General features: G+C 41.4%; 2 protein-coding genes and 1 non-coding gene across 3 annotated transcripts; 2 read left to right on the top strand and 1 right to left on the bottom strand.

Moving 5' to 3' along the window:
• Positions 1-23,189: 23,189 nt before the first annotated feature.
• On the bottom strand, positions 23,190-66,855 carry SINHCAF (SIN3-HDAC complex associated factor). The gene is made up of 6 exons (XM_004052933.5): positions 66,528-66,855; positions 40,668-40,815; positions 37,805-37,904; positions 36,376-36,502; positions 30,186-30,336; positions 23,190-25,413 (listed from the first exon to the last, which is right to left on the bottom strand). The coding sequence occupies exons 1-6, from the start codon at positions 66,853-66,855 to the stop codon at positions 25,254-25,256; spliced, it is 1,014 nt and encodes a 337-aa protein (XP_004052981.2). The 3' UTR covers positions 23,190-25,253.
• LOC115930361 (small nucleolar RNA U13) lies at positions 46,307-46,406 on the top strand. Its single transcript, XR_004066996.1, has one exon. It is a non-coding gene; the product is annotated as a small nucleolar RNA U13 (small nucleolar RNA).
• Positions 66,856-67,020: 165 nt separating the features above from the next.
• Positions 67,021-68,438, top strand: LOC101139139 (uncharacterized). The gene has a single exon (XM_004052930.5). The coding sequence runs from the start codon at positions 67,440-67,442 to the stop codon at positions 67,917-67,919; it is 480 nt and encodes a 159-aa protein (XP_004052978.1). The 5' UTR covers positions 67,021-67,439; the 3' UTR covers positions 67,920-68,438.
• The last annotated feature ends 3,651 nt before the right edge of the window (positions 68,439-72,089 follow it).

Genomic DNA, 72,089 nt, shown 5'->3' with positions numbered 1-72,089 from the left:
ATTTTTAAACTTTTCTAAAATAGGTGTATAGTACATAGATAATTAGAAATAATTCTTTCAAGGAATTATAAATACCGTTGAGACTTTGTGCCTATAGTCTAATGGTAAGAAGAAAGAAAACAACAGAAAAACTCACTGATCTTGGGAGAGTGTTACCAAAATTATTTCATTTTTCAGTCCAACAAATTGCAAAGTCATTTTGAAGAAGGTGTAACCTATTAATCTGTATGTATTATGTACACGAGTTAAAAAACAGAATGACAGTTGGGCGTGGTGGCTCATGCCTGTAATCCCAGCGCTTTGGGAGGCCAAGGCAGGTGGGTCACTCGAAGTTGGGAGTTCGAGACCAGCCTGGCCAACATGGCAAAACCCCGTTTCTACCAAAAACCACAAAAATTAGGCGGGTATGTTGGCACATGCCTATAGGCCCAGCTACTCAGGAAGCCGAGCGTGAGAATCACTTGAACCCAAGAGGCAGAGGTTGCAGTGAGCCGAGATTGACCCACTGCACTGCTGCCTGGGCGACAGAACAAGACTCTGTCTCAGAAAAAAAAAAAAACAGAATGACAACAGATATTTTCAGAGTATCTTGTAGTTTACAAAGCACATTCACATAGTTATTCACTTGATAAATCAGAGTACTTCTGCAATTAACACTCTTGCCAGCTATTTATGTCACTCAAGATGTTTGAAAAATGCCTTTTGTGAATTGTAACTGAATGGAGCCAAATTCTTCTGGGGCATATGGCTGTACAACATTCACTGGGAAAGGCAACTAATTGCATGTGTGTACACCTCAGGGAAGAATTTGTTTAAGATAACTGAAATATGTTTGAGTTGAATCTTTTCCTACTCCAGCTAATGGTCATCACTTTAACTGTGTTCTTTCCAAAGCTTTATTAAACACGCTATGAAAATACTGAGCTTGAGCCTGCTGATGGGAAGCAAATAATCTCCCCCTTCTTTAAAGGCGCATTCATTCTTTCAGGTCAGTAGCATCACATTGCAAGATCCTGAAAATCAGTGCGCAGTTGAGTCAGAAAGCTTATAATTGAATTTGCCTAGCTAAGTATTTTAGCAACTCAGTTCACGTCAGCGGAACTTTGTTGAAGGGTATATTTTCATCATTTCTTGCCAGATTTTTAAAGCATGACATGTTCTGTTACTAAAACTAAGTAATTCTTCCAGGGGGAGGAAGCAGTAGTGTCTATTATATACCTTCCACTTTACTTATTTAAGAAAACATAAAAAGCCATTACCGGGAGAATAGAATGCATTGTTCTGAATCTATATGACAAAGCAATCTTTGTTTGTTTGTTTGTTTTGAGACAGAGTTTTGCTCTTGTTGCCCAGGCTGGAGTGCAATGGCACGATCTGGGCTCACTGCAACCTCAGCTTCCTGGGTTCAAGCGATTCGCCGACCTCAGTACCTGGGATTACAGGCAGCCACCACCACGCCCCGCTAATTTTTGTATTTTTAGTAGAGACGGGGTTTCACCATGTTGGCCAGGCTGGTCTTGAACTCCTGACATCAGGTAATCCGCCCACCTTGGCCTCCCAAAGTGCTGGATTTATAGGCATGAGCCACTGCGCCCAGCCCAAAGCAATCTTTTAGAAGTTGTATAATCAAGAAAAAGAAGAAAATCGGGGTTTTTTTTTTAGGGATTCGGGGTATGCTTATGAGCACAGGAATAAAGGAAAAAGGCAGTAATCTAAGTTGCATATATAATGCCTATAAAACAAAAGGCACCGTTTGACAAGGTGTCTGGCTGATATAATGGGAAAACCAAGAATTCAGGCTTCAAAAGAGGTTTTTTAATGCTTAAATGATGTGGTTTGTCTGATTTATTTATATAATCAGCAGCTTTCCCCCTTTATGTTAAAAAGTGACCAGGTACCACAGTATGGCCTAGAAAGCACTATCCATATACATCAGAATATGCCCGGCGGGGTTCCATTGGTGTGACCCTCTGACCAGCTGCCAACCTGCTGTCATGTGCTTCATATTTCTTTCAGACCATTGCAGTAGATGGCAAAGAATAAATGGCCACAAATTATTTGTAGCAATTTCCACCAGGATATGAACTCTACTTCCCCACCCCTTGAACCCAGACTGGCCTTGTGACTTGCTTTGGATAATGGGACATTAGCAAACGAGATGCAAGCAGAGGCCTGAAAAACATTTATGCAGTGGGGCTTGTCCTCTCTTGCCCCTTTTGGAAATCAGCTGCCACGTGGGGCAGAGATTTTCCTTCCACTTCAATAACCCTTGACTTCAACCTTCCAGGTAAAACTATTGGTTTAATTTAAACTTCTTTTTTTTTTTTTTTTTAAGAAACGGAGTCTTGCTCTGTCACCCAGTTCAGTGGTGCAATCCTGGCTCACTGCAGCCAGAACTCCTGGTCTCAAGCAATCCTCCCGCCCCCACCTATCCCATGTTGGGATTACAAGTGTGAGCCACTGCACCTGGCCAAATGTTGTTTTTGATAGCTATTTGGCAGATATTTATATTTACTTGACAAAGAACTAAGCAAGGAGATTGATGAAAGTCATGAAAATGAATACATTTCTGTCTATGTCTTGCAGGAAAATAAAGTCAAAAAGAAGGCATAACCTTATATATAATAGGGTCCTAACTTATAAATAGGTTATATTGTAACAGTTATCTGTAAGTCAGTTGTCTGGATCTTAGAACATGTATCCACACATCTATAACAGTATCTGGCACATAGCTGGTGCTCAAAAAATAGTTCTTGAATAAATGAGTGAACAAATGGAAAGCGCAAATGGCTGTTATATTCCCTGACGACGAGAAGAAACTGAATATGCTTTGTGATGGTTAGTTTTATATGTCAGATTGGCGAAGTCATAGTACCCAGTTTATTCAATTAAACACAAATCTAGGTGAAGGTATTCCGTAGATATGGTTAACAGCTACACTTAATTGACTTTAAATAAAAGAGATAATCTTTCATAACTTAGGTGGGCTTCATCCAACCAGGTTTAAATTTTTTCTCAAAGTAAAAAATATTTTTAAAGGAGGGTAAATGGCCGGGCACAGTGGCTCACACCTGTAATCCTAGCACTTTGGGAGGCCAAGGCAGGAGGCTTCCTTGTGTCCGGGTGTTCAAGACCAGCCCGGGCAACATAATGAGACCCTGTCTCTATAAAAAATTAAAATATCAGCCAGGTGTGGTAGCATGTGCCTGTGGTCCCAGCTACTTGAGAGGCTGAGGCAGGAGAATCGTTTGAGCCTTGGAGTTTAAGGGTGAAACAAGCCAGAATCGCACCATTGCACACCAGTCTGGGTGACACAGCAAGATCTTGTCTCTAAAAAGGTTTTTTAAAAGAAGGAGGGTAAATGGAGTGAAAGTGTTTAAAGCCCTCACATTGTCCAGAAACTGGTGACGATACTTACATTACAATTGTAATTAAGCAAGGATTTGTATTATAATCTCTGGGGTAACCATTAAAAGAGTAGTAAAACAATGAATAATAAGCTACTGGCAGGGACATGGGGGATAGAATAATTTTAAAAACTACTCCAAATAAAGGCAAGAAAAGTGAGGAAAAGTGAGCATACAAAACAGATGGGATAAAATAGAAACAAATAGTAAGATGGCAGACAAATCCAAATATGTCTGTTTACACTCAATGTAAACAGATTAATCAAATGAGAATAGTTGTCAGACTGGAATTTTAAATGATTCTATTTTGATACCGATAGTAAGACATTATTTGCCTTCTTCACTCTTGACAAGTGCACTCATGGTGGGGAAAGTAATGGTGGGATAAACTGCTGGCACCTTAGCCCAAGTCAAGGTGGTAGCACCAGATGTATTAATAACCATTTTACTTGTCAACACCAGAGACTCACACACACAAAAAGTCAGTTTCACTTAAGACGGTCCTTGATGGGCCGGGCGCAGTAGCTCACGCCTGTAATCCCAGCACTTTAGGAGGCTGAGGCGGGCAGACGACTTGAGGCCAGGAGTACGAGACCAGTTTGGCCAACATAGTGAAACCCCACCTCTACTAAAGATACAAAAATTAGCCGGGTGTAGTGGCACACTCCTGTGATCCCAGCTACTAGGGAGACTGAGGCAGGAGAATTGTTTGAACCCGGGAGGCGAAGGTTGCAGTGAGCTGAGATCGAATCACTGCACTCCAGCCTGGGCGACAGAGAAAGACTGTGTCTCAAAAAAAAAAAAAAAAAAAAAAAGTCCTTGATGAAGCATTAAGCATTAATTTTATCAATCTCAAGTACAGTTATTTTTAGTACATAAAGAATTTCAGCAGTCTTCTCCCACTGCCCTGTCTTCATATACAAATTGCCTCTTGAGAATTCTAATAAATGGTCAATTCATTTTAGCCTGAATGGTACAAGGAACAGGGAAGGTATTCTTACAGTAGAGTTTAATGTGGGGTCACCTGCCCCTACTGTCCTCTTAGTACCCTGATCAGCCTCTCGGTACCCCCAGAGAACAGATGCTTACTTCCATGCAAGGAAAATGGTGTCACCTTTGACCATGTTAGTTGTTAAAGGCAATTTTTCAACAACATTCTAATATCTTAGAAAATATTTGGCTAACAAAGCGGGATATTTCATAAAAGTTATAAATCAGATAATACTAAAGAGTTAGGAGTTCTGGCTGGGCACGGTTGCTCAGGCCTGTAATCCCAGAACTTTGGGAGGTCGAGGTGGGCGGATCACCTGAGGTCAAGAGGTCGAGATGAGCCTGACCAACATGGAGAAACCCCGTCTCTACTAAAAATACAAAATTAGCTGGGCATGGCGGTGAATGCCTGTAATCTCAGCTACTCAGGAGGAGGCTGAGGCGGGAGAATCACTTGAACCCGGGAGGCGGAGGTTGCAGTGAGTTGAGATCACACCATTGCACTACAGCCTGGGCAACAAGAGCAAAACTCCATCTCAAAAAAACAAAAAAAACAAAAAAAACAAAAAAAAAACAAAGAGTCAGGAGCTCTCCATGTTCAAGATAATCAAATCCACATTTTATGGTTGTATACATTTTATTTAACCACACAATGAGCACACAAGAATTAATAAACTACTATGGCTCACTCCACAATTTACACACTTACACATATACATATATTTTAACACACTCCCTAAATTTATTTTCAGAAAGTGTAATGTGTACCTCACCAATGCTAAGAATGGTGAAAAATGCAATTAGATTTACGACAACTGCCCTTGAGAAGCTTAGAGAGAGTGTTGTGCCTTTCCCGTACACTAAGAACTTTTGCTCAGTGACTAAGAAGGAAACTGAATAAGAATATGCCTCATCCTCTTTGCTTTTCTAGCCAAGATGCCTGGTGGCAAGGAAGAACCAGCATGTTATAGAAAAAGAGGAGCCGGGAGTGCTGGCTCACTCCTGTAATCCAAAGCACTTTGGTAGGCCGAGGCAGTGGGCCCCATGTCTACTAAAAATACAAAAATTATCTAGGCAGGGTGGCAGGCACCTACTCGGGAGGCTGAGGCAGGAGAACCACCTGAACCCAAGAGGTGGAGGTTGCAGTGAGCCGGGATCACCCTAGTGCACTCCAGCCTGGATGACAGAGCAAGAATCCGTCTCAAGAAAAAAAAAAAAAATAGAGCCGAGAATAAAAGGGTTGACCCTCTGTTTAGACTGACATGATGTGAAAATGCCTGCCATGTTTAATATTAGTCACAAAGACTCAAAGAGCCAAAATATTATCCGATGGTCTCTAAGGTCATATTTTTGAAGAGAATAATTTCTGACGAAGTTGCATTTCTTAAATTCCAACTAGTTACCATTACCAGGGATGTTCAGGGTAGAAACCTGCTGACCAGCTTCTCTGGTAGATCTTATGCAAACAAAGTGTGTTCCACCATCAAAAAGAGACAGATTCAAATGCATACATTGATGTCAAACAAGCAGTTTGCATTGTTTATATTGTGTCGGATTTGCCAAAAAGCACAAGGCCTCTGAAGGCTGGCGTCATCCATCGGTATCCAGTAGGTGCTCCCAATTTGGAAAATGATGGGAATCATGTCACAGGAGGTATTTTTTAAATGACTTCTATAACTAGTCAATAAACTTGTCAATGACATAGAAAAATCTAGTCAATCTACTTAACATGTTAGAAAAGTAAAAAGGCTGGGAAAGCCCAAGTTTGAAACCTTCTGAGGAATAAAAAGCATGCCTACTCTAGCAGAAGGAGATGGATTTAAGCTACCAACCCAAGAATTTTAAAAATGGAACTTTTAGGCTGGGCGCGGTGGCTCACGCCTGTAATCCCAGCACTTTGGGAGGCCAAAGTGGAAGGATCACTTGAGCTCAGGAGTTTGAGACCAGCCTGGGCAACATAGCAAGACCTCATCTCTAGTAAAACTAAAAAAAAAAAAAAATCAGCCAGGCGTGGTGGTGCGGGCCTGTAGTCCTAGCTACTTGGAGGGCTGAAGCGAGAGGATGGCTTGAGCCTGGGAGATCGAGGCTGCAGTGAGCCCTGATTGTGCCACTGCACTCCAGCCAGGGTGACAGAGCCAGACCTTGTCTCAAAAAAATAAATACTGACAAAGAAGAATTCTTATGGAGGGGTGTGTGTGTGTGTGAATGAGTGGTTAAGAGGATACGACATATAACACTGTTTAAATACTAAATAAAATTGTCCTCACAGAATGTACTATCTTCACATACACTTTCTCTTCTCTTCGTTTTCTTGTTTCTAACTTCTTTGCCAAATGCTAGCCAATATTTGTTTAAATTTTTCCTTCATAGATATACATCAACAATAAAACTTTTATTTAAAATTTTTAATCAGTATATACACAGTCTTACATTTATATGCCAGTAGAAAAGGATGGTGGAAGCCAAATCAGGAATAAATGAGAAAATAGCAGTGACCAAAAACAAAACCTCATTTTATAATAAAAAGCCGATCAGTCACATAATGCCAGTGATAGTAGTCACTGAAGCCTTACTGTGTGCCAGGCACCGTCCAGCATTTTCATGTGCTGTCACACTTGTGGCTTATGACACACCTAAGTGTGTCAGTTGGGTCCTCTGAAAGCAGATGGAGCTAGGAGTACAAGAGGTTAACCGTGGGACAGCACTGGTGAAAGATAAAAGTCAGAAAAAGCAAGGCTGGGCAGGGAAATTCTTCAGACCGTGCTGCAGATCTGACAAAGCCTGGGCCAATCTGATCAGCAACTCTGGACAAGAGCTGGCCAGTAGAGGAGGCTCATCTTAGGCTGCAGTGCCCACGCCCGGAAGCCACTGAGCTCAGTCACTAGCTGGGGGCTACCTTAAGAGATCAAGGTCTCACCTCCAAAGGTGAGACCTCCTTCCAAAGGTGCTAATGGCTGAAGGCATCTGCTGACTGCACTCCTTAACGGCTGAACAGCAAGTCCTTTCTTGAAGGGAAATCTGAGTGCGGCTCCTCCATGGCTACCTCAGTAAGGGAGGTTTTATTATGATTCCCATTTTTCGGAAAGAAAAAGAGGGCACAAAAGTTACGTAAATTTCCCAAAGTCCCACAGCTAGTAAAAAGCTAATAAATGTCTCCTATTTGCCTTGCAGCTGATAGTAAAAGTAACTTTTTTTTTCTTTTAAGATGGAGTTTCACTCTTATTTCCCAGGCTGGAGAGCAGTGGCACGATCTCAGCTCACTGCAACCTCCGCCTCCTGGGTTCAAGTGATTCTCCTGCCTCAACCTCCCGAGTAGCTGGGATTACAGGCGCCCACCACCACGCCCAGTTAATTTTTGTATATTTAGTAGAGACGGGGTTTCACCCTGTTGGCCAGGCTGGTCTCAAACTCCTGACCTCAGGTGATTCGCCCACCTCGGCCTCCCAAAGTGCTGGGATTACAAGCGTGAGCCACCGTGCCCAGCCATAAAAGTAACTTTCTAATTTATCGGGAGTTTTTAGAAATGTTCAGCTTTCATCAATAAGTCATTTAAAATGCTTTTTTAAAATATTAAGTGTTTTATATTGTTTTTAAGTGTGCTAAGTATACCATGAAAAAAAGAAAATCTATTATGTAAAAGTTCTCATTTTAAAAAGCAAAATGATATAGGAGAATGTATCCCAAGTTCCAGAAATGTTTAGCCTTATTTTTCTCTTCTTTCTAATCAAAAGGTGTTATTGTTAACAGTTTAATCTCTGGACTGCAGTCAAATATGCTAAGTTTCAATGTTGATGCAGAGTTTACAACATAGTTTTAAACATGTGAGAACTGGAATTGTAGGAAAGTGCTCAGAGACCTCCAATTACAGTAGCATTCCCAGGTGTGGTCTTAACAATTTTATTACCAACACGCTGGCCCTTTGCACCTCTTTCACCAGGGTAAGTAGAAGAACCTTCAGGAAATAGTCAAGCAAGTGGTCGAGCAGTTTAGGTACTATTTGGCTGATGATATTTTCTAAATTGATTTCTTTATTACCTAGAGATCTTTCTCCTTTCCTTCAATTTTCACCTTTCCTGACACAGAAGAAAACACAGCTTTGAACAAACAGAGAGTTGAGGTGGCACAGACCTTCAGAATTTCTCATCTCCTCCATGCTAGCCAATTATTTCACTATTATCTGTATGGAAAAGAAGAGGAGAGGAAACCTGGGGAGGGAAGTCTTAGAGCTACAGTTGGAATCACCTTTCCATTGCAAGATAAACAATTCTTCTGGATCCTTAAAAAGTTTGTTTTTAACATAATGTTTTAAAAACACAATTTAAGTTTATTGTAGAAAAATCAGAAAACACTAAGGCAGAAAAAAAAGGAGAGCCACCATCCAGGGCTCCCTAACATTACATTTATTTTTTATTTATTTTGAGATGGAGTCTCACTCTGTCGTCTGGAATGGAGTGCAGTGGCACGATCTCTACTCACTGCAACCTCTGTCTCCTGGGTTCAAACGATTCTCCTGCCTCCGCCTCCTGAGTAGCTGGGATTACAGGCGCCCGCCACCACGCCCAGCTAATTTTTGTATTTTTAGTAGAGACAGCGTTTCGCTATGTTGTCTAGGTTGGTCTCTAACTCCTGACCTCAGGTGATCTACCTGCCTCTGCCTCCCAAAGTGCTGGGATTACAGGCGTGAGCCACCGCGCGCAGCCTCCCTAACACATTAGTGTATGGACTTCCACTCACTCCTTTCTAGTGTATTTTGGTTTTTTTCAAAAAATAGGATAATTCCTTAAATATTACCTTAGAACTGGTTTTTCTTCACTTGATATCATAAACATCTTTTCACATCAATAAGTTCATTTCTACAAATGTGTACATACAACTCTAGCACAATTTATTCAAGTAATACGCTACTGAACCCTTCAATTTTTTCTCTTCCTTTTTTTCTATATGAGAAACAATTTAGTGAACATCCTTGTACCTAAATCTTTGTTTGCAATATTCTGAGATAAAATGCATAAAACACAAAATTTAACATTTTAACCACGTTCAAGTGTACAGTTCAGTGTTTTGTGTATACTCATAAGGTTGTACAAAGATCACCACTACCTAATTCCAGAACGTTGCCATCTCCCCATAAAGAAACTCCATACCTATTAGCAGTCGTTCCCAAGTCCTCCCTACCCCCATTGCCTGGCAACCACTAATCTAGTTTCCGTCTCTATGGATTTGCCTATTCCGGACATTTCATATAAATGGGATCATATCACATTTGTTCTTTTGTGTCTGGCTTGTTTCACTTAGTATATAGTATTTCCAAGATGCATCCATGTTGTAGCATATATCCATGCTTCATTCCTTTTTGGCTGAACTATTTTTTATGCCTGAATTAGTATTCCACTCTTTGGATGTACTACCACATTTTGTTTATCTATTCATCAGTTGATGGACATTGGGTTGTTTCTACCTTTTGGCTGTTGTGAGTAGTGATGCTGTGAACATTTTTGGACGAGTTTTGATGTGGGCATATGTCTTCAGTTCTCTTGGGTATACAGCTAGAAGTGGAATTGCAGGTTCAGTCTACGTTTAACATTTTGAGGAACCACCAGACTTTTCCACAGCAGCTGTGCCATTTTCCATTCCTACCAGCAATGTATTAGGGTTCTAATTTCCATCTGTGCCAATACTTATTTTCCTTTTCCTTATTATTATTGCCGTTCAATTAGGTGTGGTTCTGATTTGCATTTCTTCAATAACTAATGAAGGTGAGCATCTTTTCATGTGCTTATTGGCCATTTATATATCTTCATTGAAGAAATGGCTATTTAAATCCTCTGCCCAACTTTTTTCTTTTCTTTTCTTTTCTTTTCTTTTTTTTTTTTTTGAGATGGAGTCTCTCTCTGTTGCCCAGGCTGGAGTGCAATGGTGCAATCTCAGCTCACTACAACCTCTGCCTCCTAGGTTCAAGCATTCTCCTGCCTCAGCCTCCCAAGTAGCTGGGATTATAGGCATGCACAACCACGCTCGGCTAATTTTTGTATTTTTAGTAGAGATGGGGTTTCACCATGTTGGTCAGGATGGTCTCGAACTCCTGACCTCAAGTGATCTGCCTGCCTCAGCCTCCCAAAGTGCTGGATTACAGGCATGAGCCACCTCGCCTGGCCTTTTTTTCTTTTTTTTGAGATGGAGCCTCACTCTGTCACCCAGGCTGTAGTGCAGTGGTGCAATCTTGGCTCACTGCAACCTCTCCCTCCCAGATTCAAGGGATTCTCCTGACTCAGCCTCTTGAGAAGCTGGGATTACAGGCATGCACAACCACATCCAGCTAATTTTTTTTGTATTTTTTTTAGTAGGTACGGGGTTTCACCATGTTGACCAGACTGGTCTGAACTCCTGACCTCAAATGATCTGCCCACCTCAGCCTCCCAAAGCACAGGGATTACAGGCATGAGCCACCATGCTCAGCCCTTTGCCCAATTTTTAATTGGATTGTTTGTCTTTTCATTGTTGACATATAAAAGTTATTTATATATTCTGGCTAGTATGCCCTTATCACAAAAACAACTTACGAATATTTTCTCCCATTCTATAAGTTGTGTTTTCACTTTTTTTTTTTTTTTTTTTTACCTTTTCTTAAATAGAGATGGGGTCTTACTATGTTACCTAGGCTAGTCTCAAACTCTCAAACTCCTGGACTCCAGCAATCCTCCTGCCTTGGTCTCCCAAAATGTTGGGATTTCAGCTGTGAGCCACAGGGCCCGGCCCTTCACTTTCTTGATAGTGTCCTTTATACACAAAAGTTTTTAATTTTGATGAAGCCCAATTTATTTTTTTTTCTTTTGTTATTTGTACTTTTGGTGTCATATTTAAGAAACTGTTGCCTAATCCAAGGTCATAAATATTTATACCTATGTTCCCTTCAAGAGTTTTATGAGCTCTTACATTTAGGTCTTTGATCCATTTTGAGTAAATTTTTTTATATCGTGTGATACTTTAAGTATCTACTTTGGATAGATTCCTAAAAAGTGGGCATACAATGCTTCAGGAGTTGTTTTGATTTGGGTTTTTTTTTAAGAGACAAAGTCTCAAGTCTTGCTGCATCTCCAAGGCTGGAGTGCAGTGGCACGATCATAGTTCACTGCAGCCTAGAAATCCTGAACTCAAGCAATCCTCCCACCTCAACCTCCCAAGTAGCTAGAACTACAGGTGCATGCCACTATGTTCAGCTACGTTTTTTTTATTTTTTGTAGAGACAAGGTCTTGCTATGTTGTCCAGGCTGGTCTCAAACTCCTGGCCTCAAGAAATCCTCCCACTTTGGCCTCCCAAAGTGCTGGGATTACAGGTGTGAGCCACCACACCAGGCCCAGTTTTAAACACAGAAGCTGAATTTCTAATTCCAGTCACAGTTCCATCATCAATGAGGACAAAATAAGTAAGAATGCATGTATTTAACAAGACATTATATTTTTCTTTGTAAGCAAATGACTAAAATTAACAAGAAATTACTGGATAACTGCCTCACTCATTTGCCATCACTTTTTCCAACTGCTGCTCCTACTGTCTTAATTACTTTTGTCTGGTGCTTTGCAGAACTGTCACTGTGAGGATTCATTTTGGACCTTAACTGTCAGATCACTTTAGCCAGCTTTCATCTCCTGCTAAAGATTCCACATGAAGAGATGGCATAAAGGAGCTGGTGGGTACAAGGCTCTTCACAGACATGCAAACCTGGAGAAACCATCTGTGGCCAGCATTCCTTGTTCATCTAAGAAAATACATGTTCCTTTATATTCTAGTTTTCCAAACATGGATCACCTCCTCTTCCCCTAAATTTTCTTTCCTTGTAGCTACACAAATGAAACCACTCAAGTTCCCATCTCTTCTCCCTGTCAGTGTTGCATCGGGCTGATAATGCTGGACGGGAGAAAACAAACCTCTTTGACTCTTCCGCCATCTACTGACGTGGAAAACTGCCTATGCGGCAGTGAAACATAAAGAACTACCGGAAAAGAGCAGGACCTAGATGCTGAGCCCTGAAGTGGAAGACAAAAGACCAAGGTTGTTACTGAACTGGGGGATGGGGATGGAGAGTTGGATTTACAAGTGATGTCTTTCTAAAAAAAAAAAAAAATATCTTAGGCTGGGTGCAGTAGCTCACACCTGTAATCCCAGCACTTTGGGAGGCTGAGGTGGGCAGATCACCTGAGGTCTTCTAGTACTTTGCAACATCTATTACTGCACTGCTAAGTTATGGAATCACATTTGTTTTCCCTGAAATAAGTTTTCTTGGCTTCTCCATCCACTGGTAGTCTCTCCCACAATATTGTGACTTGATTCTGTTCCAGGTGAACCTTTTCCTAGTATTTCTTGTATTCTTTATTATCTGTCATGTTAGGGCAGCTGTGGAACTTCATTTTTACAACTGCTGAATCTAAATTTAACTGCTGATTTTCTACCATCCATTTTCAACCTTCTTTAAAAAGCCTGGTGAGTAACTTTATCTGTCATGGCCCATTTCAATGCCCTCAATAGTAAAACCGGCAAATGTGGAGACCCATCCTTAATGAACAGACCAGTTTGGTCATTCTTACTATTTTCCATGGATTTTCAACATGATTAAGAAGAAATAATTTGAGGCTGAGAATTGTAGTTACCCAACTGAATGGAAGGCAAAGGAAGAAACTAGACGCTCCCAGGTAACTGCCCAGTTTTTGTTTTTGTTTTTCCTTTCCACCAATGACAAGGCATGCTCAATAACTTTACTCCCGAGGGAGGATACCCCATTCTGAAAAACACACCACCGTATGCGATAAAGGCAGGGGGAGGAAACATTACACTGTGGGAGAGGAAACAAACGTTTGATAAGCGTGTAACAGAAAATAGTTCTGGCAACTATTATTTCTTCTTCTCCCTCAAATCCAGGAAAGGTCCATAGCCCATTTTCTGTAATATTTCACCAACCAAAATGATCTCTTGGACTTGAAAATAAACGCCCCCATTTCCAACCCTCCATCACTCTAAAATTATTAGTGATCTTCAGGTACTTGAAAAAGTAAACTTCTGGCCAGGCGCAGTGGCTCATGCCTGTGATCCCAACATTTTGGAAGGCCGAGGCAGGCGGATCACTTGGGGTCAGGAGTTTGAGACCACCCTTGCCAACATGGTAGAACCCCATCTCTACTAAAAGTACAAAAATTAGCCAGGTGTGGTGGTGCACACCTGTAGTGCCAGCTGCTTGGGAGGCTGAGGCAGGAGAATCGCTTGAACCCGGGAGGCGGAGGTTGTAGTGAGCTGAGATCGCACCACTGCACTGTGACAGAGCAGGCTCCATCTCAAAAAAAAAAAAAAAGTAAACTAAACTTCTTATTGAAACGTAATGCACAGAGAAGTATGCAGCTCTCTCCAAACCTTTTTTATCTCTTTCCAATTATTTTTTTAAAAAAGTATATGTGCCCCAGCATGCTTCCTTGTTATGAACTGTGCACAGGTAGGACTCTGCTAATATTATGTAAATTATAAAACATATACAAACAGGACAGGAGAGAAAATGAGGAAAAATCAACAGAAATAGGAGTTCTAATTTTTACTTTGTACACTTCAATGGGCCAGTCTTACATAAAACTTTAGAAATCACAGCTTTAAAGACAGTGGCAACATGCTGCATTCACAACCAGGTTGACTGGAGGCTTTAGGAAAGGTTTGGTAGCTTCTGGCCTCAATTGTATGACATCAACTCAATCTCCAAAAATACACTGGACAGAAATCCAGCTGTCCTAAAAGTTTAGAAATGTGGCCACCATGTCTGTGATATCCAAGGGTTGCAAATCACATTGCATGTCTTTATCCGCAATGGCAGTCTTCTAGGAAAATGGCATTTGGGGAAGGAAGAAGGTGGATACAAATATACTTTCTTCCTCCTTTGTGATAATATAAAATTAATTACAGAAAAAGTAAGGGTTGGCTCTTAGCTGTTATTAAAGATTAAAATTATCTTGGTCAAAGGGAAATAGAAATTAGGTTCTCCAAACTTTTAAAACGTGTTTCTAAGGTTTACAGTTGAGGTGAAATAATTGCTTAGCTGACTGTGGATGAAGCAATGAAATAACTCCAGTTTTAACTCACTGGGTGACCATTAGGTAAGCTTCTGCATCTATAAAAACTGTGTTACACTGGATGTGCCTACGACGCTGAGTATGACGTGTAACTAGCACCACCTAGTGGACATTCATATGGCAATACGCGATAAAGGAAGCTGCATGGCCAGGATGGAAAAGTTGCTGGTCACAGTAGCAGCAAAGGGCTTAGCTAGTTCTTCCTGGCAGCCTCCTCAATAATTCATAGTTTACTGGGAATCATATATCAAATAGTTTTAGCTCTTCAGAAGAAAATGAAATTTATAATTAACTGCATTGCCCGGGTGCAGTGGCTCACACCTGTAATCCCGGCACTTTGGGAGGCCGAGGCAGGTGGATCACAAGGTCAGGAGTTCGAGACCACCCTGACCAACATGGTGCAACCCCGTCAAATACAAAAATTAGCCGGGCATGGTGGCACACGCCTGTAATCCCAGCTACTCAGGAGACTGAGGCAGGAGAATGGCTTGAACCTGGGAGGTGGAGGTTGCAGTGAGCCGAGATCGTGCCATTGCACTCCAGCCTGGGTGAGAGACTCTGTCTCAAAAAAAAAAATTAACTGCATTATGACAGACTTTTTTCCTTTTAACAATTGAAACTGGCATCCCAAGGATGCTCTAGATACAGTCATAAAGATAATGCTTACCGCATCTCTCATCACTGGCTTACTTGGAAAAGAACAACAAAAAAAAAGTTATAAAGAAGATCTGCCTGGACCAGGAGTGATAGCTCACATCTGTAATCTCCGCACTTTGGGAGGCCAAGACAGGAGGACTGCCTGAGGCCAGGAGTTTGAGGCCAGCCTGGCCAATATAGCGAGACCCCAGCTGTTAGAAAAAAGAAGAAGAAAATCTGCCTGATAAAGAGCTAAAGCAGCAGCCTCAAGCTGCTAGAGCCACAAGCGCCCCTGGAACTGTGCACTTAAATAGCATTGTCTTTGGCACTAGCATAACTGGGCAAAAGGAGCACCATCTCTGTAACCTATAACTTGAATGGTGCTTGCTCCCTTGGAGTTGTTCAAGGAGTCTAGACTGGCCAAAGCAGGCAACCGGCCTGGCTTAAATAACTATGCTTGGAACTTTGGGCCTTGAGGCTAAGAGGTGTGTTGTACTATTTCAGCATGTTTTATGAATTGGTTCCACAGAGCTGTTACAGCACAGCCAAATTTTACTCTTCAAAAAACATCCTAGGTATTTTATTCTCTTTGAAGCAATTGTGAATGGGAGTTCACTCATGATTTGGCTCTCTGTTTGTCTGTTATTGGTGTATAAGAATGCTTGTGATTTTTGTACATTGATTTTGTATCCTGAGACTTTGCTGAAGTTGCTTATCAGCCTGAGGAGATTTTGGGCTGAGACGATGGGGTTTTCTAGGTATACAATCATGTCATCTGCAAACAGGGACAATTTGACTTCCTCTTTTCCTAATTGAATACCCTTTATTTCCTTCTCCTGCCTGATTGCCCTGGCCAGAACTTCCAGCACTATGTTGAATAGGAGTGGTGAGGGCATCCCTGTCTTGCGCCCGTTTTCAAAGGGAATGCTTCCAGTTTTTGCCCGTTCAGTATGACATTGGCTGTGGGTTTGTCATAGATAGCTCTTATTATTTTGAGATACGTCCCATCAATACCTAATTTATTGAGAATTTTTAGCATGAAGGGTTGTTGAATTTTGTCAAGGCCTTTTCTGCATCTATTGAGATAATCATGTGGTTTTTGTCTTTGGTTCTGTTTATATGCTGGATTACATTTGAAGTCAGTGTGGCAATTCCTCAGGGATCTAGAACTAGAAATACCATTTGACCCAGCCATCCCATTACTGGGTATATACCCAAAGGATTATAAATCACGCTGCTATAAAGACACATGCACATGTATGTTTATTGCGGCACTATTCACAGTAGCAAAGACTTGAAACCAACCTAAATGTCCAACAACGATAGACTGCATTCAGAAAATGTGGCACATATACACCATGGAATACTACGCAGCCATAAAAAACGATGAGTTCATGTCCTTTGTAGGGACATGGATGAAACTGGAAACCATCATTCTCAGTAAACTATCGCAAGGACAAAAAATCAAACACTGCATGTTCTCACTCATAGGTGGGAATTGAACAATGAGAAAACATGGACACAGGAAGGGGAACATCACACTCTGGGGACTGTTGTGGGGTGGGGGGAATGGGGAGGGATAGCATTAGGAGAAATACCTAATGCTAAATGACAAGTTAATGGGCGCAGCACACCAACATGGCACATGTATACATATGTAACAAACCTGCACGTTGTGCACATGTACCCTAAAACTTAAAGTATAATAATAATAAAATTTTAAAAAAATCATCCTAGGTAGGCCTACCTGAAACAAATTAACACAGGAACAGAAAACCAAATACCACATATACTCATTCATAAGTGGAAGCTAAACCTTGGGTACTCACGGACATAAAAAGATGACAACAACAGACACTGGGGACTACTGGAAGGGGGAAGGTGACAAGGGTTGAAAAACTGTTAGGTACTGTGCTTACTATCTGAGTGACAGGATCATTCACACCCCAAACCTCAGTATCACACAATATAGCCAAGTAACAAACCTGCACATGTACTCCCTGAATCTAATATAATCATTCCTTCAAAAAATCATCCAGAGAGCCTATCTTGGCCACTCTCTGGATTTCAACATACTTTTTGTGCAGCTTAATTATATCTGGCATAGCTTCATGCCCTCTATACAATTTCCCAATCCTGGGATTTATGTGCTGCCAAAGCATCATAATCTTGTAGTGAATACATATTCTCCTTTAAGCACTGAAACCTAAGAAAGCTTTGAGCTTTTTTATGGGGGCAGAGGGGTGGCTGTTGATGTGAACTGTTTAAGACCTTTCCTGTGTTCATCAGAACTACAGATCAAAAAGTTTTCATTCTTAGTATATCCAATTAGACCTCATTCCTAAAGATTAAAGAACAAATGAGGGAACAAGTTTATCATTAGGTGCTTATCACTGTGCACCTATTATAGGCCAGGCCCTCTGTGATCCTCATTTTGCTCTTACTACAGCTGTGTTTGGTATTATTTCCTCCACTTAACAAAGGAAATGAGCTCAGAGAAAAATTATCAAAGATCATAAAGCCAGTAAGTAGCAAAACCAGGATTTAAATTCAAGTCTCCTGACTCTAATTCCATTGTTTATTCATCTATGCCCTGGTGATATTAACTAATAAGCTCACGTGCCAAACATAACCCTTACCCCCATCCACTACATACTTACTTCTGAATAGAAAATAAAAGTCACACACAATTAAATGACAAGAAAAAAGCCCCACAATCTTAGTATGCTACGATTCTCAAAAAGGACTTCACGATTCTAGCCACATGATTTCTCAAGCATCAAGGGACTACTTAGAACACTTAGTAGGGCCTTGTACGTAGGTGCTCAATGAAAGGTTGTTTTAAAAGTCTCACAGTTTTACCCCACAGATTATTTTGTTCATTTACAAAAGAAAAGATATTTACTTTAAAATGGAAAAAGATCTGGCGATCTTAACCCAGCGATTAATCTTAGCATCACCAACAGTGGGACAACCTGACACAGTGTGCTTCTTGACATGATGCGGTAACAGAGGCACCACACAATCTATGCTATATCCTTGCCAAAAGTAAAATCCACATCTACTAAGAAAACAACCAAGCCTGGACAACATAGTGAGACCCCATCCCTACCAAAAAAGAAGTTAGCCAGGCATGGTGGCACAGGCCTGTAGTCCCAGATACTCAGGAGGCTGAGGCAGGAGAATTGCTTGAGCCCAGGCATTCAGGGTTACGGTAAGCTATAATCATGCCACTGCACTCCTGCCTGGGAAAAGAGGGATATTCTGTCTCAAAATAAAAAATAATAATAAAACATAGCCAGAAAAATCCAGGATAGGGGATATTTTACAAGACAATTGGCTTAGACACTTCAAAATGTTCATTGCCATGGGCAGAAAAAGCAGAGGACTATTCTAGACTAAAAGAGGAAAGATATAACCAAAAGTATGCCTGAACCTTGGACTAGACCCTGGATGAGGAGAAAATGTTTTAAAAGACACTTTGGGATGACAGGGACAATTTATTCCATACAGATCTATCATATTGGATATTGAGTTATTCTTAATCAGCTCAGATATGGCAATGACATTATGGCTAGGGAGGAGAATATTCTTATTCCTAGATGAATGTGTATTTAGGGGTGAAGTATCATGGTGTTACAATTTACTTTCAAATGATTCAGCAAAAGAAATTAGATAAAGCACATGTGGTAAAATGTTGCATTTGTGGATCTAGGTGAAAGTTATACTATTATACTATTCTTTCAACTTTTCTGTGTACTTAAAATTTCTTCAAAGTATTTTTTAACATTCTTGAATAAAATTCATCAAGAAAGTTGGGATAAATTCAACTCTTCTATGAATATGATTTCTGAAAATACCAAGTTGTAAGCAATCAATCAATATAAATGTTTATTGTGACCCTGCTATTAATATATCCTAATCAACCCCTCTGGGAGCTGCAGTGGTGACTAAACAGTGCTTCATGCTCTCTTGGAACCCATGTAGCATGTTATTTTGTACGTGTGTGTGTTGGAAGAAAGAGGAATTATTCTGGAATGCTTCCCCAAGTGATGCCTCAGCTTAAACCTGAAGCATAAATAAGTAGGTGTTGCCTAGTTATAGGATGGTGGGGAAACGGGTCAGAGAAAACAAACAGGTGCGAAGGCACTAATGATGGAGTTGGCCAATCTGGAGAGTGAGAATATTTACTCCTACTGCTTCCTCCAGGCCCCCACTGTTTTTAGATAGTCTGTTGGTCTCCTGGTTCCATTAACCAACTCCCTCTATTCAATCTTCAGACCCAGGAGTAGTAGTAACAGGACTCCAATGTTACTAGTCCCAAGAACTAAACTCATCCTGAGGTTTCCCTATACCCTACATACAACTTTGTAAAGGTCCCTTTATTAAACTTTCCTCAAATTATCCAATTTCAGTAAGCCATCTATTTCCTGCCAGCAGGACTGATAAAAATCTCTAGAGACAGATATGGGAGATGTCTGCATATTTCATATGGTATCTGGGACCATGGAATGGAGATAATCTAGGAAGAAGGCTGAAGATGAAGCCTGGGCCAGTGAGCATCTGAGGTCCAAGGAAAACCTAGAAAGTGTGTTTTCAACCAAGAGTATTTCAAGAAAGAAACTGTCAATGGTATTAAGTACTGTGGAGAGGCTGGGTAAATAAGATAAAGGCTTTGGAATGTCCCATGAAGAAGCCATCAGTGACAGATCAACATTGAAGAGATTTGTAAAGTTAATTGGAGGCCGAGTATACACTTACTTTGAGGGGAAAAAAAAAAACAGTATGGCCAGGCATGGTGGGTCACACCAGTAATCCCAGCACTTTGGGAGGCTGAGGCGAGCAGATCACTTGAGGTCAGGAGTTCGAGACCAGCCTGGCAAACATGGCGAAACGCTGTCTCTACCAAAAAATACAAAAATTAGCCAGGCATGGTGGCACATGCCTGTAATCCCAGCTACTCGGGAGGCTGAGGTGGGAGAATCCCTTGAACCCAGGAGGCAGAGGTTGCAGTGAGCTGAGATTGAGCCACTGCTCTCTAGCCTGGGCTACACAGTGAGACTCTGTCTCAAAAAAAAAAAAGAAAAGGAAAGGAAAAAAGAAAAAGTATAATTTTTCAGGTTTCCATTTTAACTCTACCAGGAACTTACTAAATAATTTGAGATTTTTTAGTTTTAATTATTTTGAGATTTAAATTTAAATGTAAGCAAAAACAATCTTTCTCTTTTATTTGCAAAAAGCCAATACCGGCTGGGCGTGGTGGCTCACGTCTATAATCCCAGCACTTTGGGAGGCTGAGGCAAGTGGATCACCTGAGGTTAGAAGTTCAAGACCGCCTGGCCAACATGGTGAAACCCTATCTCTACTAAAAATATAAAATTGGCTGGGCGTGGTGGCGGGCGCCTGTAATCCCAGCTACTCGGGAGGCTGAAGCAGGAGGATCGCTTGAACCCAGGAGGCAGAGGTTGCAGTGAGCCGAGATCACGCCATTGCACTCCAGCCTGGGTAACAAGAGCAAGACTCTGTCTAAAAAAAAAAAAAAAAAAAAAAGCCAATACCTGGAGACACAGTTAAGCTAATGTAAGCCATAGAAGTTTAGAGAATAAATGCTGTAAAACAGAATAAATCATTTTCCCCTTTCAGATAAAGAGCAGGCTTTCGCAAAAAAATCTTTTGTCTCTCTCTAAACTGAATGACTAAGTTCTTTCATGCTAAAGCTTGCAACTAAGTTTGTCTAAGACCCCTCAGTCAACATACAATAACAAGCAGTTTCTAACCAGGGTGTAAGGTATTTGATACCTAAAGCATTCTCATGACTACAACGAGTAACCAAACTCCACAGCTTGAGAAATTGTTAGACAGAACCCGCAGATCCCTTTCTTTGAGAACATGAGCCTGTGAAATTATCTATCTTTGATCTAATTTGGCTTTCTCCTCCCTTCCGAGTTCACTGAACATCACACAAAAATGATTGCCTGGCCACTACAATGCTAAATCTGGGGCACTAGGAAACTGTTCTACGGACACTGAATAGAAGAGGCTCCCAGGGTACCTTCTATTGTTCACTGCAGAGCAGCCACCTTGATGAATTGTTTTAAGATATCGTTTCACTAAACCTCCAGCAGTTTTCTCTACAAAAAGACAGATAATAGGTACTTTGAACATTATCAAAATTAAAAAACAAAATTTGATTTAAGTTAAAGATCAACGTATCTGCAAAAGTTAAACTTGCCCCTCATTTCAGCCTTCAGAAAGAAGGGAGGCAAGAAGAGACCCAGGGAATAGTTTCCAATGAGGGTTAGGACAGCATTACTATAGCAGACAGGAGACAGTTTAGAGAACAAAGGCTTTCAAATAAGAAAAGCAGATTCTTTCATTCAAGTTACATGACCTCCTGGCACCTCCTCTTACCGGTAAATAGATTTCTTTTTACTTTGCAGGGTTACTTAAACAATGTTTAAAAGTGTCTGGCCCAACAGTAGGTCTTTTCCTTTCTTTTTTTTCTTTGGAGGTGGAGTCTCGCTCTGTCACCCAGACTGGAGTGCAGTGGCCCGACTCAGCTCACTACAACCTCTACCTCCCAGGTTCAAGCAATTCTCCTGCCTCAATCTCTCGAGTGGCTGGGACCACAGGTGCATGCCACCATGCCTGGCTAATTTTTTTATTTTTAGTAGAGATGGTGTTTCACCATGTTGGCCTGGTTGGACTTGAACTCCTGACCTCAAGGGATCCACCCGCCTGGGCCTCCCAAAGTGCTGGGATTACAGGCATAAGCCACAGTGCCCAGCCAGGGTTTTTCATATTGTGAGAGCCATTTTTCTTTTTACTTGCTACACAAAGCATTTGCATTGTAGGGCGAGACGACCAATTTAAAGAGATTCAGTTAAAAAAAAAAAGCTGTGACAAACTCTAGGTGCCTTCCCATTAGCCCCACCCGCACCTCTTGGTATCCAATCCTTCGTATGAGCCTCTCCCCTTGGATATGGGCAGGACCTGAAAAGACCCCTCTTGCTGGCAGCTTGGCTCTCGACACTTGCTGGTAGTGACAGTAATCATGTCAGTGGTCCAGTCAGCAGCCAGGCCATGCAGGGAGCACCCAGCTGGCAAGGAACTAAGCGGGGGGCCTCCAGCTGACAACCAGTGAGAGGTCTGGACACTCAGTCCTGCAGTGGCAAGAACTGAATTCTGCCAGCCGAGTGAGGCTGAAATGAGTTCTTCCCAAATCACCAGGTGAGAATGCAGATGAGACCATGAGCTTTCTAAAGGACCTATCTAAACCATGCTCAGACAGAAACTGAGACGCATTTGTTTTAAGCCACTAAATCTGTGGTAATTTAGGACGTAGCAATAGATAATACAGGTACTATCAACTTCCTTAGTTACCTTGTTAATTTCATAGTAACTGTATTAGGTGGCATCCAGACTATCCCAAATTTAAATACTAACAGTAGTATAAAAAGTCTGGCCCTTTATTACCTTTCCCAGGTAATAAAACAACTGGTTTCTAAAAGTCTGATATGGATTACACCTCTTAGGATTCCTCATAATCCTGTGAAGTAAATATTCCCATTAATTATTTAACTCAAATGACTAACAAGCGGCAGAGCTAGGAACTTGAGAACCAGCGTCCAACCCCTGATGCCACCACCCTTCCAACTTTTATAGTTTCCCTAAAGTCTCAATGATGCTTCCCGCTATGCCCATAGACAGTAATAAAACCACAGACAGTAAAAAGTACTGGGAACATTTTGTTCTTCCTTTTAAATCCATCTTATCCACTAGATTAATAATTGTGCACATCAGTTAAAATGTCTTTTATTCCAAAGTCTATGTCTCAGTGAAGAGGAATTTATTCCCTTCATAGCTTGTTATTAATACTAAGCACTTAAACTGAGTATATGTGAAAGCCAAAAACATTATTCTTACTGAAGACCTGTCAAACAAAGCCACAAAACAGCTCCTTTTATTTTCTAATAAGACTAGATTTATTCAACACCCTAGTAAAAGTTTTGATTATAAGTATCCAACAGTATAAAAAGTACAAAACAGATCTGTAGATTTCTAATATATTAATACAAAGTGCATGACTACATACAGTACATCCTACAGGCAAAGAGAGGTGGAAGGGGAAAAAGAAGACTGTGGTTGAGGTCTAGTAATAAATAAATAAATACAGAAGTAGAGATGATCCATATTATAGTATATCCTACCACCAATACTGCAGCCAAAATGTACAAAAAAAATCATTTTAAAATAACTCAGGAGGATGATAATGGCTGGACTTTTGTAATTCACCTCAAAGACTGTGGGAGAGCCAACTCAACTCACTGTATAGTCTGTGCATATGGTGGCTTGTAGCATGTAGGTTTTTTCCAAAAGAAGGAAATATAAAATGTTTAGATTAAGAACTATAAAACTACAGGGTGCCTATAAAAGGTGGCTTACTCCTTATTGTTATTATACTATCCAATTTTTAAAATGCAGTTTAAAAAATAAGCACTGAGTCTTGTTATTACAAGGCAGGCAAATGTTTCTCCCTCATTCTGAAAAGACTGAACTGGCAATGCTTTTCCTGAACATTTAGAAAAGAGGCAGTAAGAGTACTCTGGTTTGGGTTCAAGTGAGAGGCTTTTCATGAAAATCTTAGGATTGAAGAGCTCTAAGTTCAGGATATCTCAATGTTCAGAAAGCCTGACTAAAAGAAGCCAAACCAAAACCATTTAATGTGAACACAAACCTCTTTTCTTTTAGTAAGTTTTACTTTTAATACAGAGTGAAAGAAAATAAAAATTGAATAGGCTAAAACAAGTCAAACACCCATTCTACACAGATAAAAACCTTCACAAAGGTCAACTGAAGTAATCCAGAGCTGAAACTGAATTGTGCAGATTTTCAATGAAGTCACAGAAGTCATGTAACACAAACAAAAGTCGATTATATTTACACACTCAGCAAGCCCTCTAAGAAATGTGCCCCAAGAAGCATTAACCTTTGTTTTGTGCCATCCTGAAGACTTGCACGTTTTATTTTTCAGATAGCTTAACATTTTTAATCGAGTGTGTTCTCTACCATGCGGTAATGCTTTGGTACTATTCATACAGGGTCTTGCCTATCCTAAAGACTTGCCATTTCCCCAAGAGGAGCTTTGATTCTGCTTTAGAAGTTTTACATAAATTAAAATCTTTATCAAATATTAATATGAAGGGAGGCACAGGATGCAACATATATAGTCAAGTTACCTCTCTGTATATTTAGAAATTACTTTCTCCTCTAAGGTATTTGCAACAGAAAGCTCAGTCTGTCCTGCTTAATAATCAGTAGTACAGGTTTGAATCATCAGAAGCTTGGCAAGACCTTAATATTTCAAAATTATTAACAACTACCTCTAGGGGCAAGTTCATGTTACTGAGTTATGACAAATTTATTATCATGAGGGAAAACAAGAGTAGCCAGCCATCTTAAAAATGCCCCAACCACTGCTTCTCAATACAGAAAGACTAAAAACTACATACAGTTTATCATACAACAAATCCCATCTCTGTCCCCTGAAATTCCCCTAGTTTCATTCATTAGAAGGGGATTAAAAAAAAAAAAAAGACTTAAAGAGCACTTTACAGCAGCATTCAGCTTTCCTATGAAATACTCAGCATCTTAAATATTATATACAACTCTTTTTTTAGTAAGCTAGATACTGGCTTCAGAGTTTGTGGGAGTGGGGGAAATCAACCCATTCAAAACTACTCTAGAAATTGTCTTTTGGCAGAATAGCAGGTATCCAAGTTAAAAATAAGAGGGTCATTTAAGACCAGCCTGGCCAACGTGGTGAAACCCCGTCTCTACTAAAACTAAAAAATTAGCCGGGTCTGGTGGCGGGCACCTATAAACCCAGCTACTTGGGAGGCTGAGGCAGGAGAATCACTTGAACCCGGGAGATGGAAGTTGCAGTGAGCCAAGATCACGCCACTGCACTCCAGCCTGGGTAACAAGAGCAAAACTCCGTCTCAAAAAAAAAAAAAAAAAAAAAAAAAAAAAAAAAAAAGAGGGTGTTTGTAGCTTTGTGGTTTTTCAAAATTCAGATTTTTTTTTTGTTGTTCCCCTTCTACATAAAAACCTCAGTCACCACTCCTGAGTGGAGATGGGCAGAGGCTCTGGCCCCTGCTCCTCTGGCTTCTCGGCAGCTGCTTTCTTATTGCTGCAGCAAGGCTTGAAGAGATGTGTGTCAATGAGGACTTCCCCAAAACGGCCTTTATAGATGATCCCACAACATATCTTCTGTCTAAAAGAAAAAATGGAGAACAAGATACATTAATAAGGAAGAAAAATAGGAATACAAAAGAAATCTACTCACTATTATAACTAGTCCAATATAACCAAAGAATTGTGCTTCTACAATCTTGCACATTCCAAGTGAAAGGGCTCCTAGAGTAACCCCAATTAGCTAGAGAAGGGGAATTACCCAGTTGCCTTAAAGGCCACACCAGAATCTTCTCAAATATTGAGGAAGACGGCATTTTGAAAGACAGCAGTCAGTTTCAAAGGCTGCCCCTGATGTTGTTAACTATTTCCTCCAAAATCACCAACTCTTGAAAAAAAAATCAGCCACCATAAACAGGCTGATGCAGCTAGCAATTTTTTATATATATTTAATTTTTTTTTCTTTATCAACTCCTAAGTGCTTGAGTGGTAATTTTTAATTAAATACTGAGTAGATGAAAATACATGTGTGGGCCGGGTGTGGTGGCTTACACCTGTAATCCCAGCAGTTTGGGAGGCTGAGGTGGGCAGATAACTTGAGGTCAGGAGTTCGAGACCAGCCTGGCCAACATGGCGAAACCCCATCTCTACTAAAAATGCAAAAATTAGCCAGGCGTGGTGGCACGTGCCTGTAGTCCCAGCTACTTGGGAGACTGAGGCAGTAGAATCACTTGAACCCAGGAAGTGGAGGTTGCAGTGAGCTGAAATCACACCACTGCACTCTAGCCTGGGAGACAGAGCAAAACTCTGTCTCAAAAAAAAAAAAAAAAAGGGTGTGTGTTAGCAAAGGCATCAAAAATGACAACACAATGAGAATGCCTACAGACCACATACTCTAAGGGAAAAAAGATCATTTCCTATGAAGCCCCCTGCAGCAGGCCCCTCCACAGTCCCATCCTACCTCATCTCATCCTCTCCCCACTTAATTTTAGGTTTATCACTCCCTTTTCTTTATACTTCATGGTTTCACCGTATGTTGGCATCTCTAATCATACTGCACAGTTATCCATTTTACACACACACACACACACACACACACAGAGAATCACAATGTATTCTGCAATGTTTTAGTCAACATTAATTGAGATCCATACATATTGTTATAGAGGTTTATTTCATTTTAACTTATGTATAATATTCTACCCTGTGAATATATAACACAGTTTTATTTATCTACTCTTATTTTAATGTATAAACCAGTGGGCACATCTTAAAGGTTTTTACTAGTTTATATTGCTGGCATATAGGAATGGGAACATCTTCAACTTTACTCAAAAACGGCCATTTATCTACATGGTTATAACTATTTACACCTATAACTGACAGTGTTCTCATCATTCCATACCTTCTCCCCAACATTTGGTAATAGACTTTATTTTAGTTTTTTCACCAATCTAATGTGTATAAAATGGTATCTCATTGAAATTTTACTTTGTATTTCCTTGATTTTCAAAGTTTGAACACATTATCATTTAATGAGTTATTTCATGATTCCTTTCTAAGTGTGTCCATTTTTCTGTTGGTTTATCTTTTTCTTCCATTGTAGGAGTTGTCTGTATATTCCAGATACTAATCCTTTGTCAGATATATGTGCTGGATATCATTTCATTTTCTTTATGGTATTATTTGATGAATTTAAGTTCATAATTATAATGTAATTAAACCTGGAGGTTTTTTTAAATGCTTAGTACTCTGTCATAAAAAAATCCTTTCCCACTCAAAAGTCATAATCTATTTCTACTTTAATGCATCTGTAATTGGTGTTTGTCTATGGTGTGAGGTAGGGAACCCAAGCCCAATTTTTCCACATGAATAACCATGTTGTTTTTAATATCCTAGCAACACTTATTGAACAGACCATTTTCGCCCACCAATCACCCCCACATCATGTATCACATAACAAGTGCTATATACATATGTGGGCTTGTTTCCAGGCTCTCTATATTATTCCATTGGTTTATTTTTCTATTCCTAGTCCCAAAACACATTAATTACCATGGCTTCATAATATGTCTTGATTTCTGTTAGGGCAAGTTTATCCACATCTTTCTTTTTCTTCTGAAGATGCTTATTTTGGACCCTTTGCTTTTCTATATAAATTATAAATTAGCTTATAAAGTTCCATAAATATGTTGGGATTTTGACTGCAATTACCCTGAATCTACAAAGTGATCATCTCCCTAACAGTCAGTTTAATAATATCTATGAATGTGCTATACCTCTCAATTTATTTAGGTGTCTTTAAATGTTATTCAACGGCCGGGCACAGTGGTTCATGCCTGTAATCCCAGCACTTTGGGAGGCCGAGGCGAGCAGATCACCTGAGGTCAGGAGTTCACTATCAGCCTGGCCAGTATGGTGAAACCCAATCTCTACTAAAAATACAAAAATTAGCAGGGTGTGGTGGTGCATGCCTGTAATCCCAGCTACTCCAGAGGCTGAGACAGGAAAATCGCTTGAACCCAGGAGGCAGAGGTTGCAGTGAGCCAAGATCACACCACTGCACTCCAGCCTAGATGACAGAGTGAGTCTCTCTCTCTCTCCATACACATATATTTATATATATATATATATATACACACACACACACACACACACACACACATAAATAAATGTTATTCAACAATATTGTATGATTTTTACATAACTCCTCCAAAGGGCTTTTGATATTTTACTACTACATTATTTTATATTTCCTAACACTATGATAAAATGTATCATTCTAATGCCAAACTGCCTAGATTTAAATCCTGCTCTACTTACTATGTAACCTTAAACAAAGTACTTCCTCTTTGTACCTGTGTTTTCACATAATGCTTCACAGAATTGTCATAAAGACTAAATAAGGCCAGGTGCAGTATCTCACACCTGTAATCCCAGCACTTTGGGAGGTCAAGGCAGGCAGATCACTTGAAGCTAGAAGTTCAAGACCAGCCTGGCCAATATGGCGAAACCCCATCTCTACTAAAATACAAAAGTTAGCCAGGCATGGTGGTGTGTGCCTGTAGACCCAGCTATTTGGGCGGCTGAGGTGGGAGAATCGCCTGAGCCCAGGAGGCGGACATTGCAGTGAGCCAAGATAACACCACTGCACTCCAGTCTGGGCTACAGAGTGAAACTCTGTCTCAAAAAAAAGAAAAAAAAGATTAAATAAACGCAAACAAAGTGGTTTAAAGTACTTTAAAGTACTTACACTATGCACTAGGCACTGTTCTAAAGTGTTTACTACTACTGGTACTACCACTATCACTACTACTACCAATATTGTATTGGTTAGAACCTTCTGTATAATGCTGAATAGAAATGGTGATAGTCAACACTCTTGATTTGTTCCTGATCATAGAGAAAATGCTTTCATTTTATCACAATTATGTATTATGTACTTTTGTACTTTTTGTAAGATACCTGTTGTCTAAGTAAAAAAGTTTCCTTCTATTCCTATTTTGCTAAAACTTTTTTTTTTTTTAAACCTTAAAGGAATGTTCAAATTTGTCAAACTCCTTCTTTGCACCACTAAGAAGACAACACCTTCCTGTAGAAACTATCAATGTGGGCTGGGCACAGTGGCTCACGCATATAATCCCAACACTTTGGGAGGCTGAGGCGGGTGGATCACCTAAGGTCAGGAGTTCGAGACCAGCCTGACCAACATGGTGAAACCCCTTTTCTACTAAAAATACAAAAATTTAGCCAGGCATGGTGGCCATGCACCTGTAATCCCAGCTACTCGGGAGGCTAAGGCAGGAGAATCACTGAACCCGGGAGGCAGAGGCTGCAGTGAGCGGAGATCGAGCCATTGCACTATAGCTTGGGCAACAAGAGAAAAACTCCGTCTCAAAAAAAAAAAAAAAGAAACTGTCAATGTGGTATATTATATTAGTTGATCGTCTCATGTTCAAACCAATCTTACATACCTAGAATAACCCTAGTGGCTGATGATATATTTGTTTCGGTATCAAACTTATATCAGCCTTAAAAATGCTTGGGGCCTATGCCCTATTTTATCCATAGTCTGGAAAAGCCAGTGCATAGGCCCCAATCATCTGTTCCTGGATGTTTAGTACAACTTGCCTATTGTGGTTTGTTTGTTTTTTTCTAAATAGAGTCTTGCTTTATCACCAGGCTGGAGTGCAATGGTGCAAAAATAGCTTACTGCAAACCTAACCTCCTAGGCTCAAACAATCCCCTCACCTTGGCCTCTCAAAATGCTAGGATTACAGGTGTAAACCATCACACCTGGCCTGAATCAATTTATTATGAGATTATCTCGGTTTTTCACTTTTTCTTGAGACAGCTTTAGCAACATGTCTTTTTTCTAGTACTGTACCTGCTTCACCTGTATGTTCAAATTTATTGGCATAAAGTTGTCTATAATATCCTATTATTTTTTAAATGTCTGCTTTATCTATACCTAAGTCTCTTTTCTCGTTCCTAAAATTGCTTATGTGTATTATCTCCTTTTCCTGATCCACTTTATCTCTAGTATTTTTTTGGTCACGTCTTTTTGAAGGACCAACTCTTAGTTTTACTGATTCTCTCCACTGCATATTGTCTTTCTACTCCACTTATCTAGCAATAGGCAATGTAGGTACTTTGATGTGATTTTTATTTTAAATAAATTTTAATAGGAAGAACATACAAAAATCCCACTTCCCTGCTCAATTCCTGCTTAATCCACTGCAATCATGTGTTACCAACTGTTTGCCAAATGCCATTTAATTGCTAAGGAAGTAGAAAAATACTGCCCATAATTAAGATGGTTTGCTGGTTAGAGAGATACTTTGTTTCTTTTACCTTTTCCAGTATGTGAGATCTAAAAAGGAAAAAACTGGTGTTCTGTTAGAACCAGAAGCCATCTCTGTATCTGAGCCGTCATCTGACTGGTTACTGTAACAAGGAGATTGAGCTGGGGAGGCACTTGAGGTGGTACTGTGAGCATCAGAATCTGCAATAAAGATTAAAAGAAAAAATAAAATTTTCAATTTCATTACATGTAATTGCAACTAAACCTCAGCATAAAACACTGTGAATGAGTTGGTAAAAAAGAAAAAGTAAAAAATAATTCATTTTCTATGCACTACTGATATTTGAAGATATTCAGACTAACGTGTATTTTAAAGAAGTGAAGAAGATGGAATAGACATACTTTTTCCTATTCCTCCTGCTTATACAACTAAAATCCCTGGATATTATATATAAAACAAACCTGAGACTCCAAAAGGTGATGATCATCTAGGGAGCTCAAGACCCAAGGCAAGCCATGGTGGTAGGTTCCTTAGTTTTTCTGGATTTTCCTTTTGCCTCATAATCCCCAGCTTTGGAAGTGAAACAGCAGCCACCCAGAAATGCCAACGGGTACAGACAATCAAAACAACAACAACAAAACAAAAATCCATAACCCCAATTAAAACCTGATCTCTCTAGCAAAGAACTAGGAAAAGGGCAGCCTAGCCAGACAGAAAACATTTCTGAACACTAACCTTCCTGTTCCAGCCAAACCCACGGAAAAAACTGTGGACACCTTTCCTAACCCCAGCAGAGGCTGAGGTGAAGAGCCTACATTTCCACCCTCACAAGACTTAGGAAGCACCCCAACACCTATACCAGGGTGGTGTCAGAGGAAGACTAGCGAAGTCAGGATTTTTGTTATGGCCCACTAAGTACAAGGCCACCCTCACCAGGTGGTAGTCTGAACTCTCTCCTGACATCCAGTAGTAACAAGGAGCCTCCCCCTCCCCCCAACCTCAGATGTCAATGGAGGTTGAGAGAGAAACTGGAATTCTAACACCTGGCGGTAATAGGGTGGTGAGGCCCCTCCCTCTTTCCCTGCCCTGAGGGGTGTCAAAAAAGCCAGTTAAAATAGAAGGGTTAAATAAGACCCAGAGTCTCACAACATAATCTGAAAATGTCCAGGTTTCAATAAAAAATTACATCAGTCCAAGAATCAGGAAGATCTCAAACTAAATGAAAAGGCCAACACTAAGATGACAAAGACATTAGAATTATCTGACCAAGATTTTAAAGCAGCCACGACAAAAATGCTTCAGTGAGCAATTATGAACATGTTTGAAATAAATGAAAACATAGCCTTGGCAAAGAAATAGGAAGCCTCAGTAAAAATAAGATAGAAAACTATAAGGAAAAAATAAATGGAAAATTTGTAACTGAAAAAAATACAATAAAGAAAATAAAAACCACAGTGGATGGGATGAGCAACGTGGAGGGGAGAGAGAAAACAAACAGTGAACTGGAAGAAAGGACAACAGAAATTGCCCCATATGAACGACACAGAAAACAAATGAACAGAGCAGGAGAAACCTGTGGAGCTTAGTCAAACATACATCTACATTCATGTCATTGCAGTCCTGGAGGGAGAGGAAAAAGAGAATAGAGGTGAAAAAGTACTCAAATATAGTGGCTGAAAACTTGTCAAATTTGGCGAGACATAAACCTAAGACTCAAGAAGCTAACCAAAGCCCAACAGAATAAACCCAAAGAAATCCATGCCAAAACACATCATAATTAAGCCTCTATAAACTAAACCAAGAGAAAAATCTTGAAAGCAGCCAAAGAATAATGACATTATACCTATAAAGAGAAAACAAAAGATCCTGATTTAAAAGGAATAAAGGCAGTTCATTAGATGCAGAGCTAACCCTGATTTAATACTTTGCCTGTTTATGTGAAGATGTCAGATAAATGTACAAGCCAGAAAATAAGTTTCTTGGTTAACAGTCATTGTGCTATAAGGCTGTTGTACTGCCACGTCACAGCAAGAGCAGTATCATAAACCTCATAAACACAGGTGGGGCCTACCATACACCTTGCCCGTCCCAGGACACGTGGACAGAGCAATCCTTCCATTCAGATAACCAATCAAGTACTTATTAAATATTTATAAGGCATCAAATCCTATGTTACATGCTGCATGGAAAGAAACAGACTAAAGAAAATTTGGGTTTTTTTTTTTTTTTAATTATTTTTATCTTTTGGTTTTCCTTGAGACCGGATCTCACTCTGTCACCCAGGCTGAAGTGCAGTGGCATGACCACAGCTCACTGCAGTCTCAACCTCCTGAGCTCAAGCAATCCTCCCGTCTCAGTCTCCTGAGTAGCTGGGACTACAGGCACACACCACCACACTCGGCTGGTTATTTTTTTAATTTTTAGCAGAGACAAGGTCTCATTATTTGCCCAGACTGGTCTGGAACTCCTAGCCTCAAGCGATCCTCCCACCTCGGCCTCCCGAAGTGCTGCAATTACAGGCATGGTCACACCTAGCCAAGAAAATGTTTTTGTTTTTGTTTGTTTGTTTGTTTAAAACAGAGTCTCAACTCTGTCGCCCAGGCTGGAGTGCAGTGGCTGGATCTCAGCTCACTGCAACCTCCAACCTCTTGGATTTTCATGCCTCAGCCTCTCGAGTAGCTACAACTACAGGTGTGCACTACCACACCCAACTAATTTTTTTATATTTTTAGTAGACAGGATTTCGCCATGTTTGCCAGGCTGGTCTTGAACTCCTGGCCTCCCAAAGTGCTGGGATTACAGGTGTGAGCCACCACACCCAGTCAAGAAAACGTTTTCTGAATAGAGCTCACAAATATTTTATATTAACAAATATTTACATAAAACAGCATAAAATTAGGTATCTAAAAGAAAGCCCCGTTAGTATTTTTAATATGTTAACTTAGCAAACAAAATCCTCAAGAGTAGCAGGTTTTAAAAGAATGAGTCTAGTGGGATGTTTAAGACTTCCTAAATAATTAACATCAACAGACACCTCTATGCTGCTGAGGAAAACTCACTCTCCTAGGAAGTGCTTAATATCTTTAAACTATTTGAAATTTCAATTATCTGACCATTTTTGTTTTGTTTTGTTTTTGTTTTTGGAGACGGAGTTTTGCTCTTGTTGCCCAGGCTGGAGTGCAATAGCACAATCTCGGCTCACCACAACCTCTGCCTCCCAGGTTCAAGCAATTCTCTTGCCTCTGCCTCCCAGGTTCAAGCAATTTTCTTGCCTCTGCCTCCCAAGTAGCTGGGATTACAGGCATGCACCACCACGCCCAGCTAATATTGTATTTTTAGTAGACACGGGGTTTCTCCATGTTGGTCAGGCTGGTCTCGAACTCCTAACCTCAGGTGATCCGCCTGCCTCGGCCTCCCAAAGTGCTGGGATTACAGGCGTAAGCCTCCATGCCCAGCCCAAACTGCAATTTTAAGTCTTAAAAATTACGCAGGATTTGGAAGGCACCAAGGAGTGATTAGATGGCATCAAGTCAGTAGGGACAATGGGCAAAGTCAATGAGCAAAGCTGTGGAAGCCAAACACACTCCAGGAACTGACTCAGCTCAAACAAAAATAGGACCTTCAAACACTTTCTAGGAATTCTCAACCATATTTTATAGCAAGCAGAAATCACTGCAGATTTTGGAAAGGATGACACAAAAAGAATAGCTAACATTTATAGAGGAATTTATTTTGTTTTACAAAGCCATTTTTTACTTGATTATCCCCAGTTCTCTGATTAGAAAATTATGGTTAAACGTCAAGTGACTCCAGAGTTACACATTTGCTAGCGACAAGAGCCAAAATTCAAATCCAGATCTGTAACTCTAGGTCCAATGCCTTTCCAGTACACCACAAAATGTCTTGAAAAGGGAATACAGGGCTGGGCACGGTGGCTCATGCCTGAAATCCCAGGACTTTGGGAGGCCAAGGAGGGCAGATCACCTGAGGTCAGGAGTTCAAGACCAGCCTGGCCAACATGGCGAAACCCTGTCTCTACTAAAAATACAAAAATTAGCTGGGTGTGGTGGCATGCACCTGTAATCCCAGCACGAGAGGCTGAGGCAGGAGAATCGCTTGAACCCAGTAGGGGGAGTTTGCAGTGAGCTGAGATCCGTGCCACTGCACTGCACTCCAGCCTGGTTGACAGAGCAAGACTCCATCTCGAAAAAAAAAAAAAAGAAAGAAAGAAGAGAATACATACAGGCCTGGTATGTGCAGGATACACAGAAGCAAACACATAACCAGAAGCACAGACCATTTAGTGGGTGATATATAAAAATTCACGTTTCCCAACTGCTTCAATGCACAAAGGTGCCAGCAATTTATAATGTACCTGGTGAACACCCTGTTTCAGTTTAAGCCTCCACAATCTACACACCTTATTATCAAAGGAATTTATTTTCAGTCTCTAACTACTACACAGCACAGTTTCATAATAAAAATCTAAAATTACACTGAATATTCCCTTAAGTAAGGCAAAAGTGAGATATCACTTTCTCTATAATTAAGGGAAAGGGCTAAGAATATACATATGAATAATCAGTTCCTCCACCTTCAAGTGATAAAAGAAAATTAATGTTTCCCAAATGTTCATTAAAACATCTAGTGAGGACTGGGTGTGATGGTTCACACTTGTAATCCCAGCACTTTTGGGAAGCCAAGGTGGGTGGATTGCTTGAGCTCAGTTTGAGACCAGCCTGGGCAACATGGCAAAACCCCAACTCTACTAAAAATACAAAAATTAGCCAGGCATGGTGGTGCATGTCTGTAGTCCCAGCTACTCAGGAGGCTGAGGCACAAGAATTGCTTGTACCCCAGAGGCAGAGGCTGCAGTGACCCAAGATCACACCACTGTACTCCAGCCTGGGTGACAGAGCGAGACCCTGTTTCAAAAAAAAAAAAAGAAATAAAAGAAAATATCTAGTGAGAATGGAAGGTAGAGTTAAATCTTTAGGGAGATGGGGGGTTGAGAGCTGGTTAGGAAAGGTAAGTGTATAATTAAAATACATATACAAATTTATATTTCCTAAATATTTTACATCTCTACCACTTATTAAGTGGCCCAGATCAAGTTTAAATCACCTCTTTGTGCCTCCTATTCTGAGCTCTAAGATGGAAATAACTGAGATTACATATGTAAAGTGCTTAGTATACCAAAATGCTCAAAAAATGTTGAGTTCTCCTGCACTCCTCACTTTACCGTCACTAAACTTAGATGTCTTTTTCCATTATTCTAAAACAAGCATGATAACCATGTCTTGATTGATAATGTTCTCTCTAACAGGGCCCTATAGCTTTTTTAAAAGTACTGAGAGCTCCAATAGAGATCCACAACCCCTAGCCGCAATTCTGAGAAAGCTCTGGAAACAGAAAGTATATTCCTAACCTATTTGGCCACAAAATCTGGCATGACCTAAACTATGACTATAAGCAGACAAACCTGACTAGCCTATGTACCATCTATTTATTCCACTAAATGTGAATACTGCTACTTTTTGCTGTGAAAATACTAATGTGTTTGGTTCAATAATGCTCCTTCAAACCCCAAGGGTAATAGAGATATTTATTAGACAATAACATTATATGCAGTGTATTTCCTTTTCAAAATCTAAAATCTCAATTCCAAAATACAGATGTGCCATTACAGCAACCCCCCAAAACTTCCAATAATAGCATGTGACCTGACATTAATTAATTAGACATTCCTTTCTCATTCTATCACACAACACACACTGCCCCTTAAACCTGAAAGCAAGCCCTGAGGTTGGCTGTATTTCAATATGTGAGTTATGATTTCTAAAGTTACTTTCCAGAAAATCTGGACTTTGGTCTCAGATTGTCCCCTTTACGTACCTTCTCGCACATCTGCAGGACTCAATTTCCTTATGGATAAAAATCAAGTAAATGAGCTAGAAATGCACCTTCTAGAAAATTAAGATGTCAATAAAGACATCAGGGTGGTCTCAGTACAATCTGAAGTGGTTAGCTAGTAGAAATACTCTCTTAAGACATCAAAATCAGAAAGAGTGCCAAGATTTCATAGAAATAAGATAACATCTCTACCAAGTCAACATTGCCTTCCAGTGCTCTTTATAAAAAGCAATAAAGGAAAAAATGATCCACACATGCCATACACCACCCCCAGCCAAAAATAACAAAACAATTATTAAGTACTAATGTTGTAATATCAAACTTACTATGACGTTTAAATTCCTTCTGCAGTTTACTGATCTGGTTGCTTTTTATCCTGTTCCCAGATAGAGTTTTCACTTTCTTTGGTTTCAATGTAGTCTTTAGACTGGGTCCAGCCCTTGCATCTACCACCTGGAAGAAAATACTGAATATTTAATAATATTTTTAAAATGACACCAGTGTATCCCTTTGGTTCAGATCTGTGCCTATTTGAGAACCACAGTTTTATACTGAAAAGAGGATGAAGCTCCATGTGCACCTTTAATCATCACATGACATAAGGGAATAAATAATATTTATCTACTGGGGTTTTTTAAGATATTCTTTCCTGTGAAGTGGGTAATAGTGGGAGTCTATTGGAAAAAAATTTAAATAGATTTGTATATAGGATAATCGTTACTGGATGACCCAACTAGGTTAAGAACCAAACCTAAAAACAACTCCATTTCTACAGGATAATGTTTTGCAGTTTACGAAACGCTTTCATATACTTTTTATATTTAGTACAAAGCAAAAAATAGGGCTATTTTTGTTACTCCAATTTTAGACAGAAGGAAAACAAGGCAAAGATAAATTATGCATTTTGCCTTATTTCACCAAGCGAGTAAATGGGTAAGAGGGGTGGAGAGGGGAAAAGATTGCAATCAAGGTCTTCAGGCCTATTCTTTATGCTTTTTTCACTATACACCTTAATCTCTGAGGTGAGTTACACGACAGCAATAGCATGTTCTCCCACAGTCTAGCCCAGCCACTGATCTCACCCCATATGGTCCTGTTTCTTAGGTATTCATTCACATTTATTAGCTGCAGATTTCTACCCCATATAAAAAGGAAGATTGTTATCATCTTCAAAATCATGACCTATTATAATAACATAACACTGTCATCAAAGGACAATGTAAGGCTAGTGTGAACGATAACTGTGTTATACTTTCTATACACCATCTCATCCAGTTCTCACAATAGCTCTGTAAGAGAGCTATTATCTTTGCACTTCATGAATAAATATAACCTGCCCAAAGTCCACAACTAGTAAGTGGTAAAGGCAAAATTCAAATTCAAGTCTGATCTACATGTTCATTAGTACCAACCTGAGTTCAAAGGATCATGTTATCCAAAGAGATTTAAGAAAAAGAATTCATGTCTAATTAACTCTGGGAATTACTGAGTTAAGCCTAAAAACAGGTGAATGCTTACTGTGAATCTCCAGAAGGGGGATATTGGATACAGCCTTAAGGAAATGCCACACCAGGCTATTCTGTTCTAAAGATACCAAAATGTTAGGCAATTATATCTGAACAGCAGCTAGTGTTTTTCTTTATTCTTTTCAGACTTTTCTACCCTAGGGATATATTACTTCCTAAATTAGGGGGAAATTAATGTTACTTTAAATATAGTAGAGGTATAATTGAGAAAAAAGAAAGATGGACTAACATGATTCCAGTTTTTTTTTGATCCTGCTGGCAACTTCTTCCATCTTTTCACAAGCAGGACACAGGCATTGCAGATGTCTCCTGAACGAGTCTCATGCAATCTGATAAGAAAACAATCAAACCTTTATCAGTCTCCCTTACCTTAAAGAATTCATGCAAGCACATTTCTTTTGGGGAAAAAACTGTATCTATGTATGGTTTATAGATACAATTTAATCATCCTGGATGATCCCATTCCATTGTTTCTATAGAATATTTCAGAAATAAAATTATCTTCTAGATTCAACAAACCAATTCTATGTACTGCAATTTGGTTATTTTGAAATAAGAAATGCTTTTAAAATTAAATAGGCCAGGCTGGGTGTGGTGGCTCACGCCTGCAATCCCAGCACTTTGAGAATCTGAGGTGGGTGGATCACTTGAGGTCAGGAGTTTGAGACCAGCCTGGCCAACATGACAAAATCCCGTGTCTCTACTAAAAATACAAAAATCAGCCTGGCGTGGTGGTGCGCACCTGTAGTCCCAGCTACTCAAGAGGCTTAAGCAGGAGAATCGCTTGAACCCAGGAAGCAGAGGTTGCAGTGAGCCAAGATCGCACCACTGCACTCCAGCCTGGGCAACAAGAGCGGGACTCCATCTCAAAAAAAAAAAAAATTAAATAATTAAATAGACTGGTGTGGTGGCTCACACCTGTAATCCGAGCACATCGGAAGACCAAGGTGGGAAGATCACTTGAGTGCAGGAGTTCGAGACCAGCCTGGGCAACACAAGGAGACGCCGTCTCTACTTTAAAATTTTTTTTAAAAAAAATTTAATTAAAAAAAATGCTTTTAAAATTAAAGAGTAAAACTCAAGACCTAAAAGAGATTCTGATTATCACGGTTTTAAACAATGCTGTTTAATTAATCTTTCTTGAAATGTGTAAATACACTTCTTTTTTGGTGGGGGCGTGGGGGTGAACAGGATCTCACTCTGTCACCCAGGCTGGAGTACAGTGGTAGGATTATGGCTCACTGCAGCCTCAACTTCCCAGGTTCAAGTGATCCTCCCACCTCAGCCTCCCTAGTAGCTGGGACCACAGGCATGTGCCACCACGCCTGGCTAATTTTTCTGTTTTTTGTAAAGACAGGGTTTTGCCATGTTGCCCAGGCTGGTCTCCAACCCCTGGGCTCAACTGATCTGTCCGCCTTGGCTTCCCAAAGTGCTAGGATTACAGGTGTGAGCCACCACACCCGGCCTGTGTAGATATTTCATAAGTATCAAAATGCTAACCTTTGGCAAGTAAAATAATGTGCCATAATATTCCAGTTTCACAGCAAACAAAACCAGAGAGGCACTGTAGTTTTAAAAAATGAAAATGGCCAGATGAGGTGGCTTATGCCTGTAATCCCAGCACTTTAGGAGGCTGAGGCAGCCGGGAGTTCGAGACCAGCCTGGGCAACATGGCAAAATCCTGTATCTACAAAAAAATAGAAAAATTAGCAGGCCATGGTAGTGCATGCCTGTAGTCCCAGCTACTCAGGAGAGAGAGGTGGGAGGCTCACCTGAGGCCAGTGAGGTCATGGCTGCAGTGAGCCATGACAGTGACACTGCAGTTCTGCCTGGGTGACAGAGTTGGACTCTGTCTCAAACAAACCAACAAACCAACAAACAAACAAACGATTATATTGCTGAGTAAGGTGGTGCACACCTGTAGTCCCAGCTACTCGAGAGGCTCAAACAGGAGGATCACTTGAGCCCAAAAGTTCAAGGCTGTGGTGCACAATGATCACACCTGTGAATAGCTACTGCACTCCAGCCTAGGCAACATAGGAAGACATTGTCTCTTTAAAAAAGAAAAGAAAAAAAGAATGATTTCCCATGTTAGAAATTACTTTCACCACTTTTTCTTATCAAAACATTTGTTGATCATTTATTGTTAATCCTGGACTTTGTAACTATTCTGAAGGTGTCAAAAAGGTCTGTGCCAACCATGCATGCCTTTTTAAATTTTATTTTTATTTTAGTATCTTCATTTCCTCAACCTCCCAGGCTCAGTTGATCCTCTCACTTCAGCCTCCGACGTAGCTAGGACTACAGGCATGTACCGCCACGTCTGGTGAGTTTTTTGTTTGTATTTTTTGTGGAGATGGGTTTCCCCATGTTGCCCAGGCTGGTTTCAAGCTCCTGGGCTCAAGTGACCCACCTGCCTCAGCCTCCCAAAGTGCTGGGATTACTTGCGTGAGCCACTGCACCCGGTCAAGGGTAATTTTTTTTTTTTTTTTTTTTTTTTTTTTTTGAGACAGAGTCTCATTCTGTCGCCAGGCTGGAGTGCAGTGGCGTGATCTCGGCTCACTACAATCTCCACCTCCTGGGTTCAAGTGATTCTCCTGCCTCAGCCTCTGGAGTAACTGGGACTACAAGTGTGCATCACCACGCCCAGCTTATTTTTGTATTTTTAGTAGAGATGGGGTTTCACCATGTTGGCCAGGATGGTCTTGATCTCTTGACCTTGTGATCCGCCTGCCTCGGCCTCCCAAAGTGCTCTCAGATTACTGGTGTGAGCCGCTGCACCCAGTCAAGGGTAATTTTTTTAAAAGCCTTTTTAAAAATTAATCACAAAAGGAAGTCAACAACAAAAGGGTTTGTCTAGCTACAACTATAAGGGGCTTCACGACTAATGCAGTAGCTCCTCATAATCTGGAAAAAAGTAGGCTGTCAGCATTGTTTGATTCATTTAAAAAGCAGGAGACTTACACAGCCTAAATTAGAATAAGTGATTTTTTATTATTAGCACATTGTTCCAATCACCTTGCTTACAAATATTTCTGTATGCTGTGGTATTTTTTCACTCTAAGAATAGTACAAACATCAGGTGATCTTACCCAAAACAGCTCTGGAAGTCCTTTTCATAGCGTTTACTGTCAGTGAATCGAGAACTGGAGGACTTAGCTCTGCAAATACAGCAGCCCTCTATACTTCGGTACATCTTTGGCTTGTGAAAACCAAACATCTTTTCTTCTGGGCAATAGTCTGTAAAGCCAAGGGAATCGACATATCTTTGTTGAGGGCTGTAACAAGGAACCATTAAAGAGTTCTCTGCTCCACCCCACCCCCAAGCAACTTGGTGTTATATGACCAAGACAGGCAGGCAGCTCAAAGGAAGACCTCCTGGATCGACCTCCATTCTTGGCACTATCAAGGCAAGCGTATAAAACACAAAGAAAAGCCTAGTTATTTAAGGAGGACTCTACTACCTCCTAACTCGCCTAGCAAACATGCAATCTAAAAATGGGGAAGAGAAGCATTTTTTTAAATCAGGTTTTTAAGTAAGAAATGCCACAAACAATCCTGTAAAATAATGAAGCTGTACACAATTAAGGATGCATCCTTAAATTTAAGACACACCTTTTTATTTCGCACATTTGCATTAACGTGATTCCCCTCTGGGGAAGTTCTGAGCATTTACCATGAATACTATTTGATACTAAGCACACAACTAGCTCACTATGCATCAGCCCATACTACTTTGCCTAATGGGAATTCAGAGGGGATTTCTTCTGTGATAAATGGGAAGTTCTAAGCAGTCAAGTTTGCCCCTGAATTGAAACTGCTGAAAGGAAGATGTAAAATTCACAAAAATCCAAGGTTAGAATTTAATAATAATAATTCCTTATTATCATTAAGACAAAAAAAGAACGAGCTCATGTTGTCTGACCGCTGATCTGCCCCTTAGTTGTTAGAGGTTTGTGGACCTCTTCTGCGAGGCTTTGTGCCTGAGAGTAGTAACAGTGGGAGGCAAATGTCCCAGAGACGTAGAGTGAAATAAATTCCAGTCCTCCTGTTAAAAAAAAAAAAAAAAAAAATCTCAACGTCAAGGAAGGAATGAAAACAGCTCTGGGGCTGGATGCAAATATGTAGCTGGCAGTAAATCTGTACCTTAGGAAAAGTAATTTGGAATGAATATCCAAATCAAGGGCCAGCTCACCAGAACAACCGGACTAAGAGAGGTGATGAAAAGACAATGAATATAGAAACTAAACTCCAATGGACAAGTCAGAGGATGTGTGTATGTATGAGGGTCTAACTATAAATTATCACATAAAGCAACAATAAAAGAGAAAAAATTATTATTTTTTTTTTTGGAGACAGAGTCTCACTCTTTCACCCAGGCTGGAGTGCGGTGGCGGGATCTCGGCTCACTGCAAGCTCCGCCTCCCAGGTTCAAGTGATTCTCCTCAGCCTCCCCAGTAGCTGGGACTACAGGTGCCCGCCACCACACCCGGCTAACTTTTTGTATTTTTAGTAGAGACAGGGTTTCACCATGTTAGCCAGGATGGTCTCGATCTCCTGACCTTGTGATCCGCCTGTCTCGGCCTCCCAAAGTGCTGGGATTACAGGCGTGAGCCACCGTGCCCGGCCAAGAAAATTATTAATACCACTTCCGTGTCCATAGTTTTAGGAGTTATTACCACAGAACACTATCTTTTTAAAGTTGTTTTAGAAATAAACTTAGATGAGTAAACCTAAAGCTTCAGTACAGTCATGTGTTGCTTAACAATGGGGACACATTCTGAGAAATGCATCATTGGGCATCCTTGTGCAAACATCAGTGTCCTCACACAAACCAAGATGGCAATAGCCTACAACACCCCAGGCTATATGGGATAGCCTACTGTTCCTAGGCAACAAACTTATACAGCGTGTGACTGTACTGAATGCCGTGGGCAACTATAATACAATGGTAAGAATCTGTGCATCTAAATATAGAAAAGGTACAAAAAAATATGGTATTATAATCTTTTGGGACCACCATCATATATGCAGTCTGTGGTTGACCGAAACGTCCTTGTGTGACATATGGCTGTATTTGTCTTTGGATTATCTCGTCTGATCCCATTCCATTCCAATTCTGGTTAGTATAATATAGCAAGTATTAATGAAAATGATTCAGAACCAAATATCCAGGCTTTTTATGTGTATTTTTTTGCTATTGAGGGGTTTTGAAATATAGACAGAGGTTTTACAACTTTTAAAAGAAAAATTTTTTTAAACTTTTATTAGCAAATAATTAGCTAAAAACTGAAGCTTCCCTTTCAAACAGGCTATTGTTAATAAACTGTTCCTCTGCCATGTTTTTGTTGGTGAGAGAGGCAGGCAAAAGAGTGGGATGGGGGCAAGGCAGAAGGCCTTGATGCATTTCAATAATTAAGTCTAAACAGTTACCTCTAAGAATTGTTTTTAAAAAAACATTTTTAGTTGATAATAATTTTAGTTAAATGCTTGGGAATTTGATGTCTTTGAGAGGAAGAAAAATGAGGAAGTACCCACTACACAGTCATAAGAAAAGATCTAGAGAGGCCTGCTCAAATGAGGCAGATTTTTTTTTCTCAATCCAACAACAAACCCATATGATAACTGAAAAGAAAATCCTGAAGAAAATGGTCGCATGTTGCTTTGGAAAAAACAATGTCAAATGACAGAAGATTGCAGAAACAAGAAAGCAGAGTAGCAGTTATTGCTTTAATTTGTGTATTCCTGTTTTAAGGCAAAATGTAATACGGCCCTCGTCCTCACACCACCCTGCGCTCTTCTCCAAACTCGCCCAACAGCTTGCATTACCATCAAGAAGGTCAGAGAACAGTTCCTCTAATACTCTCCAACTTCATCCATAACTCTTGGAAACTTCAGCCTCCCTTCTCAGCAAGGACAAAAGAAGCAGAGCAAAAAAGGCCAGTTCATTCCATTAATACACAGACCAAATCCTATTACGACAGATAGATTCCTATCTCTACCCTCACCATCTCTTTCCCTTCCCCCAAATAAACAAGTCCTCAAAGCTATCAGCATTCAGCTCATCTCTAGGATGTGAACTACCTTCACTGAGGTTGGATTTGACCAAGACGCCATAGTTTGTGCCAGTTACCACACTGCTAAGCTGTTAAGGATGTTAGGGTTATAGGTGAATACTGAGGCTTCCTTTTTAATCAGCAGCCATTGTGAATTAAGTGTTCCTCTTCAATGATTTTTTTCTGCTGGTGGGGACCTCCACAAAACTTACCCAGCACCCCTAGCAAGACATTCCAGTCATAAGCTGAGGAATATTCTTCTTAGACATAGGGGAGAATAGGCTGATGTCTTAGGATTCATAATCCATTTTCATATAGTTCCGTGACCTTACTTTTGTCCTGACAAAATTATTCTGCCTGAACATCTGAGAGGGATCTAAATCCTAGGGCTTACCCTCTCCTAGGCAATGCTCAGTGAGAAATGCAATGAGGTGGCAGACACCTGTCCTTATGCAACACACAAGGAGCATGTGAACCTTTTAATGGATGACAACTTAATAAACCTATTAAGCCTTTTCTGAGCTTATCCTCACACTTAAGAGGCACCTGGGAATCTGCAGCAAATACACAGGGGTTTCATTTCGGGCTTTGTTTACAGCAACCAAGTTAAGCAGTGGTTGGTGTTTAACCATTTCAAGGTTTGGGAAGCCCTGAGATTAACTAAAATTATTTCCAAAAATCTACAAACCCATGAAATGTTTAAAAAAACAACAACAACAAAAAAACACTACTTAATCCCTAGAGCAAAACCAAGGACACAAAATGGTCTCTGAAACCAAGTTACTTTATATATTTAACAAAGTACTGGGTGGGCGTGGCATAACTTGATTTTAAACTGGAGATTTGTTTTTTCAAGCAACCTGGTGGTTCTTTAGAATACTGCTTTCCTAGTACCAAATTTGTGCAATATTAAATGATTCCTCCAGTACAATCTATCTTATTTGTTCAAATGACACCATCAGCTATGAAACTATCTGTGAATTTTGCCTCTATTCTCATAGGCATCATATCACTCGGCACTACGTTTTAAAGGAAGAAAGGTAATACTATCTGCTTTCTAATTGATTAATAGTTACAGCTGAGAACAGACCCCATACAATCTCATCCTTAACTATGCGTTTGGGGAAAGAAGAGGAAAATTAGCTGTGAGATAAAGCCAAAAATCAAGAAAAACTTAAAATACTGATTATGAACTGTCATTCGTCTTCTAAAATTAAATAGTGGTATGGTTGCAAAATTCTGAGTATACTAAAAGCCACTGAATTGTACACATTACAAGAGTGAATCTTATGGTATATAAATGAGTGAATTTTATGGTACGTGAAAGATCTCAGTAAGCCTGTTTTTCAGATATTTAAAAATAAAAATAACTGAGTTAGGAATTCACTTGTCTTTATCATCTTTGTAAACTCATCATCTAGGATGCCAGTCTCATCCTAGGTGTGTCAACCCAAACTGAGAGACCAATATGGGAATCTCAATCAAACAAGGTTTATCAGGCCGAGCTTGAGGATGTGCGCCCAGGAAGCACAGGTTCCAATAGGTTATAACCTGTGTTTCAAAGCAGATTACACGAGGCACGGTATTCATACATTTTTTTAAACAGGGGGATACCTGCAGTACAGTGAAGCAACAATTACACTCTTGTCGATTTGACTGGTATTCAGTGATGTTACACATAAGGTAAAGTAAGTATGTGGCTGAGCGGGTAGGAGAGAAGGGTTAATAATTGTGTAGGCATCTCAGGGTCTGGCGGAAGGATGATTGATTCCATCCTGCCTTTGTTCTATATCTGATACACAAGTTTACAACCAGTACCTGTTAGTAAAATATTTAACAAACTCCAGTTACAAATGCACAAAGGGTCAGCCTTAGTTAATAGGCCATGGTTTTATTACCCATATGTCCAAACTGCAACCATCTTGGCTCACTTTTCTCTTTTCTTCTGACACTATCATCATCATCTATCTGTCTATCTACAATATGTTTTCTTAAGGTCCCTGAAATAGGAAAAAAAAATCATTTCAAGATGTTTTTCAAGATTTGAGGGGTTACAGTTAAAACGTGCCTATTTATGAGAGGTTCTAACACTGATCTAACTGACATAGCTGCCTTTGCACGTACACATTCTTCAGCCAGAACAAATATCTAGAAGAGGCTGTGTCAACCCATTTTTCCTTGTATTTCCACATTTTCCCCCTTTTGATCAAAATTTCTCTTTAGAGAACACAAATGATCATACTTCATGTCCTTTTGTCCTTCTCCATTGGGAAGGCTCATTCCCAGGAAGTCATGTCCCACGTTGGAGGGAAAGAGGTGAGATGAGGTTGATGTAGGCCTGAGGTGGACACTCCAGGGGTATGTAGTAGAATCTGCTGCTACGCTTACAGGATAATTCTATCTACATTGTGCTACCATAATGGGGGGGGGGGGGGTGTTAATTTTTTTTTTTATCAAGATAGGGTTTCACTGCATTGCCCAGGCTGGTCTCAAACTCCTAGCCTCAAGCAGTCTTCCCACCTTGGCCTCCCAAGTGCTAGGATTGAGTGTGAGCCACTGCACCTGACCTATAATTCTGGTTTTAGCAATAGACTTAACTTAAGTTGGTTATAAATACCATGAGTAATTTAAGTGATAGTAAGAGAAGTAGGATAGAGACTATATCAAGGTTTGAGATCCTTTTGTCATTTGTAAGTGTGATGATTGGGCGAATTCACACGTGTGAGATGTGCCTCCCTCAAACCTTGTTATGACGTCGGCACTTTACCCATGAAAAAGGGGTTGAACTGCAGACTGGAAGAAATAGGAAGCCAATTAAATAGATCATTGAGAAGATCGGTAGTTTGTGCCTCTTGTAACCATTTAGCTTGCTTGGAAATTCTTTCTATGCAAGTCTCTACTTCACCTGAGGTGTTGATGTAAGTGCAACAGGCACTGTGAGCTACTGCACAGACTCCTTGTCCCAGCTACTCGGGAGGCTGAGGTAGGAGGATCACCTGAGCCCAGGGAAGTCAAGGCTGTAGTGAGCCATGATCACACCACCACACTCCAACCTAGGCGACAGAGCAAGACTCTCCCTCAAAAAAAAAAAAAAAAGCGCCATTCAATTCGCCAGCTATTTTGCCAGCTATTTACACTATGTGCCCATCCTTGAGTTGGTGGGTGTGGCCCAATGCCACATACCAAAATGTATCTCTTAACTATTCATTCATAATAGTTTGAATAGGTAAGTTGTTTAAAACATGAGTGAGCCATGGATTGGTTTTACTGCAGGCCTTACAAAGGCCTGCATAAGCATGATATATAACAAATGAGACGTGCTGGCACAATCTGCTTTGCTTTTTCTCCTTTGGACATTCAGTTGCCAGTTATGACAGTAACGGTGGGAGGCCAGGAATGTGCAGGGACAGCGGCCTGGAAAAGATGAGGAATTAAGTTTGTGTTCTAGATAAGTTAGAGAATTTGTCCCTGATTGGCTTACTGATAGATAGACCTGGGGGCGGTGGGGAAGGGTGAGACTTAGGGCTTATTACTAAGCACAGAATGAAAATATGGCCTGGCTTTAGAAGCTGAATTTGAATTTGGAAAGTGACATTTGGAGGGAACTGATGTAAGTATATGGTAACATTTGGAGTGTCAGAAAAATCAATCTCTGGTGCAACAAGTAGCATGTAATGATCTTGAATGGCCCTTGGAAGCTGGTGACAAATCCAGCAATCTGAGAGACTGCCTCCATCTGCCACACTTTAGGAGAGTTTAGCTCTCCTAAACTATCTCTGCTGGGGATGGAACTATTTTTCCATCCCCAGCAGAGACCCTGAAAAGTCAAGTGTATATATATAGGTGGCCATCATGTGTACAGAAACATTAACCAGGTTATATATCCTATAATCTGAGTCAAAGTAGACAAGGCCAGTAGTCCCCAAAGTAAATATAATACTCTAAGAATGTTTAGACAGGAGATCATACAGGCCTGGTCTGAAGTCTTAGGTCAATTAGCTGTCCACTCAGATGTTGTCAACTTCTCATCCTGGTTTCAGGGTTGAAGCTGTTTGGTGAATCAGAGACAGGGATCTTTGGTGGGAGTCATGGTCCATTCAGGAAGTTGTGCCTTTTTAAGGTGAGAGATACGGATCCGTGAGTCTACAACCTTTAACTCTGCTGTGCATGGATTAGTCAACGGTACCTGGTAGGGGCCCCTCCACCAAGGCTGGAGGGAGTCCTTTACGAGATGTCTTTTCCAACAGACAAAATTTCCAGGTTGGAGGTCATGACCAGAATCTTCATCTCCCAGGAGCACACTGTGGGACGTGTCTTGCACTAAGGTCTGGCTTTTCATGAGTTGGTGAACAAGTCCCTTACAACAGTGCAAGATGTCCCCATTCAGTAAATTTGTATCAGTCATCTTGATTCCCATGTGCCTGGGTCTTCCAGTTACAATTTCATGAGAAGAAAGCTGATAAAGGGATGGATCAAAGGTTGAGCAATACCAAGGGGAGTGCCTTCAGCCAGCAGAGGTGAAAAGCCTCCATAAATTTAGCCAATTGTGTTTTTATTATTCCATTGGTCCATTCTACCAATCCGGGGACTTAGCCAATTGTGTTATTATTCCATTGTTCCATTCTACCAATCCAGAGGAACTAAGGGTGGTAGGCACAATCAAAATACTGAAATATAGGCCAATTTTTTAATTTTTTTTTTTTTTTGAGACTAAGTCTCGCTCTGTCACCTAGGCTGGAGTGCAGTGGCGTGATTTTGGCTTACTGCAACCTCCGCCTGCCAGGTTTAAGCGATTCTCCTGCCTCAGCCTCCTGAGTAGCTGGGACTACAGGCGTGCGCCACGATGCCCGGCTGATTTTTGTATTGTTAGTGGAGACAGGATTTCACCATGTTAGCCAGGCTGGTCTTAAACTCCTGACCTCAGGTGATCCGCCCGCCTCAGCCTCCCAAGTGCTGGGATTACAGGCATGAGCCACTGCGCCCAGCCCCAAATTTTACAAATGCTCAATGACCTGGGCAGTAAAATAAGTTCCCCTATTGCTGTGAAGTTCAAAAGGGGACTCCCCATAACGGGGTAATCCCTTCTTAATAAGATTTTACCCACTACCATTGCCCATCAGCAGGATGGGCAATTGCATTACCCAATGCAAAAACATGCATATCATTACCAATACATGTTTATATGCTTAAGATGGTGGCAGCTAGATAAAATCAAGCTGCCACATCTCAAAAGGTCTAGGTAGAAAAAGAAAATGACCCTGAGCCCCATAAAGGGGTTTTCCAGGATTGTGTTTTGGGTAGATGGTACACTGTAAATCAATCTTCTGTGCCATGATGACAGTCTCCAATAATATTGTTTATAATAGGATATCATTTTATCTGAATTCCAATGGGTCAAGCTGTAAATGTGTTCCATGAGGGGTATCTGATACCCCACTAGGATAATGGGTTTATCATTAGGTCCATACCATAGTTCAGTTTGGGGGAAAAGTACCCCCCCCTTTTGTTTCCAGGTAGATCTTTCTTCGGTGAAAGCTAAGTCTTGGGTTTCCTTTAGCGTAGATTTAACTGTTTAAGTCTCACAGTCATTCCAAGGATTGGACTGGTGTCTCAAATGCAGCTCTCTTAGCTACTGCATCAGCAAATTGATTACCTTGACTCTGTGTTGTGTTTAATTCAGAGCAGCCTGGAACCTTTATAATTGCCAAAAGCGAGATCCAAGACTAGTCCATTTTTTACGAGTTGCCCTGAGAAGGTTAAATACCCTCTCTCTTTCCATAGCATTCCAAAGTCATGAGCACCACCAGATGCATAGGGGCATAATTTTTGCTACTTTATTCTTTGCTAGCTAACAAGTTTGAGTCAGGGCAATCAGTTCAGCCAGTTGGGCTGACTTAGCCTGAAGAAGATCAGCTTCAATGACCATGGCACATCCTGCTTTAACCTTACCACCTTCTCCCCTCAAGTAAGATACATCTGTAAACCATTCTGTCTCAGCATTATCTAGTGGTGATTCTTGTAGGTCTGTCCTTAGGGTAAAAAGTTGGGTGTGTCATCAGGATGAAGTAATGAGAGGTCTTATCAGAAGACTGGCCAGGCCTGGTGCAGTGGCTCATGCCTATAATCCTAGCACTTTGTGGTCTGCTAAATTCATATTTCAGTATTTGAGAAAAGTAAGTGGGGCACTGTATATCCCTGTAACATCACAGTCCAAGTATACCGTCATTCTCGCCAGGTAAAGGCAAACAAATACTAACTACCTGGATGTATAGGGATGCTTAAAAAGGCACTATAGAGATCCACAAGTGCCACTCAAGGTGGGCAGACCGCTTGAGCCCAGGAGTTTGAGACCAGCCTGGGCAACATGGTAAGCCCTGTCTCTACAAAAAATATAAAAATTAGCCAGGTGCAGTGGTGCAAGCCTGTAGTCCCAGCTACTCGGGAGGCTGAGGCAGGCAGATTAACTGAGCCCAGGAGGTCAAGGCAGCAGTGAGCTGTGAACACACCACTGCAGTCCAGCCTGGGTGACAGAGCAAGACCCTGTCTAAAAAAGAGAGAGAGAGAGAGTGGCAAGGTTAGGATTACTGCAACGAGATGGTAACATTAGAGGATAATAAAATTAAGACCTAATAGGAAGTTAATCTATTGAAAGACAAGTGTTGAGTTATGATGGGAATTCAGAAGTAGCTCAACTGAATATGGAATGAAGGCAGTAAGGGAGAGGACCCCATGACTATCTCTCCAACAGTTTTATATAGAAGGGCTGTAGCTGATATTGCCCTCATACAAGGGGGCCATCCTCGAGTCATTGGATCTAACTGCTGACTACAATAGCCTATAGGTCTGAGTTAACATACCAAATGTGTTCCCCCCATCTTCATGAACAGAAATAGAGAAAGTTCATAGTTTGGGTGTCTTATTGCTGGGGCATTTATTAACCTTTTAAAAAAAAACAACAACAACAGACTCTTGCTCTGTCACTTAGGCTGGAATGCAGTCGGCTCACTGCAACCTCTGCCTCCCAAGTTCAAGCGATTCTCCTGCCTCAGCCTCCCATGTAACTGGGACTACAGGCGTTTTGCCACCACATCTGGCTAATTTTTGTATTTTTAGTAGAGACACGGTTTCACCATGTTGCCCGTGCTGGTCTTGAACGCCTGGCCACAAGTATCTGCCCACCTCAGCTTCTCAAAGTGCTGGGATTACAGGCGTGAACTACCGCGCCTGGCCTACTAATCTTTCTTTAATTTGTTGCACAGCTGGTTGTCCCTCACAAGTCCACATGATGGGATCAGGCTGGTCATTCTTTAAACAGGTACAAAAGGGTTGAGTCACACGATAAAAATTTAGTATCCAGCTTCCACAACAGCAGGCCAACTCCAAGAACCCTCTAAGCTATTTTTTAGTAGGAAGCATCAAAAAAGCTAAGATTCCTTTGATTCTATCAGGATTGATGTTCAATCCTTTGGCTGACATAACATGTGCCACATGTTTGACTTGAGAAAGACAAAATTAAAGTTTACCCTTAATGTAATGGCCAATTGTTGAAGTAAGTACAAGTTTTCTTCTTCAGAGGAAGAAAGTGTGTCAGAGCAAAGGAGGAGGTATGCACACACTGGATGAGGGATGAGGATCCCCTGAGAGAAGTCCGAGTCTGCTAAATTCATATTTCAGTATTTGGGAAAAGTAAGTGGGGCACTGTATATCCCTGTGACATCACAGTCCAAGTATACCGTCATTCTCTCCAGGAAAAGGCAAACAAATACTGACTACCTAGATGTATAGGGATGCTTTAAAAAGGCACTACAGAGATCCGCAACTGAAAAATATCGTCAGGGACAGGCACAGCGGCTCACACCTATAATCCCAGCACTTTGGGAGGCTGAGGTGGGTGGATCACTTGAGGTCAGGAGTTCGAGACCAGCCTGGCCAACATCATGAAACCCCGTCTCTACTAAAAATACAAAAATAAGCCAGGTGTGGTGGTACACATCTGTAATCCTAGCTACCTGGCAGGCTGAGGCAGGAGAATCACTTGATCCCAGGAGGTGGAGGCTGCAGTGAGCTGAGATTGTGCCACTGTACTCCAGCCTAGGTGACAGAGTGAGATTCTGTCTCAAAAAAAAAAAAAAAAAAAAAAGAACACTATCATCCTTGATATTTGGTATGGCAGACAGGTGTATGAAGGTTAAGAAGCACTGGATATCTAGGTATTATAATACTGTCTACAGCCCTTAAGTTTTGTACAAATCTCCATCCCCTTCCCATTTGGTTCCTTGACAAGGAAAATGGGGGTGTTGCAGGGACTGATGCAGGGAATAATAAAACCTCTCTCAAGATAATGTCATGATTGGGGCAACTCCATCTATGGCTTCTTGCCATAGTGGCTATTATTTTACGTTAAACAAGGGATTCTTAGTGTTAATCTCAACCTTTATTGGAGTAGCTGAGAGTATCTTTCCTATGCCTATGTTAGACTGGGACCACAGCAGGTAAGAAATCGTTTCAAGTAAAAGCTTAGCTTCTGGCATTAGTAGAAAAGTTGAAGTTTAAAAGGAGCCTTATGGTTTCCTTCCCTTTATTATATTTCATTTTGTTTTCTCATTTTCCCAATCACATGAAGGTGTCTTTACACCACTAACATCAACTTGTGATTTTTTTTTTTTTTTTTTTTTTGAGACGGAGTCTCACTCTGTCGCCCAGGCTGGAGTGCAATGGTGTGATCTCGGCTCACCGCAACCTCCGCCTCCCAGGTTCAAGCAATTCTCCTGCCTCAGCCTCCGGAGTAGCTGGGATTACAGGAATGCACCACCACGCTCGGCTAATTTTGTATTTTTTTAGTAGAGATGGGGTTTTTCCATGTTGGTCAGGCTGGTCTCAAACTCCCGACCTCAGGTGATCCACCTGCCTCAGCCTACCAAAGTGCTGGGATTACAAGCGTGAGCCACCGTGCCCGGCCAACTTGTGATATATTATGAGGGCATTTTTTGGTTTGCTTTCCCCAATCCCATGGTTTCAGTTCCAGAAACATTTCCCACTTTAAGGAAAAAGAGATGAGCATTATGGATGTCGTGGAAATTTCAATCCAGAAGGTTAAACAGGTACTTCTGGGCATATCAGGAAAACATGGGATTGGCTAAGGGTATCACATTCATAGCCCTTGGGAGGAAGCCAAACCCAATGAACCACTAAAGCAAAGATGTGAACTTAAAGCAAGAGATAGGTTTATTAGGTATACCCACCATGTTAACTTTTTCATTCCTCTGAGAAATGGGGTTTTCAAGTAAGGTGGAATTTATAACTGATACAGGAGCTCCTGTGCCTACTATTGTGTTAATTTCTCCCAAAGAGTGAGTTAAAGCAGCATATTGGGAGAAATGAAAACCTCCTATTTCCTCAGAGGAGTCCTAGTTTTCCAGTTTATCATCCTGTTGTTTCCATTTCAATGTCCTGCAATTCCTTTTAAAATGCCTAGTTTCTTGTAGTAGTGACAGACAAGGGGAGAAGAGTTCTTAGGACCAAGACTTCCCAGCCTGGGAGTTTTAAGAGGTTAACTGTTACCATTGTTAAGTGTACAGCCTTTTGATTTTCCTTTTTCATCATTGTGCAGAACAACTGGTCAGCCAGTTGACCAGTCATTAGTTCTGGCCATCACCTTAGTCAGTCATGTGACATTTGACAAGAGTGGGTAGTGCATCATCCAAATTGTTTGGGAAACTTTAATAATATGTCATTTTTATTGTTTTCAAAGTTGTCCACTGACATCTGCAATATTGTTTTCATGTTTTATCAAAGTGGGTAAAAAAATCTACAACAGGCCCATCTGGATTCTGGCAGCATCGCTGGATTTTAATCCAATCTACGATCTTTTTTTTTTTTTTTTTTTTTTTTCCTGAGAGAGTCTCACTCTGTCGCCAGGCTGGAGTGCAGTGGTACAATCTCAGCTCATTGCAACCTCTGCCTCTGAGGTTCAAGCAATTCTCCTGCCTCAGCCTCCTGAGGAACTAGGATTACAGGTGTGTGCCACCACGACTGGCTGATTTTTGTATTTTTAGTAGAGATGGGGTTTCACCAGTTGGCCAGGCTGGCCTCGAACTCCTGACCTCATGATCCACCCGCCTTGGCCTCCCAAAGTGTCCGGCCGTAATCTATGATCTTTTGAAAAAAACAAGGGAATGGCATTTAACAGAGAAGCTGCTCATACCCACGCGTCTTTGAGCCATCTTCTGAAAGCTGGGGAGTTGGCTGTGGCAGAGGTCATACTGGATTTTCAGGAACAAGATCTGTTAGGGGATCCAACCACACTGTGCTTTTTCTAGCTATTCCTTAGCTTAAGCAGCTGAAACCAGCATGTAGACAAGCCGATAAATGTCAGAATGACCTGGGTCATAGATTTTGTGAGTTCAAATTCTTTGGTAAAGCAAATCCAATCTTCATAAGGGTCAGGAAATTCCTTAACTATGGCCCATAATTTGGCCTTCGACTAGGGTTGATAGAGAATCAGGACTCCAGGCAGGCCGGGCACACACGCTGCTGGTACTGGAAGTGAACCACTGGGACCGAGCATGAGCAAGCCAGTGAGTGGGTCCCGCAGCCCCCTGGACCCAGGGCCAAGCATGGCGGCTGCCAAGGTGGCTTTAACTGAGAGAGCAGATCCAACTGAGCTTATAACAATATTTTTGAAGTATGCAAGCATTGAGAAAAATGGTGAATTTTTCATGTCTCCCAATGACTTTATCACTCCATACTTGAACATTTCTGGAGAAAGCCAGCCTAACCCAAAGACTGTGGAACTTTTAAGTGGGGTGGTGGGCCAGACCAAAGATGGGAGGAATGTTGTCCCAGCGTTGATGATGCTAACTTTGATCACTTGATGAAGGTGGCATCCACCAGCTATTTCCATTTTAATGACTAGTATCTTTTCAAGAATGTGTGGCCTTTTGATTGGTCCTGGGTGCCCCTGATACTTTGTTTATGGTAGCCTTTCAGCTGTTTGACAAAGCTGGCAAAGGAGAAGTAACTTTTGACCAGAAAGAGGATGGTACCAGCAGTCTACAGGTGTCATCCCAGTCACTGTTCCCTGGTCCCAATGGTAACAACTGACATTTATCACCATCAATTGGTTTTGCCTGTTTTTAAACTTAATTGGAACTATACAGAATGTACTCTTTCAGTCTGGCTTCTTTTGTTCAACATTTGTGAGATTAATCCATGCTGTATTTTTTATTTTTCTTCACTGTACAGAATTCCGTTGTGTGACAGCATATCCATTCTAGGGTCGATAGACATTTTGGGACATTTTCAGTTCTGGCTACTACAAGTAATGTGTTTTCAACATTGTTTTACGTATTTTGTGTGTGTGTGTGTGTGAGTGTGTGTGTATTTCTAGGAATAGAACTGCTGGGTCATAGAAAATGTGTAAATTTACCTTCAGTAGATCTTGCTAAACTGTTTCCTAAAATGATGGTACCAGTTAACACTCATACCATCATTGTATGACGGCTCCATTTATTTCAGATATTTGCCAACACTTGGTATCAGTCATTTGTTATTTCAGTAATATCTCAGTGTGGTTTTGATAAGCATTTCCCTGATTCCAAATGGGTCCTAGAACTTATTGGCCATTTAGGTATCCTCTTCAGTCATGTGCTTATCTTCTGGATACAAGACCTTTGGTGGTGATATGTTTCATAGATGTCTTTACTCTGTTCACTGTTACTCATTTAACTGAGTCTTGAGGAACTTAAGTTCCTAATTTTAATGTAGTACAAATTATCAGCACTTTCTTTTGTAGCTAGCTCTTTTTGCGTCCTGATTAAGAAATCTTTGCTTTCCTCCAGGTCTGGAAAATAATCTCCTTTATTATCTTCCAGAAGTTTGTTTTCCTTTCAAATTTAGATTTTAATTGTTCTAGAATTTGTGATATTTTTACATGGCATTAAAGGTAAGGGTCAAAGATTCTTCCCTGGCCCTCTTCCCCATGGATATGTAGATCACCCAGCACCATTTAATGAAAAGATCACTCTTTTCTTTTTTCTTTTTTTTTTGAGACGCAGTTTTGCTCTTGTTGCCCAGGCTGGAGTGCAATGGCACGATCTCGGCTCACTGCAACCTCCACCTCCCGGGTTCAGGCGATTCTCCTGCCTCAGCCTCCCAAGTAGCTGAGATTACAGGCACCCGCCACCACGCCCAGCTATTTTTTTTTGTATTTTTAGTAGAGACAGGGTTTCACCATATTGGCCAGGCTGGTCTGGAACTCCTGACCTCAGGTGATCCACCTGCCTCGGCCTCCCGAAGTGCTGGGATTACAGGTGTGAGCCACCCCATGCAGCCAAGAATCACTCTTTTCTTTATTGCACTGCAGTGGTACTGCTGTCATAAATCCAATATGGGGCTGTATCTGAATGCTCTATTCTTTTCATATAATTGTATATTATCCACTAATACTATACTATCTTAATTACTACAGCTTTATAAGTCATACCTGATAAGTCTTTCAACTTTATTCTTTAAGATTATCTTGGCTATTCTTGGCCCTATTCATTATCAAAACAATTTCAGAATAAGTTGTTAATTTCCACAAACATCCTGCTGGGATTCTGAACGCATTGAGTATGTGTAATATCTGTGTGTATATGTGTAATTAAATGTTTTTTTGTTTGTTTGTTTTGTTTTTTCTGAGACGGAGTTTCGCTCTTGTTGCCCAGGCTGGAGTGCAATGGCACGATCTCGGCTCACTGCAACCTCCACCTCCTGGGTTCAAGCGATTCTCCTGCCTCAGTCTCCCAAGTAGCTGGGATTACAGGTGCCCACCACCTCGCCCGGCTAATTTTTTGTATTTTTAGTAGAGATGGGGTTTCACCATAATGACCAGGCTAGGCTGGTCTCGCACTCCTGACCTCAGATGATCCACCCTCCTCAGCCTCCCAAAGTGCTGGGATTACAGGCGTGAGCCACCACACCCGGCCAATTAAATGTTTTAATCCCTTAAAAAAAAGAGAAAGAGAATTAGGAATCCCCCACCTATTATAGGCTGTTCCCAGAATGAGGCAACCACAGGAAGCATTCCTGTGGAGTTCCTGTCCCTCACTTCTGAACAAGAGGTTGCTGCCAGGGTAGGTGGAAGGACAACAAGAGCAGGGGCCTTTGGAGCCGTGTTTCCTGTCACAGTCTAACAAGTGGCAGACAAGGAGAAAGAGATGGCAGAAGAAGAAAAATCAGATCCAGCCTGGGGAGTTAGAAAGATGAAGATAGAGTGGCAGGGCACAGTGGCTCACACCTGTAATCCCAGCAGTTTAGGAGGCAAGGCGGGCGGATCACAAGGTCACAAGATTGAGACCATCCTGCCTAACATGGTGAAACCCTGTCTCTACTAAAAATACAAAAAAAAATTAGCTGGGCGTGGTGGCGGGCGCCTGTAATCCCAGCCACTCTGAAGGCTGAGGCAGAACAATGGCGCGAACCCGGGAGGCGGAGTTTGCAGTGAGCCGAGATCGCGCCACTGCACTCCAGCCTGGGCAACAGAGCGAGACTCCGTCTCAAAAAAAAAAAAGAAAGATGAAGATAGAGTGAAGGTGTAGGTGGTGAAGGAGGCCCAAAGAGAGGTACTTCTGAAGATTTTTTTTTAATAGGAGAGTATATTTGAGAGCTATCTGTTAATACCTCTAAGTTGTTTATCAGCATTCTGTAAGGAAGAAAGATCATCCTACCCACTTTTGCTACTTTCAAGATACCACTGGAAGTAGTTTCCCCATTCTGGTTGCTTAATTTTTGCACTAGCACCTTCCATCCTGGTCTGCATATATCAAAGGATCTGCATTTAGGCCATTGTGATGTGGAGTCATTCTTCAGTCATCCTGGTCCATTTGTTTAAGTAATTACACAATGAGGCACCCCAAGTACTGTATATTAACCCAGCTGGGGTTTCTAAAGGTGGAATCAGATGTTCTGCAGTTGCAGGGGATTTAGTCGACTTAGAGGATTTGTTCTCCATAATTTTTAATACCTTCTCATTAGATTGACTAAGTCAGGAGGTGTTCTGAATCTGAAAGTGCTGCTTGCAAACACAAAGCTTGAGGATGCACACCCAGGAAGCACAAGTTCCAGTAGCTTATTACCTGTGCTCTGAAGTAGACTGCATGAGGCACAGTCCTTATATATTTTTTAAACAGGAAAATATGTGCGGTATGGTGAAGCAATAGTTGAGAATTTGGTTCATATTCAGTGATGTTATGCCTAAAGTAAAGTAAATATGTGGTTGAGTGGGTAGAAGAGAAAAGTTAATAATTGTGTAGGCACCTTAGGGTCTGGTGGAAGGATGATTGATTCCATCCTGCCTTTGTTCTGTATCTGATAAACAAGTTTACAACCAGTATCTGTCAGTAAAATATTTAACAAACTCCAGTTACAAACCCAAGGGGTCAGCTTTAGTTTGTAGGCAGTGGTTTAATTATGCATATGTCCAAACTGCAGCCATCTTGGACCAGTTTTCTCTTTTCTTCTGACACCATCTATCATCATCTATCTGTCTACAGTATGCTGTCTGAAGTTTCTTCAAATAGGACAAACATTTTGAGAAGTTTCTCAGGATTTGAAAGGTTACAGTTAAAACATGCCTATTTATGGGAGTTTGTAACGCTTATCTCTGACATAGCTGTCTTTGCAATATACACACATTCCTGGGCCAGAAAGAAATTTAGAGGAGGACTGTGTTTATCAGTTTTTTCTTTTATTTGCTTTCACAGGTGTAATAAATGTGTTGCTTAAATTTTAAGTTGTCATTTGTATAGCACTTTACATTTTATAAAGCACTTTCACTGGCATTCTTTCTTTGACTACTATTAGCCAAAAACCCAAAAATTGTTTTAATACTGTAACAGTTAAAAACAATCAACCATGGCCGGGCGTGGTGGCTCAAGCCTGTAATCCCAGCACTTTGGGATGCCAAGGTGGGTGGATCACCTGAGGTCAGGAGTTTGAGACCAGCCTGACCAACATGACGCAACCCTGTCTCTACTAAATAAAAAAAAATTTGCCAGGCGTAGTAGTGGCAGACGCCTGTAAATCTCAGCTACTCAGGAGGCTGAGGCAGCAGAATTGCTTGAACCTGGGAGGCAGAGTATGCAGTGAGCCGAGATTGTGCCACTGCACTCCAGCCTTGGGGACAAGAGCAAAAATTCATCTCAAAAAAATAAAAATAAAAATAAAAAACCATGCCATAATTATAGCTGACCAAATAAATTGAATATCCCAAAGTTAAAAAAGATTAAAGGTAATAGCTAAGTCAGCAAAAGCAATTAAAAAAGATAACTAATTACATGGACAATATATATAAACAAAAAATAAAGTTTTAAAACACAACAATCAATTCTAAACATCTGTTTTGGCTGATTTGTAGGGTTTTCTTCTACTTTAAAGCTGTGGGTTTCATATAAATTTAATGATCTTAATGAATCTAACTTAATGAATCTAACCTTGGTGCTGTTGAGTCAAGAAAGGGATGAGATAACCACAATATATCAAAGACACAAAAGGGACAATTCTAATCCCTTCTAATGAAATTGGGAAGCCAAAGATCAAGAATAATGTCTAATTTTACATCTAATTAAACACATAAGTTTACTGAATATAATAATATACATAGGAAAGAAAAAGAGTTTCACAGCGATAGTTTATATTAAAGATGCTATTTAAGAAAAGTTTTCTGATAAATAAGATTAAAGATTATCTCTTATAAATCTCAGCAATACTAAATACTTGTTCATTTTAAGCTCCAACCAGGAAACAGAATGAAAAATACTGAAATGCAAATTTTAGAGCTTTAGTACCCTTTTTAATACGGAATAGGAGACAGTGAAAAGGTGATGAATTTAATTCAACTATTTTCTTGTCTTTTTAAATCTTATAAGGGTGTTAACTCACATTTAAGGATATGGAGAGGGTTCTTATTACGATGAATTTAACATATGTTAAGCTCACCTTAGTTGGCATACATGCTTTGAAGGACATCATTAGTTACTCTAACTTCCCCAATTCCACTTTCTAGATTCCTTCTTCTGGCTTTTTTATATATTCAGAAGTAAAGCGTTTTTTAATATTCAAAAGTACCTTTCAAAACTCAGTAATAACACTGGGTGGACTAGATGGAAGAAAATTGAGAGCAATAGTCAAACGTGGTAAATAACAGTTAACTTCACAACTGTCCAAGTCATCTTGGGAACTGAAATTCTGATATGCACAAATTAGGGGAACAACCTCCCAAATGAAACTATCCTTAAGTTTCCAATAAACCAAAACCCTAGCTTCTAATTATCATTTTTTTCTTTCTAAAAATCAACTGGCCTAAGTCTTTAAAAACAAAAAAAAAACACAAGATAGTTGAAGTGACTTAAATGTCAACGAATTTTCAGATTGGTTAAATTATGGTTGAAACACCACAGAACGCTGTTTCAACCTTTAAAGCAAATTGAACAGTAGTAATACAGTATAATCTCATAGGATGTTTTTAAAATGAGACTGTAAGTACACAAACTTCTTTTTAAATTGGTTCTTAAAAATAGTAAATAGTGGTTGCCTCTGAGGAGTACAAGCATAAAAGAAGCTTACTTTCACTTTACTACCTCCTGCTTTTTTTTTTTAACCAAGAGCATCACTCTCCAATAACCTTGGTTATCAAGACACACCTTAAGAGTAATCTAAAAAAGCACAGAGAGCTTAAATAAACTTCCTCAAAGACATACAGATGGAGAGATACAAATTAGAAAATACACTCCATGGGAGAGACTACGAAATAGACTGGTAAGATCTAAATACACACAGAGCAGAATGGGAAGGAAACTGCAGACAGGAGACAAGCAAAAGATTTGTAAAGTGGGAAGGAAGCAGCAGTGAACAAAGACAAAAAGAACTAAGCAACCAAAGACAACTTTGAAGTGAAGGAGATGCATTTCTTTAGAGCCAAACTAGAAATGGCATGATGATGGGAAAGAAAAAGAAGTAACACGAAAAAATACGCGCGATCACAAACTGTGGGGATACTTGAGTTCCTGTAATTGGTAATGCCACCATGGACACCATTTTAGTCAATCATATGCTATCATTAATCACATTTAAGTACAGCATCCAGTAAACACTAACAGTGTAACTGGAGCAACACTTTTCACAAACGGTCAACAGGACTAAATGCTTTGTATTCTCCCGCTGCTAGGCTATTTGGCTGCAGTATACCCCAACAATGAGACATGTTTCATCTGCAGTTAAGGAAACCCATGGAGCAGTAAGACATTATTTCCTCTTACCTGCTTCTAGATAGCAGCCTACATCTCAGCAAAATTCCTGAATTTAGCTAAATTTAAGGGACAAATGTAAATCTGTCTAGAAGAAAACTGAGAAAGGGGTAGCAGACCCCACTTGTTTGCCAACAGCCTCTCCAAACATGTGCCCTGTCTCTGAGAAATTATATGGTAAAGCATTTATAACTGTGGCTGTCTATGGAATCCACACTTGGCAGAAGAGCCTAAAACTCATCCTATATAGGAAAGAGGTCAAATTCAGAAATAAACAAGTCTTCAACTGAAATGGCATAGGTTAAAAATAAAATTACAAATTCGTCTCTGGGCTTTAGATAGTGTAAAACACCAGGCCCCTCCAATTTTGGTAGAGCGAAAAAAAAAAAGAAAAAGAAAACTAGGTCTCCCAATTCTAGATTAAGAGGAATTCCAGTAGATGAAAAAAAAAATTGAAAGTGTCAGAAAGAATATTTATTTGCTTTTAATGGATGATTATGAGTTAGAAAATATAACCATACTTGGGTCTGCAATGAGTCAATTTGGAGTATATTTCTGCTTCTGTCTTTACAACTAAATAGGAAGTCACTCCTAATTTTATTTGCCCTTCTGTAACATTGGGAAATTCTGTTTATTTCCTTGAATTTATAAGAGTTGCACATTACAGAAAAATAAATGCTATCTATCCCAAGATATATACAACAAATTTAACTGAAGGTAAAATTCTGATTACTAAAGATTTTCTTTTAAGCCCAGGTCTGTGGGAAAAGAGGAACTTAGCCTTTTCAGGGAGACTTTAAGGTCATGAAAAGCCCCATATACTCCTCTATGAAGCTGTTCTCCCATTTTCAAACTTGAGAAAAATGTTAAGAAAATGGATACATGATAGTATACACACCTGATTTGACCCAAACCTCAGGAAAGTTCCTTAACCTCACTAATCCTGTTTCCTCATCTATAAAATAATGACAGGCCGGGCACAGTGGCTCACGCCTGTAATCCCAGCACTATGGGAGGCAGAGGCAGGTGGATCACCTGGTCAGGAGTTCGAGACCAGTCTGGCTAACATGGTGAAACACCGTTTCTACTAAAAATACAAAAAATTAGCCCAGCCTGGTGGCGTGCGCCTGTAATCCCAGCTACTCAGGAGGCTGAGGCAGGAGAATTGCCTGAACCCAGAGGCAGAGGTTGCAGTGAGCCAAGATCGCACCACTGAACTCCAGTTTAGGCAACAAGAGCAAAGCTCAGTCTCAAAATAATAATAATAATGACAAATCCAAATCTCCTGAATAGTATCTGTAAGGCATCAACACAACATCAACACAAAGATCGGCACAAGGTATGCACTCAGCTCTGACAATTCTTTTTACTCACAAATCTTCTTTCTTTTTTTCCTCTTACATTTCAGGTATCATTTTGCTTTCTGTCTTTGGGCAATCCACTCGCAGGAAGTTACTAACCAACCTTATTGGTAATACCTATTATTCATTCCCTGGTCCAATCTCTCCCCTTAGCTCTAGGATAAATATGGCCAACTGACCACCAATCCATTCCAATCTTTAAATACCCTGAGAATTGATTATATAATCTTCCCTCCAAATCTGCTCTTCCTCTATTTACCTATCTTGGTTGTCATCCACGGTCACACAAAAACAACTTGGAAGCCCATTGAGCTCTTCCTTCACCCTCTGCATGGCCCTCCATCAAATTTATTGTGAAGTCCTTAGAAATTCTGTTTCTTCCTTCACTTCCATCCCCACTGCCTGTTTGTTCCTCATCATGGTGCATGAACTCCTGTCAGAACCTTTAAACATGTGATATCTTCCTAAAGTTCAACTACTAGTCTTCCCTTCCAAGGTACCAACACTGGCTTCATGATAGTATCTAAACTCCTTGGCAAGGAATTCAAAGCTTTTCAGGATCTGCTCCTGCCTACCAGCTGCTCCCAACTTGGAATTCTGATATTCTAGGAGTGTCAAACCAACTTTAATAACTAGCCACCCTCTACTCAGGCTGTTATTTCTGTCTGAGACGGCTTACCCTCTATCCCCTTGACCTGGGAAATTCTCTTAAGAATTACTTATTTTACAAAACCCTTCCATACCTTTATTAGAACAACTACCACATAAGATTTCACTTCTTGTTTACTGCATTATCTCCTCTACTCAATAGTAAACCGCTGTAGAGCAGAAACTAAGTCTTGTATTACAACCAGGTGCTGGCTGTACATAGTACACAGAAACGGGTAGAATTTGCTAACTACTCAAAGAGTGGGGCAGCCAAGATTAATATAAACAGTATATTTAAGGGCATGGAATGGGAAATGGTGTCTACAATAAAGACGTGAATTTTAAAAACTAATGTTTTGAAAGGAGTCATTGTTTGCACTATTGATCATAGAAATATTTTTAATGTTTTTAAAAAGGAGTCTTTTTTTTAACATTTTGTCTATAGACTTTTGTAGGAAAAAAAACCTGAGGTTTTAAAAGCTATAGGAAAAAATGTTTCTTGCTTATTTCAAGCAGGAGCAGGGGGAAGGAAATTAGACTAGTGTGGGGAGAAATGAGAAATGAGAGCTACTTCAACTCAGCACAGTTAACATTTGCCAAATTAAAATAACAGTAAGCCAAACCAAACTTATAATAGGTGGAAAACAACTAAATACAAAGCTAGAAATAAATTCTTTAAGTTCAACTGTAACTTTCATACTTGAATATGTAACAGCAGTGTACCTGTGACATTAGTATTTCTGAGGCAAAGAGAAAACCTCCCTACCTTGAAAACAAACTCCCTTTTTGGACTAGATGACATTTCCAGATTATTTCCATAATACAGAAAAATCCTAGTTGCAGATTCAATAAAAAAACTGGAGAAACAAAAGACAACAAAAAAGTCTCAATTTATAACACGCCAAAATCAAAACTTAAGTGTGGGAAATACAGGACAATCTTGTGGACAAGAGAAATCAGGAAGAAAGAAAAATGACATTTTCCAGGTTTCTGCAGGACTTTCTGATGTAAAATGGTTGAATCAGAATTGAAAAGACAACCAAGAGTCAAGGGCAGTGTCTTCCCAGAACTGCTTTCATAAGGTAAGGGAGGGGACCAAAGACACTCATTCTTTCCACTAAAAATTTACTTAATGTTTCCCCAGAAACGATAACTGACACAGGCCTCAGTTTTATCTTCTGTAAAATGTCTACTTCCCAGTGTTGTGAGGACAACAGCAGCTAATATTTATCAATCATGTCACTGGCTTAATTACAACTTATTTAAAATAGGTATTACTACCATTTTACAGATGAAAAAAACTGGATCACAAAGTGACTATAAGATGATGACAGCTTTGAAACCCAAGCATTACTGACCCAGAAACCTCTGAACAGCAAAACTTCGTGCCTCAATACATGTGTTCCTTTTCTGCTCAACCAATTATATTCCTACCATCTCTTAAGAAAAAACGAAAATGACATACTTTTAAAGCAACCTACTATGTGCCTGGCATGATAAATTGATTAATTTATCCTCATAAGAGCTGAAAAACTTCTATTTTACACGTAAAATGGTTCTTAAATTGCTTCTCTGACATAAATATGTCTGAGTTTGAGCCCTATGAGTCACGATTTCCCAGGACTTGATAACCACTCTGGGGGAAAAAAAAAAAATTGACCATTCAGGTTCCAGATATACAGAATTAAGAATACTGTGCAAGGACAGACAGACTTGGGGCCTGCTGTCCACCAGTGATCTAGAATATTCTACCAATTGAACTTCGTATCTCCAACCTCCCACAAAAGCAATACAAAGAGAAGGCAGTAGAGACCTTGTCTGTGGGTCTTTCCCACCCTGAATTCATTCACATTGATAATCCAAATCTCTGTTTTACATCATCTAATTAGTAAAACAAAAACCATTAAGCTCTGTATGTAGTATATGAAATCTGCTAGGAAATGGAAATTCTAGCCATAACTTAGCTATGAAATACTAATTAAGAAAAGCAACTCAAACAATCTCAGCGTATTTGCAAAGCACCTCATATGCATTTTAAATACAGGACCCAGAGAAATAGCTGCGAAAGGAAAGCCAAAGTTATTAAATCCAAAGTTTTTCATTTTCTTGACATGCTCTTTCTATTTAATACAAAAATGTACTAATATAGGTTGCCTTTTGGTATTGTAATTTGGTCAACCAAAACTTGGGAAAAATAGGTCCAAAGTTTTTCATTTTCCTGACATGCTCTTTCTATTTACTACAGAAATGTACTAATATAGGTTGCCTTTTGATATTGTAATTTGGTCAACCAAAACTTGGGAAAAATAGGTTTATTAATAACAAAATAATGAAAAGAAAAAATGGATTTCAACTAGTATCGATTTTTAGGTGTGTGGGGGCAGGGGCATTCAAGGGTATTATTTCCTAGTAATGATCACTTAGACTCTAGGCCTTAGACATGATTCAAATGCAGGAGAAATCAGGAAAGAAGCAACAGATATGGTGGTGGGTATCGGATGTCTAGACTACAGGCAAACCCCAAATACCAAAGAAGCATCCATGTGTCAAACCAGCATAATTTTTGAGCTATGCCTGGGGCCACATACAAAAAAAAAAAAAGGTTAGCTTGAAAAGAAAAATCTAGGAGAGGTAACCAGAAGGTCAACCACAGTTCACAGGATCTTGGAAGAAGCTAGCCGTTACCCTGTGTCATCTTCCTGAGCAGCTTCCTCCCCAGCCAGCTCCCCAGCCTCCTTACAATGTTTCCAAAAGGCCCAACTCCCTAAACATTTGCTTCTTCAAGGTCATCCTAAGGCACTGAATAACCACCAAACACTGAGTCACGCATACCTTTCGCCTAAAAAAGATCCCCCTTCCCAAAATCATTATATAAATACTTTAAATGCCATGAGGGTTTTCTCCGGAACTCCACCAGAAACAAACTCCCAGACTTTAATTTAGATTGGGCAACTAAATGTGTTCAATTTTGCGACATAAAATTTTAAAAGGCTTTTCAAGTCTGGCAAATTCCAGTTCAAAAACAGGTGCTTTCAGCGTACTCTGAATAACAAGGTCAAATTCATTTTTAAATTATTAAAAGAAAAAGAAAAGCTTTTCTTAACCCTCCTTAGGACAACTTAAGAAGGGGGAGAAAGAATTGCTGGGGGAAAACTGTCTCGGATAGGGTCCCTGTTTAACTCAACAGTAAATCCTAATCTTCCGAGTGCCTGAAGTAATGGAAGGTTACAGGAAGAAAATAAAAACAAAGAAACTGACTAGGGTCATAGTTACCAGAACAAACTGCACCGCCCTACCACCTCAAGAAACCAACTCCCCCTACACCAAAACAAACCTTGCCCCTCCCCGCTCCCCCCACCCCCTAAAAACACACAAAGAAACTGGCCGCACGCACAATTCGCCCACAGTCCTCACTTCCCCTTAGTAGGGCAACAGGGAGCCCCGGAACTTCCCCACGGTGGTTTATCGGGCGTCGTCGGGGCTGGGTCCCCTGGACTTGCGGGCCACAGCTCGGCTGGGGAGGAGGTGCTCGCCGCCCTCGCCCGTTTCCCTGAAAGCAGTAAAATGCCTCCCCGCTCCTCCCAGGGCCCTCGGGTCCCCACCTTCCGTAAATCGTGCTTCCCCCTCGGGCACTCCGGTGACTGCCGAGAGAGACGCCGAGCCAGCAAGTAAGAATGCTCCCTGGTGGATTTGTTGGTAAATAAGACATCTCGCGTCGGGAGGAAAGTTCCTGCGGGGGCCGCTCGCTGGGGCGAGGGCGAGGGCAGCGGGAGGTGAACCGCGTCGCTCGCCGCCGCCTCCCTCACCTGCGCCGGAACAACGGGCCCCGCGCCAGCCCGGCCCGGCGCCTCCCGCAGGCCGCGCCTCCCGCACGCCGCGCTGCCGGGGCTTGTTCCTCCTCATGGCTTTGCCCTGACGTAATTCAAACATGGCAACAGTTCGACTTCAAAGGCGAACCCACAGACCTCCCAGACACAGGCTCCCGGGCCACGAGAAACCGGCCGAGCAGTCCGGGCCAAGCTCTCCGGAACCCTCGGCCGTCGCAACCCCCGACGCCAGCGCTGAAGCGTCGGGCAGTGCCGCCTCCCTCGCTCGCCCGCTCGCCCGCCCGCCCGCACGCCCGGAGCGGGGAAGCACGCCGCCTCCCTACGCACCAGCATGGCACCTCGCACAAGTAGCGCCGCCAAAGTTTCCCCACGAGGGGGCTGAGGGACAAAAGCCCCTCCCGAAACTCGCCCGAACTTCGAGGGCCTCCGACCTGCACGGCCCTACGCCCAGGCGGCGGCCCCGAGCGCCGGGGGCCCGCACGGGCACATGCAGCCCTTTGTTTTCTGTCCAGCCGGGCGCTGCCTACGTGCAGCATCAGGGATGTCGGAGCGTTTCGCAGGGGCCGGACACTGGACGACCACCCTGGGTAGGCGTCCGGACCCCGCGCCCCGAAGAGTCCGGAGCCTGGCCCCCCGACCCTCCCCTCGGGAGCAGGCCCATTTAATCAAAGTTTTGCCGTGTCCTTGATGAGAAACGCCCGGAGTACCCGCCCCGCACGGGCGGAGAGTTGGCGACTTTCACTCTGCTTTTTAAACTGGCAAGACGCCATCATCAGCAAACCACATTGTCCTGCCGGCCGGACCTGCCCGACGGCGGCCGCATCCCACGGCTCACGCGGGGCTGGACATTCGGACAAGGACCAGGGTCGCAGCCCGAAGCACGTGGTCTGTCACGTAGAGCACAAAAAGCAGTGCCCTGCGGAGTTCACTGACTCCCGCGGCGTAGACAACGCCGCCGCCTCCATCTCCAGCCAAGTTGGCTTCCCTGGCCATCTTACAGCGCGGACGGCCGCCCATAAACGGGAAGCCCTCGCGGTGTCGCCCACACCTACGCTACAGGTGAACGCACCGGGAGCAAAACTTCGGGCTCCGAAAGCACCCCGGACACCAGAGGCTCTTGGGCGCGGTCCGAAGAGGGCAGGCGAGTGGAAGACGGGCTGTTTTTAAGCGACCGCGTGTTGCTCTCATTGTCGCATCCGCATCCCTCCGGAGTTGAGCAAACAACGCCACGCCGCGTGCGCTCCGGCAGAGCCCAGCACTGACCCCCAAAGGCCGATTTAAAGACCCTCGGCCGCCAGCTCGGAAGCGGATGGCAACTTAGTTTCCGAGCGAATGGCGTTTATTGTCCACCCTAGTCCGGGGACTGCAGTCAACTAAACCACGAGGTTTCACAACGGCGCCCGACCCTGCCCGCGCCTCGCGCCCACGCGGACGCACCGACCCCGGCCGCTGCGCGGTGGCCAACGAGTCGCTTTCCTCTCGGGCCTTTCGGCCGCCGGGCTCCTTTCCGCGAGAGAACACTGCGGCGGAGAAAAGTCATCATCACCTTCAACGTGGATCCCTCAACTCCGGCGACTCCTCAATTATGCCCAGGCTCCACTCACTTCCCCGCCCCGAGACTTTCGGTTTGCCTCAAATACCCTCCCCAATTAATAAATACACACTAAACACGAGCGTACCAAAGAACCTGGGGTCTGAAGATCACGAAAACAGCGCTCCCAACAATGCCACCTCCAAGACAAAACTTCCTGTGTGTATGTGGAAGGACGGGGGGGAGGTGGGTGGAGGTGAAAAGAGAAAAAAAAAAACACTCTGAAATCAAAGCCTCGTGAGACAGTTTTGCACTAGAAGCATGGTGAGAGTCACTCACCTTCCAAAAGCAGCCGTTCCACGCACAATAATGTCCCCGAGGTGCGGAGTGCACGCCAGGCCAGTCCCCCTCAAGCGCTCCCTCCTCCTCAACTGCCTTGTCTAGAAAGATTGTCTCCTGCAGTTCTGCAGTTGCTACCGCTGGCCGGGAAGGTGTAGATTCCGCTTTCCCTCTGCGCACGCGCGGCTCCCGGCACAAAATTCTCTTGAATCGAACTTATTTGCATACCGGCGCGCGCACGTCGCGGGCTGGGAGGGGGAGAAGTCCCGGCGACCGCGCGCGCTCCCGAGGCCTCTATTGTCCTTTTAAGGGGAGAAGCTCCGCGGCGCGGGAAACGCGGCGGCCAGAGGGAAACGGGGGCGGGGACTGCTTACTACGGCGGACGTCACATAAACAAACGCCCCCCCCCCCCCCCCCCCCCCCCGGCTGCAGGCCGCGGCGGAGAGAGAGAGGCGAGGTGGGAAAGGGAAAGGTTAGCAACTGAGGGGAGGGCTGCGCTGCTTGGCGTGTTTTCCGCCCCCGAAGTTGTTAGGGGCACCATTGAGCGCTGAAAAATTGTTCTGAAAGCTGCTTTTGCAAAATTCTCACACCTGTCCCCACTGTCGGTGACAGAGGAGGTGGTCTTGTAAGCACCCAGACTGAATTTATACTAATCCTACGTTTCCTAAATTTTGTTTGAAGTTAGGTTTTTGAAGCTTGTAAAAAAAAATCCTCTGGGGCCAGCAAAGGTTTAGTTTTTGTGCAGTTGTAATGAGTCGTTTAATAAAGTCCCATTTTAACACCCTATCCATTCGCTAACTCCCGCTTGCCCTTCTCAAATAGTAGCCCAACCCGTAACAATCCAGTTTTTTCCTCCACTTCGGCCTTAAGATTTCAAGTCTCTCCGAATTGAATGATTGTTAATTTCCGTGGGAGCAGTGCCGCTTTCTTTAAAAGACTAGGCAATGGAAAGCCAATAACCTAGGGACAGGCATACCTCCTCTAGCAGCTTCTAAAGGGTGTTCCACTCACCCAGAAATAATTCCAGTAACTGGTGGTCTTGGGAATGGAAAAAATAACGAGTGACGTACAGACTTTTCAATGCAGAATATGTAATAATTCAACAATCTAAGCGCTTTCTAGACTCCGGAAGAAAAAAACTGAAGTAACTCTTCTCAGATTGATAAGAGGAAAATGAAAACCGAATGACTGATTCGCCTTTGTCCCAAGGACACACTTAACACCAACAGGCAGAAACCCGGGGTTAATGATAGAGGGTGGGGAGAGAGGAAGGATGTTTTTCCCAGAAACTTGATATTGGTCCCAAGCTACGAAAGTGTGAAAATCAACCATAAAACTTAATCATCTGCTGACACGTTTCGCTGCTTTCACTGCAGTGTCAACAATACAGATTTAAATAGTTACTTCTGAAATGTTAATTTAATTCAACAGGCAATTCCTAGTACATACAGTATAAACCCACTTCTGAACTCCTCAACTAATACTTCTTTATTTTTCTTTAGATTCTGTAACATACTATTCCTGTAACTGTATATGAAAACTATATTATAAATACCTGAAAAGATAGCCTGGCGTGGTGGTGGGCACCTGTAATCCCAGCTATTCGGGAGCCTTGAGGCAGGAGAATCGCTTGAACCTGGGAGGCGGAGGTTGCAGTGAGCAGAGATTGCGCCACTGCACCCCAGCCTGGGCGACAGAGCAAGACTGTCTCAAAAAAAAAAAAAAACAGAAAGAAAAAGGACACCTCTCATTAAAATATGAGCTCCTTAAAGGATTTTATGCCTTTCTTACCCATCTTTGTATTCCAGTGCCTGACACAGTGCACATCAGATAATATATACTGACATCTTGCATGCATTAGTTGGCTAGGAAAATTTTTTTTTAATGTAATAAACGGCTGGGCGCAGCGCCTCACACCTGTAATCCTAGCACTTTGGGAGGCCAAGGCAGGCAGATCACATGAGGTCAGGAGTTCGAGACCAGCCTGGCTAACATGGTGAAACCCTGCCTCTGCTAAAAATATAAAAATTAGCCGGGCATGGTGGCTCACACCTGTAATCCGAGCACTTTGGGAAGCCAAGGCAAGTGGATCACCTGAGGTCAGGAGTTCAAGACCAGCCTGGCCAACATAGTGAAACCCTGTCTCTACTAAAAATACAAAAATTAGTGGGGCATGGTGGCACTCACCTGTAATCCCTGCTACTCGAGAGGCTGAGGTGTGGTGGCACATGCCTGTAATCCTGGCTACTCAGGAGGCTGAGGCAGGAGAATTGCCTGAACCCGAGAGGCGGAGGTTGCAGTGAGCCAAGATCACGCCACTGCACTCCAGCCTGGACAATAGAGCAAGACTCCGTCTCAAAAAAAAAATATATATATATATATATATAATAAATATATAAATTAGCTGGGCATTTTCGCACAGACCTGTAATTCCAGCTACTTGGGAGGCTAAGGCACAAGAATCACTTCAATCTGGGAGGCTGAGGTTGCAGTGAGCCGAAATCGCACTACTGCACTCCAGCCTGGGTGACGGAGTGAAACTCTTGTCTCAAAAAATAATAATAATGGCCAGGCGAAGTGCCTCACGCCTGTAATCGCAGCACTTTGGGAGGCCAATGTGGGTGAATTACCTGAGGTAGGGAGTTTGAGAGCAGCCTGACCAACATGGAGGAACCCCGTCTCTACCAAAAATACAAAATTAGCCGGGCATGGTGGCACATGCCTGTAATCCTAGCTACTTGGGAGGCTGAGGCAGGAGAATCCCTTGAATCCAGGAGACGGAGGTTGTGGTGAGCCGAGATCAAGCCATTGCACTCCAGCCTGGGCAACAAGAGCTAAACTCTGTCTCAAAATAATAATAATAATAATAAATATATAAATATAATTTTAAAAAATTAATGGACATTTTCAAGGTTCTTATAGGTTTATCGCTAATCAAAACTTTAATTTACAATTTTTGCATTTGACCTAAAATGAGTTTGGAAGTTATAGTGGTCACATTGGTTGATATGCCATCCCTGTCCTTATGACAATAAAAATGAATAAGCTTAATAGTTGTTTCTGTGTTCCACTGGTGGCAAATTGGACCCTAATCATAAATTTCTGCCTTCTTTCTAAAGAGAATTTTAACAGTTGTCCTGGGTTGTCTCAAATATTTGTTTGGCTCATGACAGATCTTCCAAAAATAATTTCAAATTATTATATGCCTCTGAAGGTATGAAAACTGCAAATACTGGCCAGGCGCGGTGGCTTATGCCTGTAATCCCAGCACTTTGGGAGGATGAGGCGGGTGGATCACAAGGTCAGGAGTTTGAGACCAGTCTGGACAGCATGGTGAAACCCCGTCTCTACTAAAAATACAAAAAATTAGCCGGGCATGGTGGTGCACGCCTGTAGTCCTAGCTACTTGGGAGGCTGAGGCAGGAGAATCGCTTGAACCCAGGAGGCAGAGGTTGCAGTGAGCTGAA

Source organism: Gorilla gorilla, chromosome 10 (assembly GCF_029281585.2).
Source record: "Gorilla gorilla gorilla isolate KB3781 chromosome 10, NHGRI_mGorGor1-v2.1_pri, whole genome shotgun sequence".
Lineage (NCBI taxonomy): Eukaryota > Metazoa > Chordata > Mammalia > Primates > Hominidae > Gorilla > Gorilla gorilla.
This window is presented reverse-complemented; position numbering and strand designations above follow the sequence as displayed.

Bases quoted from the DNA above. Each gene is read 5' to 3' on its own strand.
- LOC101139139 (XM_004052930.5), top strand. From the start codon at position 67,440: ATGAGAAACGCCCGGAGTACCCGCCCCGCACGGGCGGAGAGTTGGCGA.
- SINHCAF (XM_004052933.5), bottom strand. From the start codon at position 66,855: ATGTTTGAATTACGTCAGGGCAAAGCCATGAGGAGGAACAAGCCCCGG. The intron at 40,816-66,527 runs GTGGGGACCCGA...TTGGCTTTACAG, and splicing joins GGAAGCACGATTTACGGAAG to ACTATTGCCCAGAAGAAAAG. The intron at 36,503-37,804 runs GTTAGTCCATCT...ATTTTCTTCCAG, and splicing joins CAAAAAAAAACTGGAATCAT to GTGGTAGATGCAAGGGCTGG.